The sequence below is a fragment of the Salmo trutta genome, chromosome 21, assembly GCF_901001165.1.
Source record: "Salmo trutta chromosome 21, fSalTru1.1, whole genome shotgun sequence".
Classification (NCBI taxonomy): domain Eukaryota; kingdom Metazoa; phylum Chordata; class Actinopteri; order Salmoniformes; family Salmonidae; genus Salmo; species Salmo trutta.
Genome location: NC_042977.1, coordinates 32,020,447 through 32,092,535, shown reverse-complemented (window position 1 = coordinate 32,092,535; position 72,089 = coordinate 32,020,447). Strand labels below are relative to the sequence as shown.

Here is a 72,089-nt window from a genome sequence, read left to right as displayed (position 1 = left end):
ATTTCTCTACCATAAGCCATAACCCTTTCTCTACCATCTACAGCCTCACAGCCGCAGACCATGTGTAACCACACCAGCCCAGGACCTCCACATCCGGCTTCGTCACCTGTGGGATCGTCAGAGAGCAGCCACCCGGACAGCTGATGAAATTGTGGGTTTGCACAACTAGGGCTGTGGCAGTCATGACATTTTGTCAGCCGTTATGGTCATGCAAACACATTTAGCATCTCCAGGCCTCCACACAGACAAGCTGCTGGTTCACACCTTTGGAACATCTACATGTAAAAAAGTAGAATAAATCTATTGGATATACACCGTCACAATAAATCCATTATTTATTTAGGCAGGTCTAAAGAAACATGAAGAAAATGTATTTCAGAAGAATATAATATGAGTTGGTGTACTGTATGTTATATGGCTAGGCACCATGCCATAGGCTGTAGGCTTGTTCCTTTAGCAGGCAAGATATGCTTAGAAGTACAATGGCATTATGCTTATAAGTACCATGTCATTATTTTATAGTAAGAAGATTATAATAAATTTAGCTGAATAAAATAGAAAGGATATTTTCCCCATTCCGGAGGAGAGTGTGCATATGAAATGGCTATGTTGAGTGTAAAAGTGATCAATTGAAACAGCTCCAATACGCTAGATTTAGCGTTATTTGGCAACTTTAATTGTAAATGATAGAATGCCTTCGAAATCAAAAGATATATGGGCTGCATGATGCGACTAAAGGCTATTGATTTGTGAAAGTTGCAAGAAATGCTTGCGCTCTGTTCCTTGCCTCAGGCTGCACACGCTGTTCTCTCCAGCTCTATTCAAGTGATCATTATGTCACCCATCAGACTATTCTCAATTTAATCTGGTCTTTACTAATATGTCAAATTAGTTTAGATTTAGAATGTCCCATTATCAAATGGGCACGAACAGTGGCAAGAGAAAATGCACTTGAATAGTGATTGGAGGCCATTTTCCCACTGATTAGTCCCATGTCAGATAGGCTACTCCGGTTATCTCGCTGTGCAACCGGTGAAATTCTGCCCTAACTCTGTATGCCATGGGCTCTCCAAACCTGTTCCTGCAGCTATCCAGCGCTTCATTTGGGAAATAAAGTTACATCTGTTCGGGAACATCGATAGTAGCAGGTTGTCACAACGAAACACATTTCATTAAACTGTTGACAGCCCCTCTCTCTGCGCACTGGAGAAAGGAATGAAGGAGAGAAGGGAGGAGATGGAAATGCACAATGGTGAGATTCTGTAGCCAAAAGGTAATGTGTCAGCCTATTAATTATGAAAATACTGTATAAAAAAAGCCCTATTACTGGGCTATTCAAAATCAAAAGGCACTATTATGGTGGCGAACTGAATCTGTTTAATTTAGGCTAGACCAATTACATACCAAAGATCTCTTATATCAGGGTTTTTTTTGTATGTTTTTCTGCCTTCTGTAATGTGGTAGGCTATGCATTGAATAAAGGCACAAACATTTTAATTCAGAATTGTTTTCATATAAGCCTATACATTAGCTCTAATATGCATATAAAAGTTTTGAATTCATCGTCACCTTAGAAAAACCTCTCCATTTCGTTGTGTTAGGCTTTGAAACATCCACAATGACAATTTTTTCCCCCACCTCAGCTTCAACCTGTTGAAGTTTTCAAATGTATCAATCACAGTGAGGTGAGTTTTAAAAGCACGAGACTGGTTAGAGGGACAATAGAGCCCTGAGTACAAGGCCATTAGCGACCTGATGATTGTTAGCAAGTTGGGTACTACTAACATGTCCAGAGTGCATAAAAATGAGATTACCATGATTCAACGGTCAAATAGAATTTTACTGTGGTCATGAATGCCAGTGTGGCAGTAACGCAGTCACCCCAACAGCCCTATGCACAACTGAAGAATATCTGCACAAACTGTCAAACCGTCTCAGGGAAGCTCATTTCCGTGCTCGTCGTCCTCACCAGGGTCTTGACTGCAGTTCAGTGTCGTAACTGGGGCAAATGCTCACCTTTGATGGCCACTGGCACGCTGGAGAAGTGTGCTCTTCACGGATTAATCCCGGTTTCAACTGTACCGGGCAGATGGTAGACAGCATGTATGGAGTCGTGTGGTTTGCTGATGTCAACATTGTGAACAGACTGCCCCATGGTGGCAGTGGGATTATGGTATGCGCACGCATAAACTACGGATAAACACAATTGCATTTTAAATGTACTGAGATACTGTGATGAGATCTGGAAGAGCATCCACTGCTACTACCTCATGTTTCAGCATGGTAATGGACAGCCTCATGTCGCAAGGATCTGTGAACAACTCCTGGAAGCTGAAAATGTCCATGGCCTGCATACTTCCATGGCCTGCATACTTCCATGGCCTGCATACTCACCAGACATGTCAACCATTGAGCATGTTTGGGATACTCGATCGATGTGTACGACGGCATGTTCCAGTTCCCAACAATATCCAGAAACTTCACACAGCCATTGAAGAGGAGTGGGCCAACATTCCCTAGGCCACAATCAACAGAATGATCATCTCTATGAGAAGGAGATGTGTCGTGCTGCATGAGGCAAATGGTGGTCACACCAGATACTGACTGCTTTTCTGATCCACACCCCAACCTTTTTTTTTTTTTTAATACATGCATTCCCAGTCATGTGATATTCATAGATTAGAACCTAATGCATTTCAGTTGACTGATTTCCTTATATGAACTGTAATTCAGTCAAATCTTTGAAATTGTTCCACGTTGCGTTTATATTTTTGTTCAGTGTATTATCATCTAATTCTATTTCAAGAGCATGAAGAAAACAAAATGTTGGGGATTATACCATATTATCAACACATTTAACCTAGAAAACTATACCAAAAGACCAAATATGCCACGTGATTTTGCCAGTATTGCAGAAAGTGGAAGTCCTCTTGGCTCTGTACTTTCTGGTGGAGAACAGATTTATCATTTCATGGCAATGTGACTGTCAATTTCCACTGAGACTTTCAAATGAGAGCAGACCTTTTCGGAAATCCGTGCGGCACACTCAACGGCACTGAGGTGTTAGTAATGCTGGCAGTGAAGGGAGCAATAAGACACTCGAAGAACATTACCCCTCAAAGAAACCCATTCACATCCTTCAACATAACTCATCAAAACAACTCCACCAGCTATTCATTGCCCTTTTGATGGCATGGCAGCACTCAAAACTGTCCACAAATGTCCTTGAGAAGTGACTGATGCACAAGAACTGTGACATGGCCTTGTGCTAGAATTGCTATTTAAGAAATTCTATTTAATATCCCAGTTCCACAGCCTGGACTCCAGCCCTTAAATAGACGTTCCCAATTAGCTTTCAGACTCCAAGGTAATAACCAGCACCAGGTCAGCCCATGCGGTCATGATACTACTCTACATTATGGCCCCGCATATGCCACCTTCCGTCTCGGTTTCCCTTATCCAGCATTTTCTAATCAAGGAGGAAAACGTGGTGGGCCTTGAGGGAAAGGGAAGGAATGTCACAGTCTGAAGGTTCTCTTCAGAGAGGCTGAGTAAAGTAGAGCCGTGTGGTTCGGCCTAACCCCACAGCACGTCCATCCCCAACCTGTCAAGATCTCCACACAGTGAGACATGGGACTGCTGGCAGGCTTGGAGCCTTTCACTCCCTCCGTCAGTGCTTTCTAATCAGAGCCCTGTGTGTTTTTGTTTAACTATCCTTATGGGTACCAGAAGTCCTCACAAGGATAGTAAAACAAGGACAATTCGGACAAGTGGGGTTAGTTTTAGGTATATTTTTAGGGTAAGGGGTTTGGCGTTAAGGTTAGATTTAGGGTTACGGGAAATAGGATGGGAATCAACTATTTTGTCCCCACAAGGATAGCAATACAAAAATGTGTGTGTATGTTATTGACTGTACGTTTGTTTATGTGTAACTCTGTGTTGTTTTTGTCGCACTGCTTTGCTTTATCTTGGCCAGGTCGCAGTTGTAAATAAGAACTTGTTCTCAACTGGTCTACCTGGTTAAATAAAAAATATAAAAATGACTGCTTTCCAACACCCCTTCCCTTCCTCTGTCAGTGGCCATCTGCTTGCAGGCCCAGCCTCACTAGGGCAGGAGAGACATGATGTGATCAGGACGGATAGAACACAGCCGGGTTGAGAAAACACATCAAATTATTTTGACCACTGCGAAAATTTGGTGACAAGGTAATTACAGGTATCAAGTGAAGATCCATTACGGTTCTATTTGTTTATATAGAGCACAGAGAGATAGTGCTGAAAGGACAAGCCTTCTACAGAATTTCTAGAGGTACATTTCTCATCATGATGTATCACTAACAGTAATTGTGAAGATCACACTCACTTTGAATGGAGTAACACTCACTTTGAATGGAGTAACACAGAGCTCCTCTCCACATTCATTACGCTTGTATTCCTGGTGTGATCATACATTACCATAGACATGGAGTAGATGGAAACATGTCTCAAAAAAGCTTTTCAAGTTTTTTTACAATTCTCCACAACCCTCTACAGTCAAAACCAGATAAAAAATAAAAAAATCAAATAAAAATAAAACTGTCCATCAATGGGAGAGAAAGCCTTTGTTCAACGAAACAATGGAGGACATTCTACTGTGGAGGGAGCATTGCGTCACATTATTCACTAAGACCTATGCAGTAATGGCCTTGTGCAGAGAGTACTGAGGGGACGACAGAGCCACAGAGATACTGACTGCATAGTGCACACAGGCAGCCCTACCGCGACCTCACAGACACATTCATGCCCTGTGATTGGCTTTGCCGCTTGGCACATCCCTGACAACTGTGGGGGTCAGAGGTCAGAAAGAATGTTGGAACTCATCTGAATAGGGATGAATGTAATGAGCATTTTGATGCCGTGAAATCGTATGGAGTAACGACGGGACAAAGGGGCATTTTGACACGGAGAGCGAGGCGTGTGCAATCGCCATATCAACTGCCACCCATGCATCTGTCAAGGCTTGGGGGAAAGGCTCTTACTGTACTCTCATATTAAAATTATTAAATGTTACAATAGGCTGGGCTCGATGGACAAAAAAACGATTAAGAGGATATTTGACAGTTCTCTAAGATTCAACATAGATGAATGATCTTAAATGTTCTTGTTTTCTCTCCAGAAAAATCAACATTGTGCTGCTAGGTTGGTCGATATTCAGTTGCTGGCGTAGATCTAGTATTTTTTTCTCTGAAGTGAAAGTTAAAAGCAACAGTAGAGAACACTTTGTAGAATGAGCCAATCCCCACAAGGGTGACAGGCATGATGGCTTCATACACCTTACAGGTGTTCACTCCAATCTTTGTTGGTTCACATGAATGAAAGACTGGGGATATGTGGCACTCTACATCTCTTTCAAGAAAAAGGAAGCTTTGCAGTCACATTCTTTAGAGCATACAGTTACCATCTTCCAGTCAACCCTATCGTAACTAGGTGCATTGTGGGTTTTGTTTTCCTCTTCATTAAAACAAGAAAGAAAATGTGTCCATTTACAAAATAACATTTCAAATTCAAAACCGTTGGTGTCAAAATAAATAGTCAAATGTCAGAGAAACAAAAGCGAAAATGTCTATTGTACTTCCAGTGATCTAAAGATGACGGACGGTGTTTTGTTCCAGTTTGTGCTCCTCTCAGAGGTTGAATACATGAGAAATCCAACAAGCTGCAGGTTTATTTCAGGTTGTCCTAGTGTGGCAGGCAGATGTATTTATACGCCAGGCTCTACTTTGGTACAGATTTAGAGCCAGCAAACAGTCTCCCAGCTACTCTATAAACACATTCCACATTAAAAACACTTCATAAGAGACGCAGGTGGTGGGTTTGACTGACTCTTTCACTCTACTCCCTTGTAAAATGACTGGTTCTGTGATGACAAACTGAAATATACTGGACTGGTTTTCTTTATACACTAGTAGCAGCAGTGCCTTGGCTTTGACAAGGATGCTCCGTACTGATCAATACCTGTGGACGTTATATCCCACCAGTATCCAGAAAAACTATTCACTACTCCCACACATCTTATACTGGCCTCCATAATATCGATCCACCACCTAGCAGAGCTCCTGTGCAGAAAACACTCCAACTTCAATTTCCGCTCAACGGTGTGGGCCTAAAACTGTTTTTTTTGTGGATGACTGAAGGTTATTTGCAAGTGCACAGTAAGTGAAAAGGAGAAACAGGTGCCTTAATTGGGGCACACAGACCACTTTGTCCATACTACCAGAGGAGAAACCAAATCCATAGGAGCATGCCTTACTGTTTAATTATCAGTCTGATGGGCAGTGTGTTAACACTGTGAGAGAATTGAGAATGCAAACAGCACTTGCCATAACCCCATAAAAATAATCGACATCACTGAATATGACAAAGTTAATCATTTCATTCTCATTTCAAGGGTAGAGGAAAAATCAGCAAACAGGAAAAACGCAACGTCTTCACTACGTTCTTATGGGCCTCTAGAGAAGTTACGTTCACTATGGTAATTGACTAAAGGAGAGATGCGTAGTGTTTAGGCAGGCTGCTTGTGCCAGAGGACAGCTTATGTTATGTGCCGCACTCTGGCAGCAGGCTGGGCTCCCCTGTGTCTTCCCCTCTCTCCCTCTGTCTCTCTCTCCCTCATCTCCTCTGTGTTGTCTCTTCTAGCATTTTCTGTACACAATGTGCCATTGTGCTGGACTCAATACTGAAGTGAGTGCAGGCTTGTTAGCCCATGCTCGAGATCCCCATATTGCATCACTACCTGGGGCAGCTGTGGGTTCAGGAGGTAAGGCCACCGGCCTGTCCTTGACATTGGTTAGTGTCTGGGTGAGTCCCTTGAAGCCAACGGGAGTTTGAAACAACACGCATAGAGGTACATGAATAGTAATAATCAAACAAACGATGAACAGATGTTAAGATTATATAAACAGCAGTTTATTACAACACTCAGACGTCAGTTGTGTTTATTACTGTACAACTACGACATCTTAAGACACCTCATATACTAAAACATTGAAAATCTGAGATTCTATAGACAAAAGCTGGGTTAGGTTAACTCAAGATTGACAGTCAAATATTTTCCATACTGAACTGTAAAAGTTGAACGTAAAAACATAAATGAGGGTAACAATTACAACAGCCTTCATCACCAAATGAAACAAGCCATATTCCCAAGGCAAGCAGTCTTGTTAATGGAACACTACCCCGGTCCTCATTGGAATGACTGGCTAAATATAACACAGAAATAAATCGGAGAGGAGCTGCTTCTGTATCACACTGATCTAGATTTCACTTTTACACTTTTCACAGCTAACCCAAAAGTGTTTTCTTCCTAAAGCAGGCATGCCCTCATTCAAATCCGGCCTACCGGTGATTCCATTGAGGCTATGCAGTGTGAATGACACTACTGTTTAAAAAATAACAAGCCTCTCTTCCCAGCCTTTGACCTATTAAAAAGCTCAGTCACATCTGACATTATGTATTTTATCTGAATGGTCAGTGTCCCCGTTATTTAAAACAAAGCAATTACACAGAGGGAATGTAATATCACCAACGTGCAATCATTGGACAATAAATTAGACGAGGTACGATCACGAATATCCTACCAAAAGTACATAAAAAAAACTGTAATATATCTTATGTTTCACGGAATCGTGGCTGAATGATGACATGGATATTCAGCTAGCGGGATACACGCTGCACCGGCATGTTAGAACAGCACACTCCGGTAAGACGGGGGGGGGGGGGGGGGGGGGGGGGGGCGGTCTGTGCATATTTGTAAACAACAGCTGGTGTACGAAATCTAAGGAAGTCTCTAGATTTTGCTCGCCTGAAGTAGAGTATCATGTGATAAAATGCAGACAACACTATTTGCCAAGAGAGTTTTCAGCTATACTTTTCGTGGCTGTTTATTTACCACCACAGACAGATGCTGGCACTAAGACCGCACTCAGTCAGCTGTATAAGGAAATAAGTCAACAGGAAACCGCTCACCCAGAGGCGGCGCTCCAAGTGGCCGGAGACTTTAATGCAGGGAAACTTAAATCAGTTCTACCTAATTTCTATCATGTTAAATGTGCAAACAAAGGGGGAAAAAAATTCTAGATCACCTGTACTCCACACACAGAGACGTGTACAAAGCTCTCCCTCGCCCTCCATTTGGTAAATCCCACCACAATTCCATCCTCCTGATTCCTGCTTACAAGCAAAAATTAAAGCAGGAAGAACCAGTGACTCGGTCTATAAAAAAAAGTGGTCAGATGAAGCAGATGTTAAACTACAGGACTGTTTTGCTAGCACAGACAAGAACATGTTCCGGGATTCTTCCGATGGCATTGGAGGAGTAAACCACATCAGTCACTGGCTTTACCAATAAGTGTATCAAGGATGTTGTCCCCACAGTGAGTGTACGTACATACCCCAACCAGAAGCCATGGATTACAAGCAGTATTCGCACTGAGCTAAAGGGTAGAGCTGCCGCTTTCAAGGTGCGGGACTCTAACCTGGAAGCTTAAATCATTTCTATGAGCTAAATCACTTCTATGCTCGCTTTCCAGGCAAGCAACACTGAGGCATGCATGAGAGCATCAGCTGTTCCGGATGACTGTGTGATCACGCTCTCCACAGCCGACGTGAGTAAGACCTTTAAACAGGTCAACATTCACAAGGCTGCGGGGCCAGACAGATTACCAGGACGTGTGCTCCGGGCATGTGCTGACCAACTAGCAGGTGTCTTCACTGACATAGTCAACATGTTCCTGATTGAGTCTGTATTACCAACATGTTTCAAGCAGACCACCATAGTCCCTGTGCCCAAGAACACGAAGGCAACCTGCCTAAATAACTACAGACCCGTAGCACTCACGTCCGTAGCCATTAAGTGCTTTGAAAGGCTGGTAACGGCTCACATCAACACCATTATCCCAGAAACCCTAGACCCACTCCAATTTGCATACCACCCAAACAGATCCACAGATGATGCAATCTCTATTGCACTCCACACTGCCCTTTCCCACCTGGACAAAAGGAACAGCTACGTGAGAATGTTATTCATTGAGTACAGCTCAGCGTTCAACACCATAGTACCCTCAAAGCTCCTCAATAAGCTAAGGATCCTGGGACGAAACACCTCCCTCTGCAACTGGATCCTAGACTTCCTGACGGGCCGCCCCCAGGTGGTGAAGGTAGGAAGCAACACATCTGCCACGCTGATCCTCAACACTGGAGCCACTCAGGGGTGCGTGCTCAGTCCCCTCCTGTACTCCCTGTTCACCCACGACTGCATGGCCAGGCACAACTCCAACACCATCATTGAGTTTGTAGACAACAGTGGTAGGCCTGATCACCGACAAAGAAGAGACAGCCTATAGGGAGGAGGTCAGAGACCTGGCCGGGTGATGCCAGGATAACAACCTCTCCCTCAGCGTAACCAAGACGAAGGAGATGATTGTGGACTACAGGAAAAAGAGGACCGAGCACGCACCCATTCTCATCGACAGGGCTGTAGTTGAGCAGGTTGAGAGCTTCAAGTTCCTTGGTGTCCACATCACCAACAAACTAGAATGGCCCAAACACACCAAGACAGTCGTGAAGAGGGCACGACAAACCCTATTCCCCCTCTGGAAACTAAAAAGATTTGGCATGGGTCCTCAGATCCCCAAAAGGCTCTACAGCTGCAACGTCAAGAGCATCCGGACAGGTTGCATCACTGCCTGGTATGGCCTCCGACCGCAAGGCACTACAGAGGGTTGTACGTACAGCCCAGTACATCACTGGGGCTAAGCTGCCTGCCATCCAGGACCTCTATACCAGGCGGTGTCAGAAGAAGGCCCTAAAAATTGTCAAAGACCCCAGCCACCCCAGTCATAGACTGTTCTCTCTACAACCGCATGGCAAGCAGTACCAGAGTGCCAAATCTAGGACAAAAAAGGCATCTCAACAGTTTTTACCCCCCAAGCTATAAGACTCCTGAATAGGTAATCAAATGGCTACCCGGACTATTTGCATTGTGTGTGTCTGTCTGTGTCCCCGACCCCTCTTTTTACTCTGCTGCTACTCTGTTTATCATATATGCATAGTCACTTTAACTATACATTCATGTACATACTACCTCAATTGGCCCGACCAACCAGTGCCCCCGCACATTGGCTAACCGGGTTTCCTGCATTGTGTCCCACCACCCACCACCCCCTGTTTTACGCTACTGCTACTCTGTTTATCATATATGCATAGTCACTTTAACCATATCTACATGTACATACTACCTCAATCAGCCCGACTAACTGGTGCCTGTATATAGCCTCGCTACTGTCATAGCCTCGCTACTGTTATTTATTTTTCACTGTTGCTTTTACTTCTTTACTTACCTATTGTTCACCTAATACCTTTTTTGCACTGTTGGTTAGAGCCTGTAAGTAAGCATTTCACTATTTCACGCTGTTGTATTCAGCGCACGTGACAAATAAACTTTGATATCATATCTTGCTTAATGATTATCAGCTTAATATTAGCATAATACGAATAATCAGTTAACTAAAGATACATTAAACAATGAATAAGTAATCTCCTCTTTTAATTGGATAAGAAACAAGGCCCACAAGTCAAATGGAGGACATTTGAATGATCGACTGATTCGATTCAGATTCTACTGCACATGATTATCTCTCTGGCCCTCCTGTAATACTGTGAGGGACAAGGAACCATTTGGTCATGTTTAGTTATTGACAACCAGAAACTGACCCAAATTCATCTTCTGCTTTGATCCTAACCCCTCCAAACGAGACACACCGGTTGGAGAGGTTGATGTTAAGTGCTCCACCTAAATCTATGTACTTCTCTTATATAAGTGGTCAGGGTGGACCCTAGCATGGAATCTTTCACAGATGCTTCCAATAAAAGGGACATTTTGTTCTTCCCTTTGACACGCTTGGTACATGAATACACCTGTTCTGAAAAAGTCACATTCATAGCTTGTCATGTTCCTCAACACCAGAAAATGTGGCAATATTCAATCAGTTATATCAGACAGTGATCTGCAAACAAACAAGTTAAAAATGTATATTAAATAAAGGGTCATTATAAACCATGTCTTCTGCACTACATTGTTTGTGTGATGGTGAAAAGCCTTGGTTATTCTATATTTGCTGAATCAATAAATCATTGATCACAAAAAAAGCAAGCTCCTGCTGCTCCTTTGTCTCGGTCCATGTGATTGCAGTAAATTTGCTCGCTGAGACCAACTGTTGCCTGGCATATCAAACATTACTGTGAAGGGAGTGGTGAGAAGAGAAACCTCACCTAGTATTATCACTACTCCCTATGATCTGTCTCAAAGAATCGTTGGTGTTTTCCAACGGGTAAAAGTCTTAACGATTCACACAGAAGAAGATCGACAGTTCGACAGAGGCTGCATTTTTCTGTTGGCATAGATTTTTTTTCTCTCTAGTATTTTCAACTGAAGGCATGAGAGCCATTGGTTTCTTAGCAACAGAGACTGCAATGATGCAAGATCGAAGGGGAACGTGCAGTCCTACAGTACAGGTGAAGTCTAGTCGACTACACTAATGTCTCCTGTTGCAGCTCCTCAGGTTTTCTGCAACGGGGACATTAATAAGAGAGCTGAAACACAGGGTATGTCAAATGTGGATGCATCTAAAAATGGGGAGCTTGCTGAGAAAAAAATACAAATAGATGTTCATTGTTTTGGGGCATTGGACTTCGTCATAAGGAACACTAAAACAAATACAAAACTTGTCTTGCCTGGGGAAGAAAAATAACTGTCTTTCATTTCAGACTAATAATTTTTTTGTATAATTGAACAATCTAAAATGATCGTATTTTAGAGGGGAAATGTTTTTTCCTAATTTGTGTCACACACTCCAATCTGGCAGTGAACCAGAAAACTGCTCGTCCTCATTAAAACAAATATTCAGCATTTTTTAAGGGGGCAACATAAAAGACTCTAGTGTTACCATATCCAGCCATTGCATAAAGCCTCGCATTCATTGAGAAAATGATGTAATCATTTGCATCAGAACAAGTCGGTCCTATTCCTCAAAGCCTTAAAGGAGACTTTTATCTTAACACATCCATGACAAGTACTACAGGATCAACCCCATTCGCTGAAACAACACTGCGGTGTCAACCACGGTGAATGTCATGATGGTACGAGGCACAGGGCACAGGCTTCATCATGTACCCACATCAAGGGAACATATCTCATTCAGCACTAATGGCTCACGCCTGAGTAGAGCTGCTACTAACAAGTTTCTCAGAATCTATTAAAACACGCCTTGAGAAAAAGTGAGGTCATTGTCTGCCATTTAAAGACGGCATAGAGATCAGTGAAATGTTTGTAACTTGGAGGTTAAATCTGATGGAAACATGGTTCCAGTTGGTGAGAACACAGAGTACCTAATATTTAAAGGATGTTAACTGAACCTCTACTCAATAGTTATCAAACCCATACAACTGCATATACACTGGGTGTACAAAGGAACACCTTCCTAATATTGAGTTACACACACACACACGGTGTCGAACGCGTTCCACAGGGATGCTGGCCCATGTTGAGACCAACGCTTCCCACAGTTGTGTCAACTTGGCTGGATGTCCTTTGGGTGGTGGAGCATTCTTGATACACACAGGAAACTGTTGAGCCCAACAGCGTTGCAGTGCTTGACATAAACCGGTGCGTTTATCACCTACCACCATACCCCATTGAAATACATTTTTTTGTCTTGCCCATTCACCCTCGGAATGGCACACATACACAATCCATGTCTCAATTGTCCTGAGGCTTAAAAATCCTTCTTTAACCTGTCTCTTGAAGTGGCTTTAACAAGTGACATCAATAAGGGATCACAGCTTTCACCTGGTCAGTCTACGTCATGGAAAGAGCAGCTGTTCTTAATGTTTTGTATACTCAATATACAGTAAGCATCATTCTAGCAAGTCAGCATAATGGTACAGATATTGATTTCTGTGTATGTTAGACAACCCAACCTATTCTACCTGTTCCCTTGCTGCTCTGTTGATAAGTTTATACCTGTGAATAATAGTGTTGCTCCAATGCATTTATTATGTTAGAGCTCCCGAGTGGCGCAGCGGTCTAAGGCACTGCATCTCAGTGTAAGAGGCATCACTACAGTCCCTGGTTCAAATCCAGGTTGTATCACATCCGGCCGTGATTGGGAGTCCCATAGAGCGGCGCACAATTGGCCCAGCGTCGTCTAGGTTTGGTGGTCATTGTAAATAAGAATTTGTTCTTAACTGACCTGCCTAGTTAAATTTTAAAAAAATGTAACGTTACACTGTCTGAGACATGAGAATTCACTGTTGGTGGAAGTGAACCACTGGCTTTCACAAAGTCACACAATAGACCTACATCTTAGGTTTGTTCACAGTTCCTCTTATGACAACGACCTGTGTGGGTCATTTCACTACATAACGGCTCATGTTACAGGTACTATTACACCCCCCCACCCCCAACCCCACCCCCTCTGGTTTGAACTCTGACTACTTTTCCTTTCAGTCTCCTATGCAAGTAACAAAATACATTGGTAAACACTTGATGTTAGCACAAGACTTTGCCACCACTAAGAGCAGCTCTTTATCTTAAATCCTTAAACATGAGTGTGAGAATTAATCTCTAAATCCAAATGAGGATTTAAGTCAATGAGCCTAATTAAACCTTTGGAAATGGATAGAGTGGTGGTGGAAACGTGCATTACATCTAGGTGTCTCGCCAGAGCTGAAAGTGTGATGTACAGAATCTAAACCACTATGTCACAGGTGATGCTGAGTACAGTTTGAGTGGCATCTTTTAAGAAATAGGTGTTCTTCCTGTTAGGTTATCTGGGATACTGCTTGGTATTTCAGAGAAATAATGTGTGCTGCAGTGAGGCGTCTTTATGCAAATCTGTAGGCTACTGAACTCAGATTGCAATGTACAGCAAATCCATGCACGTTGTTGTTGTTACTATTCAGCTGTGAAGTACATCTCCCTGTGTAGGCCTACTGTGTCATAAGCACTACTAGTAGGGCATATTCTATGATGTGCCTATATAGAATAAGAAATGCACAAAGAAATGGTGGTTCAACACAGGAGCACTGAGAAAAGGTTTTCTATTCACCTCACATGACATTGGAAAGTTCAGGCATATGAAATATTAATTCATCTGCCTGTATCATAGATTACAGTAGGCTAGCCCTTGCATGAATGAATGAGTGCATTTGCAATGTTATTTCCTAAACTCCTCCTAGGAGGTTCCTGCGCTGAGCCCCCCAGAAAGTGACATTGTTGTCACCAAACAATGAGCTGTAGACTACCTCTATGGAGACCATGTTGCCATTGCCCATCAGAGGAGATGACCGACTTGGGGGTTACATTGCAAGTAGCCTACTGTGACAATTGCTGAGAACCACACTAGCTTTTATCCCTCCTACTCACCTTCAATAGAGATCACATGTTCTCGGATCTGGTTCTGCAGGGCCATGTCATCGATGCGTTCGATCAGGTCGTAGATTGAGTAAATGTTCGGGTGGACCGATTCAAACCGATGGATCTCAGCCCGGATGGCTGCCGAGTTGGACAAAACAAACTGCTGGTTGCCTTGTTGGCCGGCCTGGGACGCCTGTCCTGATACTGTCCCCGAACCGAACTGACCCTGCCCGGAGCCTCCGGATGATCCTGATCCGAACTGGGACGGGATGGACTGGGGTACTGGTACAGGAACGGGCGCTGGGACCGTGCCTGGGGTGGGCATGGCTGGTTGAGACTGCTGCGCGATTCCGGACACCGACCCCGATTGGAAATTCATCTTGGTTTGAACAAGTAAGTCTTTACAATAGGAAAACAAATGAATAGACCCCTATTCTAGGACTTAAAAACGATGTGATCAAAAGAAGTCCGCGGGAACTAGCTAGTTGTCTGAAAACGAGATTGCACAGACGCATCAATAGTTGGTCACCAATTGCAACAAAACGCGGTTCTTATTCATACTATCAAAACTTGAATGTGGTTCATTTTCCGTTATAAGCTATAGTGGGAGGATGGGCTACTACTGGGCGCTTTCGCTTTGGCCGTGTCCTGCCCTTTTCCGGAGATCACAAACCGCAATGCCTACCACTAGACACTCCTTTTCTGGGCTATTCGGTCCCTTTTAATGGTTTAATTAATCGAACGGTTTTCCTTGGCTGCTCTGTCAAACGCATACAATGGGCTCGGCTTCGGCAAGGCGCCTGGGTCCACTGCCTACTAAATGCGTTGTTTCTGCGTTGAAATGAACTCGCGTTGATTCCTCTTTGGTCCAAGTGGTCCCTGCCCAGCGCCCTCCTCCGCATTTTGTAACGTCACATATCACGTAATTGTACTTGAGATGGGGGAGGGAGTAATTCGATTGGATGATTATGTGGAGGAAGAATAAAGCAACATGCTCATCATTTTAATAACCTAGCCTATCTGACAGTTATGCAACCAAATCATTTGGATGATAAGAGAAAATAATTACTCAGATACGTTTTATGTAGGCTACTATATTGATGTATTCCCTTTTACCCCCTCCCCAATAGGAGACACACACCGCGGCCAGTTGCTCTGGTGTGTCTCCTCTCTTATGGTTTACCTAAAAAGCAACATTGAAGGGGGAGCTATTATCTGTGTCTCTTCAACATCCTTCATCATGTCACAATACCACCAGGGAAATCTTTTCAGCTTTATACCAAACAATCAACACTATTTTGACCTATACAATATACAACCGAATGTGACATTTTGCCAATTTCTGCTTTCATACATTGAGTTCAGACTATTCTCTGAGGGGGCCCCTTCCTCTGATTCTTATCCTCTGATTCTTTTCCTTCTATAAGGAAATGATGTGTGCAGTGTTTCAGTTAAAAAGCCTACAGAGCACCATTCAGCCAATTAGGTTGAAAAGTAGCCTTTCAAAATACATCATGGCCGATCTTCAAATAGACATGAACGTTATGAAGGAGACATAACTTCTGAATGCATCAATCAAATGTAAATATCACTTTTCTCAAACAAGTAACATAAATGTTATGCATTTCTCAACATAACCAAAGATATGCCATCACCATGGTAGGATAGTGAGGCATTAGTTATCCTTAGTTAGAAGTTACTCCAAGTGAAGAGAAAAAGCCATCTACTGGTCTGGCTGTACAACCGCCATTCTGCAGTGGTATTTACAATGACAGCCTACCCCAGCCAAAACCGGACGACGCTGGGTCAAATGTGCACAGCCTTATTTGACTCTCAATCACAGCCGGGTGTGATGCAGCCTGGATTCAGCCTGAACCAGGGACTGCAGTGACACCTCTTGTACTGAGATGCAGTGCCTTAGACCGCTGCACCACTTGGGAGACCCATAATGATAATACCCCATAATGACAAAGCAAAAACAGGTTTTCTGAAAATTTTGCAAAAAAACAACAACTGAAATATTACATTTACATAAGTATTCAGACCTTTTACTCAGTACTTTGTTGAAAAACTTTTGGGTATGATGCTACAAGCTTAGCACACCTGTATTTGGGGAGTTTCTCCCATTCTTCTCTGCAGATCCTCTCAAGCTCTGTCAGGTTGGATGGGGAGCATTGCTTCACAGCTATTTTAAGGTCTCGCCAGAGATGTTCAAACAGGTTCAAGTCCGGGCTCTGGCTGGGTCACTCAAGGGGATTCAGAGACTTGTCCCGAAGCCACTCCTGCGTTGTCTTGGCTGTGTGCTTAGGGTCATTGTCCTGTTGGAAGGTAAACCTTTGACCCAGTCTGAGGTCCTGAGCGCTCTGGAGCAGGTTTTCATCAAGGATCTCTCTGTTCTTTGCTCCATTAATCTTTCACTCGAAGCAGACTAGTCTCACAGTCTCTGCCGCTGAAAAACATCCTCACAGCATGATGCTGCCACCACCATGCTTCACCGTAGGGATGGTGCCAGGTTTCCTCCAGATGTGAAGCTTAGCATTCAGGTCAAAGTGTTCAATCTTGGTTTCATCACACCAGAGAACCTTGTTTCTCATTGTCTGAGTCCTTTAGGTGCCTTTTGGCAAACTCCAAGCGGGCTTTCATGTGCCTTTTACTGAGGAGTGGCTTCTGTCTGGCCACTCTACCATAAAGGCCTGATTGGTGGAGTGCTGCAGAGATGGTTGTCCTTCTGGAAAGTTCTCCCATCTCCACAGAGGAACTCTGGAGCTCTGTCAGAGTGACCATCAGGTTCTTGGTCACCTCCTTGACCAAGGCCCTTCTCCCCCGATTGCTCAGCGGCCAGCTCTAGGAAGAGTTTGGTGGTTCCATTTAAGAATGATGGAGGCCACTGTGTTCTTGGGGACCTTGTATGCTGCAGACATTTTTTGGTACCCTTCCCCAGATCTGTGCCTCGACACAATCCTGTCTTGGAGCTCTACGGACAATTCCTTCAACCTCATGGCTTGGTTTTTGCTCTGACAACAGTGGGACCTTATGTAGACAGGTGTGTGCCTTTCCAAATCATGTTCAGTCAATTGAATTTACCACAGGTGGACCCCAATCAAGTTGTAGAAACATCAAGGATGATCAATGGAAACAGGATGCACCTGAACTCAATTTCGAATCTTATAGCAAAGGGTCTGAATAGTTAGGTAAATAAGGTATTTCAGATTTTTATTTGAAAACATTTCTAAAAACCTGTTTTTGCTTTGTCATTATGCAGTATTAGTTTTTTATTTATTTAATCCATTTCAGAATAAGGCTGTAACGTAAAAAAATGTGGAAAAAGGGAAGGGGTCTGAATACTTTCCGAATGTACTGTACATTAATAGTGAATAATGTGTACTGAAACATTGGTATTCATCTTGGCTTGCCACTCTTAAGAATACAAATTTGAGCCGGGTGGTTTATAAATGTTGCATTGCCTCAAGAGTGAATTTCAATGGCACAATGTAAAACTGAGCATTCAGATGATCAAGGCAACTTTTTCACATCGATCCCCAAGAGAAGTACATTCTTGCCTTTAGAAACAGAATAGAAAGAGCTATTAAAAAGGGCTGGTTTGTAGTAAATGGTACCTATATCAATAGAATGTGCATATGCCCCTCTAATATATATTGGTAGGTTATCCTACACAGAAAAAAATGATTCTAAAAGGGTTATTTGCAGAGGGGTATGAAAAACCCTTAATAATAAAAAACCCTTCTTGCCTTCCAAAGAATCATAAAATATATTTTAGATTCTTCAAAGTAGCCACCCTTTGCCTTGATGACAGCTTAGCACACTCTTGGCAATCTCTCAACCAGCTTCATGAGGAATGCTTCTCCAACAGTCTTGAAGGAGTTCCCACATATGCTGAGCAATTGTTGGCTGCTTTTCCTTCACTCTGCAGTCTAACTCATCCCAAACCATCTCAATTGGGTTGAGGTCGGATGATTGTGGATGCCCGGTCATCTGATGTAGCACTCATCACGCTCCTTCTTGGTCAAATTGGGTCATTGTCCTGTTAAAAACAATTGATAGTCCCACTAACTGCAAACCAGATGGGATGGCGTATCGCTGCAGAATGCTGTGGTAGCCATGCTGGTTAAGTGTGCCTTGAATTCTAACAGACAGTGTTACCAGCAGACAGTGTCATTTACAAAGCACCCCCACACCATCACACCTCCTCCTCCAAGCATCACGGTGGGAACCACACATGCGGAGATCATCCGTTCACCTACTCTGCGTCTCACAAAGACACGGCGGTTGGAACCAAAAATGTCCAACTTGGACTCATCAGACCAAAGGACAGATTTCCACCGGTCTAATGTCCATTGCCCGTGTTTCTTGGCCCAAGCAAGTATCTTCTTATTATTGGTGTCCTTTAGTAGTGGTTTCTTTGCAGAAATTCGACCATGAAGGCCTGAGTCACACAGTCTCCTCTGAACAGTTGATGTTGAGGTGTGTCTATTACTTGAACTCTGTGAAGCATTTTTATGGGCTGCAAATTCTGAGGCTGGTAACTCTAATGAACTTATCCTCTGCAGCAGAGGTAACTCTGGGTCTTCCTTTCCTGTGGCGGTCCTCATAAGAGCCAGTTTCATCATAGCGCTTGATGGTTTTTGAGACTGCACTTGAAGAAACTTTCAAAGTACTTGAAATGTTCCATATTGACTGACCTTCATGTCTTAAAGTAATGATGGACTGTTGTTTCTCTTTGCTTATTTGAGCTGTTCTTGCCATAATATGGACTTGGTCTTTTACCAAATAGGGCTATCTTCTGGATAGCAACCCTACCTTGTCACAACACAACTGATTGGCTCAAACGCATTAAGAAGGAAAGAAATTCCACAAATTAACTTAACAAGGCACACCTGTTAATTGAAATGTATTCCAGGTAACTACCTCATGAAGCTGGTCGAAAGAATGCCAAAAGTATGCAGATGTCATCAAGGCAAAGGGTGGCTACTTTGAAGAATCTCAAATATATTTTGATTTGTTTAACACTTTTTTGGTTACTATATGATTCCATATGTGTTATTTCATAGTTTGTCTTCACTGTTACTCTGCAATGTAGAAAATAGTAAAAGTAAATAAAAACCATTGAATGAGTAGGTGTGTCCAAACTTTTGACTGGTGCACTAGCTATCACAAAAGCACAACATTTTATTGCTATAGTGCAGTGTATTGTACAATATATACAGTACAGTGATTTGACTACTCATCCTGGTACAACACATTTAGTTTACATCCAATAAATAGAAGAAAAACAATCAGTCTAGATGTAATTTGAGATCCTCATTTTTGCAGAGCTCAAATCCCTGAGCTCAATATTCATCCATTGCCGAATAATGCTGATGATGCGGCCACTGATTATACAGAAGGACTTTCAGATTATGCAAATTAACAATTCTCTCATTTTATTTAAGAACATTGCGCTCTTGCTTCTCAGCATTTTCCACCACCAGTTGTACTAAACATAAAAAGAGCTGTGGTTTGGAGAAATGTCTCCAAACAATTCCATTGTTTATCAAGACATTCAGATAGAGGCCCTCTGACTGGACCATAGGCTATTCAATCAAACCCAGATACCAGGTTTCCTGGAAAATTAAAATGATGATTATGCTTACACTGAAAGCATAGTTAAAGGCCCAGTGCAGTCAAAACAAATCTGTTTATATATATATATATATATATATATATATATATATATATATATATATATATATATTTCCACTCTATGAGGTTTGAATAATAATGTTAAAATTGTGAAAATGTAGATAATCTTTTCAAACAGCTCTTACAAAAAAAAAGTACCTGCCTATTTTGGTTGGATGGAGTTTTTGCCTGCCTGGTGACATCCCCAGGTGGTAAATTAGTCAATAGACCAATAAGAAAGACCATTCCAAACTGCTCAATCTTTCAGTTTTCCCCTCCCCACTCAGACCACTTCCAGACAGTCCTTGTAACATTCTTGCTTGAGAAATGTGTGTTCGCCTTTAAGCTATTTTTGTTTATTTTTGATAATTTTATTTGAAAACAATCACAGTAAGGTACTTAATATTACCCAGAAATTATTTGATAAAAACGGCTGCATTGAACCCTTAAGATTTTAGGTTCAAGTGTGTATAAATTCACATTCATTATTGATTTTTGTTAGGAGACCTGGTTTCTAAGCATGATGGTGCTAACCATCATGCTAGTTACAGCTAAAGGTTTGGGTATGAGGATAAGAGACATGCACATTTTTACAATATATCAATGGAAAAGTATGTAAAACCCATTATAGCCGTAGGAGAGCCAAAAGAAGAGCCAGACGGTGTGGTATTCACTGCCTTCTGCCACCATCTGGTGACCAAATCTGGAACACTCTCAACCACATTCTTATCCAAACTCATCATTATGCTCACTAGCCATGATTTGGAAACCATAGTGTTGTCAGTATTTCTGATCTGACTGGTTCTGAGGTACATTTGTCATAAGGATGGAAGAGAAAGGGGTTCCTTAATTGTAGCGCATATGAGTGTATATATACAGATTTTTTAGATATAATGTTTAACCCCATATACAAGCAAAATACTGTCAAAAGTGAAATAACACGTTATGCAGTGCATCTGATCTATAAACTGTGACATGACTGATTAAGATTTATCCGTTAATCGGCACATCCCTAATCAGCATGTTTCTGTACATATCACACATAAACCATGCAGCCCTTTCCTCTTGTACCCATTTATAGCCTGAGGACAGATGGCTTTATTGGCACCACTATTATGGAGCGTGATCTATTCCAACAAATGAGGGATGAGTACACAGTCTGCAGGGTTTTCCTTTCTGGTGTTGGCCAACAACCATAACCAGCTTTCAGGATAACAACAGTCCAAACTTCCTTCCACCCACCCACTCTCTGACTGGGGCGTGATCTGGTAACATGGTGATATGGTGTCTATGAATGCTATGTATGCATATTACAATGCATCATATTCCATTATCTCCGATTTTATATTTAGGCCACGTATTAAGAGATTTTGCTGAAAATTACAATCAGAATCCTATGGTTAAGCCAGTGTTAAGCGTTTTGTGTTGGTATGTGCTTGGCATTTTTACGGCAGTCTACTTAAAAAACACAAACACACATGCACACACAGTACATTTTAATATTTATAGATGGAGTTTGTTCCCAATTTCACCTACCTTGGTCTTAATGGTCTTTATGGACTCAGTAGATGAAGTGTCTCTCTACTCAACTGACTGCTTCTTCCTCTTCCTCCCAGTGCTGCGGGGAGCCTATGGAAGCATGCTCCAGGACACTGAGTTGACGTGAATACAGGATCATCAGCAGGGAAAGTGTGGAAAAAGTACCCAATTGTCATACTTGAGTAAATGTAAAGATACCTTAATAGAAAGTTACTCAAGTAAAAGTGAGTCACCCAGTAAAATACTACTTGAGTAAAAGTCTAAAAGTATTTTGTTTTAAATATATTGAAGTATGAAAAGGAAGGGCTTCCTGAGTGGCGCAGCAGTCTACGGCACTGCATCGCAGTGCTTGAGGCATCACTACAGACCCGAGTTCGATCCCAGGCTGTGTCACAGCTGGCTGTGACCGGGAGACCCATGAGGCGGCCACAATTGGCCCAGCCCCTCCCGGGTTAGGGGAGGGTTTGGCCGGCCGGGATTTCCTTGTCCCATCGTACTCTAGTGACTCCATGTGGCGGGCCGGGTGCCTGCAAGCTGACTACGGGCGCCTGCAAGCTGACTACGGTCGTCAGCTGGATGGTGTTTCCTCCGACACATTGGTGCGGCTGGCTTTCAGGTTAAGTGAGCAGTGTGTCAAGAAGCTCTCAAACTTTGCTTCTCCAGAGTCTGTAGGGAAGTTGTAGCGATGGGACAAGACTGTAACTACCAATTGTAAAATCTTTTCAAATTGCTTATATTAAGCAAACCAAACGGCACAATTTTATTAAAAGTAAAAGTATAAATAATTTCAAATTGCTTATACTAAGCAAACGGCACGATTTTGTATTTATTTTTTACAGATAGCCAGGGGCACACTTCAACACGCAGACGTCATATACAAATGAAGCATTTTCCCATCCTGCTAAGCATTCTAAATGTAATGTGTACTTTTGGGTGTCAGGATAAATGTATAGAGTAAAAGGTACATTATTTTCTTTAGGAATGTAGTGAAGTAAAAGTAAAAGTTGTGAAAAATTAAATAGTAAAGTACAGATACCCCAAAAACTACTTAAGTAGTACTTTAAAGTATTTTTACTTAAGTACTTTACACAACTGAGCAGGGGTTCATGGGAGCAGAACAGAAAGCCTGGAGGAGCAATACATATGAAATCTCCCTGAATGATTGATCTTCATTGTTCCCCCTGTAGGAATGGAGACTAATTCTTCATCTTCAAAATTACTTTAGTCGCTGTTTAAAAGATCTTCCAAACTTGGGTGTTAAATGTTTAATGTTCTCCGGTCTCCCAGCCATTAATAGGGAGTTTGAATTGCAACCTTTTATTGATTCAGTGGGGAACTCTCATTTCTGGCAATACCCATAAAGCCTCAAGGAGCACCATACTGTACCCCAGTTTAATGGAATGGGTGGGGAGAAGTTCCCAACTGACTTCTATGAATTTGCATGAGGCGATGGTGCAACAAACATAGACCAGGGTCCAATATTTTGGTTCAAACATCTAGTAATTACATACATAGGTAAATTATAATTAACAATCTTTTTTTGGTGTAGATGTTTTGATATATCTGCTGGATATTCAGAAAATTACACCAAGCTCTGAGAAGCTATTGTAGAATAATAAATAAATAAATAAATCCATATATATATATATATATATATATATATATATATATATATATATATATATATATATATATATATATAAAAGTATGTGGACACCCCTTCAAATTAGTGGATGCGGCTATTTCGGCCACACCCGTTTCTGACAGGTGTATAGAATTGAGCACACAGCCATGTAATCTCAATAAACAAACACATTGGCAGTAGAATGGCCTTGCTGAAGAGCTCAGTGACTTTCAATGTGGCACCGTCATAGGATGCAACCTGTCCAACAAGTCAGTTCGTCCCGGTCAACTGTAAGTGCTGTTATTGTGAAGTGGAAATGTCATGAAGCAACAACGGTTCAGCCGTGAAGTGGTAGGCAACACAAGCTTACAGAACGGGCACGCCGAGTGCTGAAGCATGTAGCACCTAAAAATGGTCTGTCCTCGGTTGCAACACTCACTGCCGAGTTCCAAACTGCCTCTGGAAGCAACGTCACGACAATAACTGTTCGTCAGGAGCTTCCTGAAATGGGTTTCCATGGCTGAGCAGCCGCAAACAAGCCTAAGATCACCACGCGCAATGCCAAGCGCCAGCTAGAGTAATGTAAGCTTGGCACCATTGGAGCATTGGAAACGCTTTCTCTAGAGTGATGAATCACACTTCACTATCTGGCAGTCCGACTGATAAATCTGGGTTTGGTGGATGCCAGGAGAACGCTACCTGTCTGAATACATAGTGCCACTTGTAAAGTTTGGTTGAGGAGGAATAATGGTCTGGGGCTGTTTTTCATGGTGTGGGCTAGGCCCCTTAGTTCCAGTAAAGGGAAATCATAACACTGCAGCATACAATGACATTGTAGATGATTCTGTGCTTCCAACTCCATATTATTGCCCATGATTTTTTGAATGAGATGTTTGACGAGCAGGTGTCTACATACTTTTGGTAATGTAATGTAAATCAGACAGTGATACCAGCTTTCTGATATATAGTCTGAAAAAAAGCACTGCAACAGTGATACCAGCTTTCTGATATATAGTCTGAAATAAGGACTGCAAAGACTTGGAAAGATTCCTTACAAGCCAGAATGTTGAATAAAGACAAAACAGTGACAAAATATACACAGGAAAGTATTATTTATCCAACTTTTTAGTGGCTCAGTAAAATCATCTGGAAAATACGCAAAACCATGTAAACTCCTACAAAAATGTGGTTAGTATGCATGCATCGCGTGCATGTATACTGAACAAAAATATAAACGCAACATGTGTTGCTCCCATTTTTCAAGAGCTGAAATAAAAGATCCCAGAAATGTTCCATACGCGCAAAAAGCTTATTTCTCTCAAATGTTGTGTCCAAATTTGTTTTCATCCCTGTCAGTGAACGTTTCTCCTTTGCCAAAATAATCCATCCACCTGACAGGTGTGGCATATCAAGACGCTGATTAAACAGCATGATCATTACACAGGTGCACCTTGTTCTGGGGACTATAAAAAGCCACTCTAAAATGTGCAGTTTTGTCACACAAAGCAATGCCACAAATATTTCAAGTTTTGAGGGAGTGTGCATTTGGCATGATGTCTGCAGGAATGTCCAACAGAGCTGTTGCCAAAGAATTTAATCTTAATTTCTCTACCACAAGCCTCCTCCAATTTCGTTTTAAAAAATTTGGCAGTACATCCAACCGGCCTCACACCAGCAGACCATGCCATGTGTAACCATGCCAGCCCAGGACCTCCAGATCTGGCTTCTTCACCTGCGGGATCGTCTAAGGAGGGGGAGGGGTGCTGAGGAGTATTTCTGTTTGTAATAAAGTCCTTTTGTGGGGAAAAGCCCATTCTAATTGGCTGGGCCTGGCTCCCCAGTCAGTGGACCTGGCTCCCAAGTGGGTGGGCCTATGCCCTCCCAAGCCCACCCATGGCTACGCCCCTTCCCAGTCATGTGAAATCAACAGATAAGGGCCTAATGAATTTATTTCAATTGACTGATTTCCTTCTATGAACTGTAACTCAGTAAAATCTTTTAAATTGCATATATATTTTTGTTCAGTCTTGTGCACGTGCCTTAGGTGATGAGCAAACAAATCGTGATAGCCACACACAGAGACCCACGTTTTGAAGTCGGTTTAATAAAACTCCCATGTGAACATTTTTCTAAAATTTCCACCAGGATAAGGAGGAAATCAGTGGACAACAGGTAAAGTTCAAATTAAGTTTATTCAACATTCTGGCCTATAAAAGGACAGTATTGAATTTTTTTAATCTAAAAGGTAGAGAGACGAGAGTGGACCAGTCCACACACGGATTCGTCGAGGCTATTGTAGAATAAATATTGCTTAGCCTACAATAGACTACTATTGTGTAACTGATTCAATATTGTGACATATGTATTATTACTAACCCCAGGGTCTATGCCCATTTGTAGGGAAACAGTGAAGCAGATATAAAAGAACAAACAACGTTTATTAAAGGATTGGGGTTTAAGTTTGCTTGTAGTGAATAGGTAACTGTATAAACCGTGGACAAGCAGGAGTGGAGTAGGCTACTCAAGATGTTCTCAGTTCTACTTCTGCTGGAGGGTTTAATCACAGCATAGTCACGAAGTGTGGAGATGCCTTCAATCGTGTAGGCAACACCTAGCACATTTACATAGAAAAAACCTAAACGTCCCTTGTCTGTCACGAATGTTGAATAAAATTATATTTTAACTTACTCTGCTGATTGTCCCTGGTGTTGGTCCTACAGCTGGTCGAAATTTGAGACAAAATATCCACAGGAAAGTATTATTAAACCAACTTCAAAACATGGGTCTATGTGTGTGGCAATCAAGATGTGTGTAACGTCTGCTTCCAACTCATACTCTCAAACACGTATATCCCCTGAATGCAGAGCACTTTCCAGCTCACACTCTCAAACACATTGATTCCCTGAACGCAGCTCACTCTCCAGATCCCAATCACCTGAATTCTGATCACCTGTATGCCATTTACACACACTATTTAGTTCAGTTCTTTGCACCCCCATCATTGTGAGGTATTGTTTGTTTTGATACACATTTCTATTTGGAGCGTTGGGTTCCCTCCCCTCATCAGCCTCTTGCCTGATCTCCTGGACTATGTCATTAGCCTTCTACGTGCCTGTACTGTTGCCTTTTTGGACCCCTGTGTATGACCTTCTGCCTGCCCCTGGACCCAGCTACCTGCCTCCTCCTGTGGTCCTTTATAAATAAACACCTGCTGCGCCCTGCGCTTGAAACCAGCTCTCTGTCTACCATCTTATTCATTACAATGTGTTCATGACCGAAGGCACGTGCACAAGACGGAAGTACATGCACACGATGCATGCATACTAACAGGCGTTTACATGTTTTTGCGCATGTCCCAGGTGATAGAAATGTTAACTTCAGTACAGGCACTGTAAAAAGTCAGGTAAACAATACTTTCCTGTGGCCATTTTTGTCGCATTTTGAGCAGCTGAAGGACCAACCGCACAGACAACCAGTAGAGTAAGTTCAAATGGAATTTTATTCAACATTCTAGCTTGTAATTGCTTAATCCAAGATGGCGTAGCAGTCAGACGTCTTTGTCCTTCGTCTTGTAGTGTCCCATGTATATACACTGCTCAAAAAAATAAAGGGAACACTTAAACAACACAATGTAACTCCAAGTCAATCACACTTCTGTGAAATCAAACTGTCCACTTAGGAAGCAACACTGATTGACAATAAATTTCACATGCTGTTGTGCAAATGGAATAGACAACAGGTGGAAATTATAGGCAATAAGCAAGACACCCCCAATAAAGGAGTGGTTCTGCAGGTGGTGACCACAGACCACTTCTCAGTTCCTATGCTTCCTGGCTGATGTGTTGGTCACTTTTGAATGCTGGCGATGCTTTCACTCTAGTGGTAGCATGATACAACCCACACAAGTGGCTCAGGTCGTGCAGCTCACCCAGGATGGCACATCAATGCGAGCAGTGGCAAGAAGGTTTGCTGTGTCTGTCAGCGTAGTGTCCAGAGCATGGAGGCGCTACCAGGAGACAGGCCAGTACATCAGGAGACGTGGAGGAGGCCGTAAAAGGGCAACAACCCAGCAGCAGGACCGCTACCTCCGCCTTTGTGCAAGGAGGAGCAGGAGGAGCACTGCCAGAGCCCTGCAAAATGACCTCCAGCAGGCCACAAATGTGCATGTGTCTGCTCAAACGGTCAGAAACAGACTCCATGAAGGTGGTATGAGGGCCTGACGTCCACAGGTGGGGGTTGTGCTTACTGCCCAACACCGTGCAGGACTTTTGGCATTTGCCAGAGAACACCAAGATTGGCAAATTCGCCACTGGTGCCCTGTGCTCTTCACAGATGAAAGCAGGTTCACACTGAGCACATGACAGACGTGACTGAGTCTGGTGACACCGTGGAGAATGTTCTGCTGCCTGCAACATCCTCCAGCATGACCGGTTTGGCGGTGGGTCAGTCATGGTGTGGGGTGGCATTTCTTTGGGGGGCCGCACAGCCCTCCATGTGCTCGCTAGAGGTAGCCTGACTGCCATTAGGTACCGAGATGAGATCCTCAGACCCCTTGTGAGACCATATGCTGGTGCAGTTGACCCATGGTTCCTCCTAATGCAAGACAATGCTAGACCTCATGTGGCTGGAGTGTGTCAGCAGTTCCTGCGAGAGGAAGGCATTGATGCTATGGACTGGCCCGCCCGTTCCCCAGACCTGAATCCAATTGAGCACATCTGGGACATCATGTCTCGCTCCATCCACCAACGCCACGTTGCACCACAGACTGTCCAGGAGTTGGCGGATGCTTTAGTCCAGGTCTGGGAGGATATCCCTCAGGAGACCATCCGCCACCTCATCAGGAGCATGCCCAGGCGTTGTAGGGAGGTCATACAGGCACGTGGAGGCCACACACACTACTGAGCCTCATTTTGACTTGTTTTAAGGACATTACATCAAAGTTGGATCAGCCTGTAGTGTGGTTTTCCACTTTCATTTTGAGTGTGACTCCAAATCCAGACCTCCATGGGTTGATAAATTGGATTTCCATTGATTATTTGTGTGTGATTTTGTTGTCAGCACATTCAACTATGTAAAGAAAAAAGTATTTAATAAGATTATTTCTTTCATTCAGATCTAGGATGTGTTGTTAAAGTGTTCCCTTTATTTTTTTGAGCAGTATATAAACGGAATAAATGCATCTGATTTCCAATAAATGACTGTTGGAGTAGTCTTGATAAGAGAGCACTGACCTTTCTCAACTGCATCTGGTTGGGTGTTACAAAGCACAGCTTGTATACTAGATTTACATTTACATTTAAGTCATTTAGCAGACGCTCTTATCCAGAGCGACTTACAAATTGGTGCATTCACCTTATGATATCCAGTGGAACAACCACTTTACAATAGTGCATCTAAATCTTTTTTTGGGGGGGGGGGGTTAGAAGGATTACTTTATCCTATCCCAGGTATTCCTTAAAGAGGTGGGGTTTCAGGTGTCTCCGGAAGGTGGTGATTGACTCCGCTGTCTTGGCGTTGTGAGGGAGCTTGTTCCACCATTGGGGTGCCAGAGCAGCGAACAGTTTTGACTGGGCTGAGCGGGAACTGTGCTTCCTCAGAGGTAGGGAGGCGAGCAGGCCAGAGGTGGATGAACACAGTGCCCTTGTTTGGGTGTAGGGCCTGATCAGAGCCTGAAGGTACGGAGGTGCCGTTCCCCTCACAGCTCAGATAACAATGAAATAAAGATCCGCGGTAATGAGAGGAGAGGAAGGGCAACCCCACAATCGACAGCAAGGACCCGTTTTACTGCCGATGCGGAGCCCCATCGGGCCTTCACGACTGGACTACCGACGTTATATGCCCGAGGGAGTAATCCAACTGGCCCCTCCGTCGCGACGTAACCTGAACGCCCATCTGCGGTCCGCTAATCGTTAGCTATCTTATCGGCTGCTATCTGAATAGGTCTATCGGACAATTTTCTTGGGCCACTATAACTATAACTATTTTGCCAATTGGACTGGTCCCCCCTACCACACGGAACCTTCACTAATCTACAGGCGGAAACGCACGAGGTGGCTAAAAACAGACCTCCCTCCATCTTCTGCCAGCTTGCTACCTATGGCCCGTCTAGCTGTCTGAATCTCATGGGACCCTTATGATCACTCGGCTAAGCATGCCTCTCCTTAATGTCAATATGCCTTGTCCATTGCTGTTCTGGTTAGTGTTTATTGGCTTATTTCACTGTAGAGCCTCTAGCCCTGCTCATTATACCTTATCCAACCTTTCAGTTCCACCACCCACACATGCTATGACATCTTCTGGTTTCAATGATGTTTCTAGAGACAATATCTCTCTTATCATCACTCAATGCCTAGGTTTACCTCCACTGTATTCACATCCTACCATACCTTTGTCTGTACATTATACCTTGAAGCTATTATATCGCCCCAGAAACCTGCTCCTTTTACTCTCTATTCTGACGTCATAGTCGACCAATTCTCATAGCTTTTAGCCGTACCCTTATCCTACTCCTCCTCTGTTCCTCTGGTGATGTAGAGGTGAATCCAGGCCCTGCAGTAGCCTAGCTCCACTCCTATTCCCCAGGCGCTCTCTTTTGATGACTTCTGTAACCGTAATAGCCTTGGTTTCATGCATGTTAACATTAGAAGGCTTCTCCCTAAGTTTGTTTTATTCACTGCTTTAGTACACTCTGCCAACCCGGATGTCCTAGCCGTGTCTGAAAACTGGCTTAGGAAGTCCACCAAAAACTCTGAAATCTTCATCCCTAACTACAACATTTTCAGACAAGATAGAATGGCCAAAGGGGGCAATCTACTGCAGAGAGAGCCTGCAGAATTCTGTCCTACTATCCAGGTCTGTACCCAAACAATTTGAACTTCTACTTTTAAAAATCCATCTCTCTAAAAACAAGTCTCTCACCGTTGCCGCCTGCTATAGACCACACTCTGCCCCAGCTGTGCTCTGGACACCATATGTGAACTGATTGCCCCCCATCTATCTTCAGAGCTCGTGCTGCTAGGTGACCTAAACTGGGACATGCTTAACACCCCAGCCATCCTACAATCTAAGCTTGATGCCCTCAATCTCACACAAATTATCAATGAACCTACCAGGTACCACCCCAAAGCCGTAAACACGGGCACCCTCATAGATATCATCCAAACCAACTTGCCCTCTAAATACACCTCTGCTGTTTTCAACCAAGATCTCAGCGATCACTGCCTCATTGCCTGCATCTGTAATGGGTCAGCGGTCAAACGACCTCCACTCATCACTGTCAAACGCTCCCTGAAACATTTCAGTGAGCAAGCCTTTCTAATCGACCTGGCCCGGTTATCCTGGAAGGTTATTGACCTCTTCCCGTCAGTAGAGGATGCCTGGTTATTTTTTTTAAATGCCTTCCTCACCATCTTAAATAAGCATGCCCCATTCAAGAAATTTAGAACCAGGAACAGATATAGCCCTTGGTTCTCTCCAGACCTGACTGCCCTTAACCAACACAAAAACATCCTGTGGCGTTCTGCATTAGCATCGAACTGCACCCGTGATATGCAACTTTTAAGGGAAGTTAGAAACCAATATACACAGGCAGTTAGAAAAGCCAAGGCTAGCTTTTTCAAGCAGAAATTTGCTTCCTGCAACACAAACTCAAAAAAGTTCTGGGACACTGTAAAGTCCATGGAGAATAAGAACACCTCCTCCCAGCTGCCCACTGCACTGAGGATAGGAAACTCTGTCACCTCCGATAAATCCACTATAATTGAGAATTTCAATAAGCATTTTTCTACGGCTGGCCATGCTTTCCACCTGGCTACCCCTACCGCGGTCAACAGCACTGCACCCCCCACAGCTACTCACCCAAGCCTTCCCCATTTCTCCTTCTCCCAAATCCAGTCAGCTGATGTTCTGAAAGAGCTGCAAAATCTGGACCCCTACAAATCAGCCAGGCTAGACAATCTCGACCCTTTCTTTCTAAAATTATCTGCCGAAATTGTTGCAACCCCTATTACTAGCCTGTTCAACCTCTCTTTCGTGTCGTCTGAGATTCCAAAAGATTGGAAAGCAGCTGCTGTCATCCCCCTCTTCAAAGGAGGGGACACTCTTGACCCAAACTGCTACAGACCTATATCTATCCTACCCTGCCTTTCTAAGGTCTTCGAAAGCCAAGTCAACAAACAGATTACCAACCATTTTGAATCCCACCGGACCTTCTCCGCTATGCAATCTGGTTTCAGAGCTGGTCATGGGTGCACCTCAGCCACGCTCAAAGTCCTAAACTATATTGTAACTGCCATCGATAAGAAACAATACTGTGCTGCGGTATTCATTGACCTGGCCAAGGCTTTCGACTCTGTCAATCACCACATCCTCATCGGCAGACTCAATAGCCTTGGTTTCTCAAATGATTACCTTGCCTGGTTCACCAACTACTTCTCTGATAGAGTTCAATGTGTCTAATCGGATGGCCTGTTGTCCGGGCCTCTGGTAGTTTCTATGGGGGTGCCACAGGGTTCAATTCTTGGGCCAACTCTTTTCTCTGTATACATCAATGATGTCGCTCTTGCTGCTGGTGAGTCTCTGATCCACCTCTACGCAGACGACACCATTCTGTATACTTCTGGCCCTTCTTTGGACACTGTGTTAACAACCCTCCAGACGAGCTTCAATGCCATACAACTCTCCTTCCGTGGCCTCCAACTGCTCTTAAATACAAGTAAAACTAAATGCATGCTCTTCAACCGATCGCTGCCCGCACCTGCCCGCCCGTCCAGCATCACTACTCTGGATGGTTCTTACTTAGAATATGTGGACAACTACAAATACCTAGGTGTCTGGTTAGACTGTAAGCTCTCCTTCCAGAATCACATCAAACATCTCCAATCCAAAGTTAAATCTAGAATTGGCTTCCTATTTCGCAACAAAGCATCCTTCACTCATGCTGCCAAACATAGCCTTGTAAAACTGACCATCCTACCGATGCTCGACTTCGGCGATGTCATTTACAAAATAGCCCCCAATACCCTACTCAATAAACTGGATGCAGTCTATCACAGTGCCATCCGTTTTGTCACCAAAGCCCCATATACTACCCACCACTGCGACCTGTACGCTCTCGTTGGCTGGCCCTCGCTTCATACTCGTCACCAAACCCACTGGCTCCAGGTCATCTACAAGACCCTGCTAGGTAAATTCCCCCCTTATCTCAGCTCACTGGTCACCATAGCAGCACCCACCTGTAGCACGTGCTCCAGCAGGTATATCTCTCTGGTCACCCCCAAAGCCAATTCCTCCTTTGGCCGTCTCTCCTTCCAGTTCTCTGCTGCCAATGACTGGAACGAACTACAAAAATCTCTGAAACTGGAAACACTTATCTCCCTCACTAGCTTTAAGCACCAGCTGTCAGAGCAGCTCACAGATCACTGCACCTGTACATAGCCCATCTATAATTTAGACCAAACAACTACCTCTTCCCCTACTGTATTTATTTATTTATTTTGCTCCTTTGCAACCCATTATTTATATTTCTGCTTTGCACTTTCTGCCACTGCAAATATACCATTCCAGTGTTTTACTTGCTATATTGTATTTACTTTGCCACCATTGCCTTCTTTGTCTTTACCTCCCTTATCTCACCTCCCTTGCTCACATTATATATAGACTTATTTTTCTACTGTATTATTGACTGTATTATGTTTGTTTTACTCCATGTGTAACTCTGTGTTGTTGTATGTGTCGAACTGCTTTGCTTTATCTTGGCCAGGTAGCAATTGTAAATGAGAACTTGTTCTCAACTTGCCTACCTGGTTAAATAAAGGTGAAATAAAAATAAAATAAAAAAAGTAAGGGAAATGTCCACGATTTTGCAGTGCTTTGTTTCAGACTGTATACCAAGAAAAGTCTGACTTGTTAGACAACTCACAAGCTATAAAATTAACAGGATATGTGATGCTCCATACCCGTTGCAGATTGGCTAATGGAAAGCCTCGCAAGGAATTTCACACCTAAACTGTTCTTGGTATTACTTTGTTCTCAATTCGGTAAAAAGTATATCCACTAAATGTCTGTGTCCAGTTGCAGGTCGATCTCCAAAGACCAGAAGATATTAAATGCATGTTTTGTGTCGACTGACCCAGTACACAAATAAACCAAACAAAATCTCAGATATTGAATTGGAATTAATTGAAATAGGTTTACAAAATTAAAAACAATCCCCTTAGGTTACTGGAGGACAGTGTCACGGTTTTTGTAATAATCAGACCAAGGCGCAGCATACATAGAGTTCCACAATTTTAATTAATAAAGTGAAACTTAAGCAAATACAAAACAAAGAATAACCGAACCGTGACGACAATGCAGTGCTAACAGACAACTAAACACACACACACACACACACACACACACACACACACACACACACACACACACACACACACACACACACACACACACACACACACACACACACACACACACACACACACACACACACACACACACACACACACACACACACACACTTACTCAAAATACAATATCCCATAACCCACAGGTGGGAAAACATGCTACTTAAGTATGATCCCCAATTAGAGACAACGATTACCAGCTGCCTCTAATTGGGAATCATACACAATCAACAACATAGAAAAACAAACCTAGAACCCCACATAGAAATAATAAACTAGACTAACCCCCCAGTCACGCCCTGACCTACTCTACCATCTAAAATAAAAGCTTTCTATGGTCAGGACATGACAGAAAGGTTCCTTAGACCTTGAATAAACTGCAACAAAAAATACATTATTGCAGTGGCATAACTTTCAAATGAACATCTTGAATTATTGTATAACTTAAATTCAGAAACACTAAACAAATTTGACCACACCCCAAACATTTATTCCAAAAAACTGCATGGCCCTAAAAATTGTCAAAAAGACGCCACCCAGTCTGGACACACCTTCAGGTACAAAAGCTCTCATCAGAACTGCTGTAATGCTGCGTTCATAACCAAGTGGGAAGGTGGTATATACCACATAATACCTGGAAAAATTCACTTGGAAACTCGGCTATCATCCCTGAGCGCTGACTTCTCCCACATGCTGACCTCAGACGTCAGCTACTACAGAAACGACCTCGATAAGAGCATTTCGGCAGTTAAATGTAACAAAACATAATTTATAAAAATGTATTCATATTTTTTTGCACATAATTTGTTTACAAGTGTGATAGCTGTACTTTTAGTTCATGGTTGACGGCGCTTGTTGCCATTAGCCAATCTGTGTTTCTCAACGAGTTCAAAGCACAAGAGTGCATCCAATTGGTATTTACCACCTTTCTTCTTGGTTATGAACACAGCATAAGCATTGAGGTGTAAAAGAGGCTGTAAGGGGCATGCTTTTATACTTAGCTGTTCCACGCTAATTAGTCTCGTCAGAAACAGTGAAAAAAACAAAAGTTCCCATCCTTTCATATTTAAGCAATTGAATATGTGTCATTATATTGAATTACTACAGTACAACTCCAAATACTATATAAAGAGATTCAAACCAGATGCAAGTTAATCCACAAAATCATTCAATCAATCATCAGCAGTTGTCACAGTGTTTATACAGAAACCCAGCCTAAAACCCCACAGAGCAAGCAATGTAGATGTAGAAGCACGGTGGCTATGAAAAACTCCCTAGAAAGGCAGGAACCTAAGAAGAAACCCAGATCGTTCTTCAAGATGTTCAAATCTTCATAGATGCAGGGTCAAATAATAATCATGGTAGTTATAGAGGGTGCAACAGGTCAGCACCTCAGGATTAAATGTCACTTGGATTTTCATAGCCGAGCATTCAGAGGTCGAGACAGCAGGTCGAGAGAGAGGGTTGAAACAGCAGGTCTGGGACAAGGTAGCACGACCGGTGAACAGTTTGGGGTTCCATAGCCACAGGCAGAACAGCTCAAACTGGATCAGCAGTACGACCAGGTAGACTGGGGATGGGACAACTAGGAGTTGTCAGGCCAGGTAGTCCTGAGGTAAGACTGGAGAATTACACCAGATAGGCCAGACTGACCCTAGCCCCATGACACATAGACTATTGCAGAATAGATACTGGAGACTGAGATGGGGGTTGGGGACACTGGCCCTGTCCAAAGTTATCCCCCAGACAGGGCCAACCAGGCAGGATATAACCACACCCACTTTGCCAAAGCAAAGCCCCCACACCACCAAAGGGATATCAACAGACCACTAACTTACTTCTCTGAGACAAGGCAGAGTATAGCCCACGAAGATCTCCCCCACCACTCAAGCCAAAGGGGGCACACTCAACCTACTCAAGCCGAGTATAGCGAAAAAAGTAAAAAAGTAATAGGGTAAGACAGAGAATCCCAGTGGAGAGAGGGGAGCCTGGCAGGCAGAGACAGCAAGGGTGGTTCGTCACTCCAGTGCCTTACCGTTCATCATCACACCCCTGGGCCAGACTACACTAAATCATAGGACTTACTGAAGACTTAAAAGTTGAGACTGAGTGCATCTCTTACATGGATCGGCAGACCATTCCATAAAAATTGGATTCTGTAGGAGAAAGCCCTGCCTCCAGCTGTTTGCTTAGAAATTCTAGGAACAATAAGGATAGCTGCATCTTGTGACCATAGAGTACGTGTAGGTATGTTCAGTATGTACGGACCAAATCGGCGTGATAGATAGGAACAAGTCCATGTAATGCATTTTAGGTTAGCAGTAAAACCTTGAAATCAACCTTAGCCTTAACAGGAAGCCAGAGGCTTGCACTGGAGTAATATGCTAAAATGTTGGGGTTCTAGTCAACAATCTAGCCGTTGAATTTAGCACTAGCTGAAGATTATTTAGTGCTTTATCCAGGTAGCTGAAGAGTAGCGCATTGCAGTAGTCTAATCTTGAAGTGACAAAAGCATGGATTAGTTTTTCAGCATAATTTTGGGATAAAACATTTCAGATTTTTTGCAATGTTACGAAGATAGAAAAAAAGCTGCTATTGAAATATTTTTTATATGTTTGTTAAAAGAGAGATCAGGGTCTAAAGTAACGCAGAGGTCCCGACTGTACAACCATCAAGATTCATTGTCAGGTCGGACAGCAGATCTCTTTGTTCTTGGGACCTAGAACTAGCATCTCTGTTTTGTCCGAGTTTAAAAGTAAAACATTTGCCGCCATCCACTTCCAGGGTTCCAGCTTAGGCAATTTTGGGGCTTCACCATGCTTCATCGAAATGTGTTGTCTGCATATCAGTGAAAGTTGACATAGTGTTTCAGAATGACATCACCAAGAATGGAAGCTTGAGAAACACTGAAACTTACCATTGATTAGTCAGAGGACAAACCATCCACAGAGACGAACTGATGTCTTTCCGACAGATGAGATCTAAAGCAGGCAAGAATTTGTCCATGTACACCAATTAAGGTTTCCAATCGCTCCAAAAGAATGTGGTGCTCGATGGTGTCAGAAGCGTCACTAAGGTCTTGGAGCATAAGGACAAATGCAGAGCCTTGGTCTGACGCCATTAAAAGGTAATTTACCACCTTCACGAATGAGCTCTCAGTACTATGATTGGGTCTAAAACTAGACTGGAGCATTTCGTATACATTACTTGTCTTCAGGAAGGCAGTGAGTTGCTGAGCAACAGCTTTTTCTAAAATGTTTGAGAGGAATGGGAGATCAAATCAAATCAAACTTTGTCACATGCGCCGAATACAAGTGTAGACCTTACCGTGAAATGCTTACTTACAAGCCCTTAACCAACAATGCAGTTCAAGAAATCGAGTTAAGGAAAGTATTTACTAAATTAACGAAGGTTAAAAATGTAATAAAAAGTAACACAATAAAATAACATTAACGAGGCTATATACACCTACGTGAGTGCTATGGGGAGGTAGTCATTTAATGTAGGCAGGTTACCTTCGCTTTCTTGGGCACAGGGACTATGGTGGTCTGCTTGAAACATGTAGGTATTACAGACTCGGTCAGGGAGAGCTCACATCGGCTACGGAGAGCGTGATCACACAGTCGTCCGGAACAGCTGGTGTTCTCATGCATGCTTCAGTGTTGCTTGCCTCGAAGTGAGCATAAAATGCAATTAGCTCGTCTGGTAGGCTCTCGTCACTGGGCAGCTCGCGGCTGGGTTTCCCTTTGTAGTCCGTAATAGTTTGCGAGACCTGTCACATTCGACATGCATCAGAGCCAGTGTAATAGGATTCAATCTTAGTCCTGTATTGACGCTTTGCCTGTTTTATGGTTTGTCTGAGGGCATAGTGGGATTTATTATAAGCGTCCGGATTAGTGTCCCGCTCCTTGAAAATATATACTGCTACTAGTCTGATCTTTACTTTACTCTTTTTATTATCTATCCTGATGCCTAGTCACTTTACCCTGCCTTTATGTACACTACCGTTCAAAAGTTTGGGGTCACTTAGAAATGTCCTTGTTTTTAAATGAAAAGCACATTTTTTGTCTGTTAAAATAATATCAAATTGATCAGAAATACAGTGTAGATATTGTTAATGTTGTATATTTAACAAATCCTCCACTTCCACACAACAAAAATGTCACAAAGGGGATTCTTTGATGCCCTGTAGCTGTAACATATTTTTAGTAGCCAGAAATGTGTACAATATCTTCAACTAAAACATTAGGATTGTGGAGTCTAATATTGCTTTATAAATCAAACCAAAAACTTGATTCCAAGGGATGGGAGTATTAAACTGCTCTTCCTAGTAAAAGTGGATTTTGAGTGGGATGGCAACCAATTGGTTGTTTTCCAAATGAAAATGGAACATATTTATTTTATCTCTAGTTAACCATCTGTGAGATTTAATGTGAGGTCTACAAACAAACAGTTTCTCCTTTCTTTCCCTTAACTTTTTCTTCTATTCTGTTGGAATTTCTGCCAGTAACTGATTGTAATTATGATTTGTACATATGTTCCCATACCTTGTGCACAGTGTTTCAAACCAAATCAAATTCCCATTGCTATCAATGATATCAATCTAATTTGATTTAAAGCCACTTTATAATAACCTCAAATGGCTGGAAGGCAAATATAATACATTCAAATATTCTCTCCCAGTTTGCCAACAGTAGCAACACCTGTGCTTTTTGTCTCTTGGGTCATCAGAGCAACAGAGTCTCTGACATCACCATCAATCCACAGCTGTCTGCACCACAGAACTGACTACATTAGTTTTCCCCAATTGTTTACACACTACAACTGGCCCATGAGGCACAATGACCCAGACCTGTAACTCATTTAGCAGAACCATACACCGAATCTGCAATACGACTGGCATGTTTTGCTTTACACTCAGATTGAAATTGTATAACAAACATTTGGCATAACCTTCACAACTAAAATCTCTTGTGTGCAAATGAAAAGCAACACTGTTCAACAAGCTAAGCTCAATTACCAACTGATCAAGACCAAGAACAAGGGCGATGGTGGTGGACCATGTGGTCAACCATGGTTTGACCTTGAGAGAGGCTGGGCAGAGAGTGCAGCCCAATCTGAGCTTCTTCACCGTAGCATCCATCATCCGGACGTTCCAAATTGAGAATAGGTCTGATGTCTGCAGTACATACTGTACCGATCTACTACTTTTACTACTTGACAGTAGGGTTTGGGTAAATTGGCTAACTGTTTTGTGTTTTGTGTTTAGAGTTTTGAGTACCTGAGATGTAGTTTCAGCAAATGTGTGTTAACTGGGAAAAACTGTAATTAGTATAGCCTTGTTGTCTTGTTGATTGAAATGTATGATTGTACATTGATCTACAACTCAGTCTATGACTGCGAACTACAAATAAATGCTAATATGACTACTACTTTCCCGATATAAGCCTTGTAGAAGCCCCTATAGTTATTTGTTGTCATTTTGAATTGTATATAAACCGTCCTGAATTGAATATTCAGATGACCAAAAGTAGGACTAGGAGTATGGTAGGGGAATATAGTGTATATACTGTGTGTATATAGTGTATATACTGTATGTGGATTATGTGTACAGTGAGGGAAAAAAGTATTTGATCCCCTGCTGATTTTGTACGTTTGCCCACTGACAAAGAAATGATCAGTCTATAATTTTAATGGTAGGTTTATTTGAACAGTGAGAGACAGAATAACAACAAAAATATCCAGAAAAACGCATGTCAAAACATTTTTGAAATTGATTTGCATTTTAATGAGGGAAATAAGTATTTGAACCCCTCTCAATGAGAAAGATTTCTGTCTCCCAGGTGTCTTTTATACAGGTAACGAGCTGAGATTAGGAGCACACTCTTAAAGGGAGTTCTCCTAATCTCAGCTTGTTACCTGTATAAAAGACACCTGTCCACAGAAGCAATCAATCAATCAGATTCCAAACTCTCCACCATGGCCAAGACCAAAGAGCTCTCCAAGGATGTCAGGGACAAGATTGTAGACCTACACAAGGCTGGAATGGGCTACAAGACCATCGCCAAGCAGCTTGGTGAGAAGGTGACAACAGTTGGTGCGATTATTTGCAAATAGAAGAAACACAAAAGAACTGTCAATCTCCCTCGGCCTGGGGCTTCATGCAAGATCTCACCTCGTGGAGTTGCAATGATCATGAGAACGGTGAGGAATCAGCCCAGAACTACACGGGAGGATCTTGTCAATGATCTCAAGGCAGCTGGGACCATAGTCACCAAATGGTAACACACTATGCTGTGAAGGACTGAAATCCTGCTGCGCCCGCAAGGTCCCCTTGCTCAAGAAAGCACATATACATGCCCGTCTAAAGTTTGCCAATGAACATCTGAACGATTCAGAGGACAACTGGGTGAAAGTGTTGTGGTCAGATGAGACCAAAATGGAGCTCTTTGGCATCAACTCAACTCGACGTGTTTGGAGGAGGAGGAATGCTGCCTATGACCCCAAGAACACCATCCTCACCGTCAAACATGGATGTGGAAACATTATGCTTTGGGGGAGTTTTTCTGCTAAGGGGACAGGACAACTTCACCGCATCAAAGGGACGATGGACGGGGCCATGTACCGTCAAATCTTGGGTGAGAACCTCAGCCAGGGCATTGAAAATGGGTCGTGGATGGGTATTCCAGCATGACAATGACCCAAAACACACGGCCAAGGCAACAAAGGAGTGGCTCAAGAAGAAGCACATTAAGGTCCTGGAGTGGCCTAGCCAGTCTCCAGACCTTAATCCCATAGAAAATCTGTGGAGGTAGCTGAAGGTTCGAGTTGCCAAATGTCAGCCTCGAAACCTTAATGACTTGGAGAAGATCTGCAAAGAGGAGTGGGACAAAATCCCTCCTGAGATGTGTGCAAACCTGGTGGCCAACTACAAGAAACGTCTGACCTCTGTGATTGCCAACAAGGGTTTTGCCACCAAGTACTAAGTCATGTTTTGCAGAGGGGTCAAATACTTATTTCCCTCAATAAAATGCAAATCAATTTCTAACATTTTTGACATGCGTTTTTCTGGATTTTTTTGTTGTTATTCTGTCTCTCACTGTTCAAATAAACCTACCATTAAAATTATAGACTGATCATCTCTTTGTCAGTGGGCAAACGTACAAAATCAACAGGGGATCAAATACTTTTTTCCCTCACTGTAACTGATTTTCTTATATATTCGGTCTGTATATTCTGCTTGTTGTGGTCAGCACCATTTCACGAGGTCGTATTGCTGGTACATGTGTAGGCAACTTCATGGTGAATTAAGTTGATTCTGATAGCAAATACTTTATTACTTGAAGGGTTGATTGCATTTATACTCAAATCAAAATCATCAAATCAAATTTGATTTGTCACATGCTTCGTAAACAAGTGTCGACTAACAGTGAAATGCTTACTTGCGGGCCCTTCCCAACAATGCAGAGAAAAAACAGATTAAAAAAATATATATATTTACAGTTGAAGTCGGAAGTTTACATACACTTTGGTTGGAGTCATTAAAACTTGTTTTTCAACCACTCCACAAATTTCTTGTTAACAAACTATTGTTTTGGCAAGTCGGTTAGGACATCTTCTTTGTGCAATTGTACAGACAGATTATTTCACTTATAATTCACTGTATCACAATTCCAGTGGGTCAGAAGTTTGCAGACACTAAGTAGACTGTGCCTTTAAACAACATGGAAAATTCCAGAAAATGATGTGATGGCTTTAGAAGCTTCTGATAGGGTAATTGACATCATTTGAGTCAATTGGAGGTGTACCTGTGGATGTATTTCAAGGCCTACCTTCAAACGCACTGCCTCTTTGCTTGACAACATGGGAAAATCAAAAGAAATCAGCCAAGACCTCAGAAAAAATTGTAGACCTCCAAAAGTCTGGTTCATCCTTGGGAGAAATTTCCAAACGATTGAAGGTACCACGTTCATCTGTACAAACAATCGTACGCAAGTCTAAACACCATAGGACCACGCAGCCATCATACCGCTCAGAAAGGATATGCGTTCTGTCTCCTAGAGATGAATGTACTTTGGTGCGAAAAGTGCAAATCAATCCCAGAACAACAACAAAGGACCTTGTGAAGATGCTGGAGGAAACAGGTACAAAAGTATCTATATCCACAGTAAAACGAGTCCTATATCGACATAACCTGAAAGGCCGCTCAGCAAGGAAGAAGCCACTGCTCCAAAACCGCCATAAAAAAGCCAGACTACAGTTTGCAACTGCACACGGGGACAAAGATCGTACTTTTTGGAGAAATGTCCTCTGGTCTGATGAAACAAAAATAGAACTGTTTGGCCTTAATGACCATCGTTATGTTTGGAGGAAAAAGGGGGAGGCTTGCAAGCCGAAGAACACCATCTCAACCGTGAAGCACGGGGGTGGCAGCATCATGTTGTCGGGGTGCCTTGCTGCAGGAGGGACTGGTGCACTTCACAAAATAGATGGAATCATAAGGACGGAACATTATGTGGATATATTGAAGCAACATCTCAAGACATCAATCAGGAAGTTAAAGCTTGGTCGCAAATGGGTCTTCCAAATGGACAATGACCCCAAGCATACTTCCAAAGTTGTGGCAAAATGGCTTAAGGACAACAAAGTCAAGGCATTGGAGTGGCCATCACAAAGCCCTGACCTCAATCCTATAGAACATTTCTGGACATAACTGAAAAAGCGTGTGCGAGCAAGGAGGCCTACAAACCTGACTCGGTTACACCAGCTCTGTCAGGAGGAATGGGCCAAAATTCACCCAACTTATTGTGGGAAGCTTTTGGAAGGCTACCTGAAACGTTTGACCCAAGTTAAACAATTTAAAGGCAATGCTACCAAATACTAATTGAGTGTATGTAAACTTCTGACCCACTGGGAATGTGATGAAAGAAATAAAATCTGAAATAAATCATTCTCTCTACTAGTATTCTGACATTTCACATTCTTAAAATAACGTGGTGATCCTAACTGACCTAAAACAGGGAATTTTTACTAGGATTAAATGTCAGGAATTTTGAAAAACTGAGTTTAAATGTATTTGGCTAAGGTGTATGTAAACTTCCAACTTAAACTGTATATAACACAAGGAATAAATACATAATGAGTAACGATAACTTAGCTATATACACGGTGTACCAGTCCCGAGTCGATGTGCAGGGGTGCAAGGTAATAGAGTTAGATACGTACAGTACATATAGGTTGGGGTAAAGTGACTAGGCAGCAGGACATATAATAAACAGCAGCAGTGTATGTGATGATTTAAAAGATTTAGTGCAAAAAGGATCAATGCAACTAGTCCGGGTAGCTATTTGGTTAACTATTTAGCAGTCTTATGGCTTGGATGTAGATGCTGTTCAGGGTCCTGCTGGTTCCAGACTTCATACCTCGGTAACGCTTGCTATGCGGTAGCAGAAAGAACAGTCTATGACTTGGGTGACTGGAGTCTTTGACAATTTTTAGAGCCTCTGACACATCCTGGTGTAGAGGTCCTGGGTGGCAGGGAGCTTGCTTGGCCCCAGTGATGTACTAGGCTATACACACTTGCGGTCAGTTGCCATATCAAGTGGTGATGCAGCCAGTCAAGATGCTTTCAATGGTGAAGCTGTAGTACTTTTTCAGGATCTGAGGGCCCATACCAAATATTTTCTGCCTCCTGAGGGGGAAGAGACGTTGTCGTGCCTTCTTCACAACTGTGTTGGTGTGTGTGGACCATGTTAATTCCTTAATGATGTGGACACCAAAGACCTTGAAGCTCTCAACCCACTCCACTACAGCCCCATCGATGTGGATGGGGTGTGCTCACCCCTCCGTTTCCTGTAGTCCACGATCTGCTCCTTTGTCTTGCTGACGTTGAGGGAGAGGTTGTTGTCCTAGCACCACATTGCCATGTCACTGACCTCCTCCCTATAAGCTGTCTCATCGTTGTCGGTGATCAACCCTACCACCATCGTGTTGTCAGCAAACTTAATGGTGTTGGAGTTGTGCGCGGACACACAGTCTTGGGTAAACAGGGAGTACAGGAGGGGACTAAGCACGCACCCGAGGGGCCCCCGTGTTGAGGGTCAGCATGGCAGATGTTTTGTTGCCTACCCTCATCACCTGGAGGCGGCCGGTCAGGAAGTCTGTCAGAGTGCTATGGGGCGATAGTCATTTAGACAGGTTCTCCAGGAAAGACTGTGAACCCGAATCCAGTGACATGCCTGCCATATTTCAAGATGATTATATTGAAATTCTCTATTTTTTTTATGCATGCTAATGCTGCATGGATGTCTGCTTTCAAGTATAATGTGTAGGCAGGCAGGTAGCCTAGCGGTAAAGAGTGTTGGGCCAGTAACCAAAAGGTCGCTGTTTTGAATCCCTGAGGCGAATAGGGGGAAAAAAATATGTTGATGTGCCCTTGAGCAAGGCACGTAACCTAAATTGCTCCTGTAAGTCCCTCTGGATAAGAGCGTTTTCTAAAATTACATAAAATGTAAAATATGTATTGGAGGTGGAGAGTTATCAATCTCTACATACAATGCCATATGTGTTTGTCATTGGATTGTCAAGTTGGTGGGGTAGATAATTAATTAAAGGTCCCCAGTTTATGTGTAGTGGAGCCCCTCTCTACCACACCCCTTCACATGTTGCAGCAAAACACAGCCATTACTTTTTCTTCTCCCAGAATGCACCTTGCTGTGCAGTGACGACGAAGACAACAACAAAACACAGCTGCAGAGTAGGGTTTTAGCTTGCTAGCTAACGTTACTTGAAATAAACCTGTCTTGTCACATAACCCTGGTCCAAAAAAAAAGACCCATAACAAACCATGCAAATGTGTAGTTACATAGCAATATGAATCGATCGTAAAAACTAAGATTGGGACAGACTAGCTAATCATTCCACACAGCTAGCTAGATATTCGGCTAGCTAGTAGCTAACTCGATGCCGTTAAAGCTAAACCAAACTAGCCAGCTAAGTTAGCGTGCTACCGGTAGCTCGCCAAGACTTAGGAGGAGATGGGAGAAAACAAAAAAGGTAAGAGTTTCTCTTATTGTTAGACACATGTCAGTCATGTAACATTTATGTAAATAGGAGAGGGGACTTTTAGGACCCATTCACTGTCATGGTTGTAAACTTGCAGAAATATAACGCTAGTTAGTTAGCTAAACTAGCTATCAGTAGGTAGTGGTTAGGCAACGTCTGCTAACGCTAAGTTGCTGAGAAACGTCAGAGGAAAGGGATTTAAGACATGTATTAGTTAGTTCATTGACCAAATAGCTATGTCGATATAAATTTGTCTTTAGTTCGTACTTTTGTTTGCCTTTTATTTTGTCCAACCTTGACTTCAAGCTAGCTGGCTAACGTTAGCTACAAACGTTAATGGTCTATTACGCAAGTATAGCGAGCTAACGTTAAAGCTTGCTAGCCACGGACGACGGTGTCAAGGCTTCGTATTTGATCGGCGGAGAGCCATACGGTCATGTTTCACATGTAGACAAATAATTTAGTTATCCCCGCTGGTGCGTGCCACGCTAGTTTGCTAACTTACACAGCGTATTCGCTAGCCCGGGGCGTATATCCAATGTTTTTACGTGTCTGTTGTTTGGCTGATCAAACCTGTAATTTAGTTGGCAGCTAGCCATATTGCTTGTTGTTTCTAGACAAGTTTCAATGTGAGGCAGGCGTCCTCAGTCTTGTTTACAATGTAGTTCGCCGACGTTAGCTTTTGCTTGCTAGCTAATAGCCACCATGACTCAGCCTGTAGCTAAACCCCCTGACTGCCTATTTAGTGAGTGTGCCCAAATGTAAATTTTGCTGGAGAATGAACGTTTGCCCAACAAGGAAAGTAGCAGCGTCTATTCATTTTGGAACTAGCCAGATGCTGTCAAATTGAAAGAAACATTATTTAGTTGAGTTCAACTAACTACTGAATTAGTTTAGGTTAGAAGCTCCACACGTGTGGCTGCTTTTTAGTTCTCTTCTCAATAAGGCCCGAGGGTGTGTGGTATATGGACAATATACCAGACTAAGGGCTGTTCTTAAGCACGAAGCAACGCGGAGTGCCTGGATACAGCCCTTAGCGATGGTATATTGGCCATATACCACAAACCCCTGAGGTGCCTTATTGTTATTATAAACTGGTTACCAACGTAATTAGACCAGTAAATGTTTTGTCATATACCACGACTGTCAGCCAATCATTCAGGTCTCGAACCACCCAGTTTGTAATGATCTTTTTGGGATTTGTTTTCTTACCGGTACAGGACCTCTGTCTTTCAAAGAAAATTAGCTAGAGATTGTGATTTATGTGTCAATAAATGTCTTTGGGAGACTTGAACGAATTGTCTAAAATTTAAGGTAGCTTCCAGTAGCATGAATAGTAAACAGTATAGAAAATCACAACCAAAAGTAAATACCTAGCTATTGTAAATACCTTTTTTATCTTCACAGGGTGGTGTTGAATGACTAAATGATCAAGATAAAAGAGTGTGAAGATCGCTGCAGGATTCAACATGAAGTTGTATGTATTCCAGGTCAACAATGGAAGCACTCTGACATTTGACACAGAGCTGGCTGTCCAAACGTAAGACCCATTTATTTAATCTTTCAGGTTATCCTTATCCATTTTCTACTAGTCTCTATGGAAAATGTAATTTGTGCGGAAATCAAAACATTCTCTGAACCTGTCATCTTGCAGAGTGTTGGACCTCAAACATGCCATCCAGGTCAAGTACAAGATTGCAACCCAACATCAAGTCCTGGTTGTCAATGGAGGGGAGTGTATGGTTGCAGAGAGGCGAGTCTGCAGCTACAGTGCTGGCACGGTAAATTTGCATCATTTGGAATGATTGTGTGTTTTTGGTTTGTGTTGCAGAAAGGAGCTGGTTTTGACTTGATTGATGGCAGTTTTCTGTGCAAGATGCTGAGAGAGAAAAAAAGGACGTCATAATTCCAGATGTGTTCTGTTCAAGAGTCTTGACACATTGTGTTTTTGTTTCCCAGGACACCAACCCCATATTCCTGTTCAACAAAGAGATGATTTTGTGTGACCGGGCTCCGACTATCACCAAAACCACCTTCTCTATTGAGAATGAGATGGAGCTCAAGGTGGAGGAGTCACTAATGATGCCAGCAGTCTTTCACACCGTTGCCTCGCGAACACAACTTGCTGTGGTAAATGTTTTGTTGCTTTCTGGTCTAGTTACTACTTTCTCAAAATAAGCCATCAATGTTGCTCTACCTTGTTTTACCATACTCAATATTAAAATAAGGGTACTTTATTTTTTATTCAACCTTTATTTTACTAGGCAGTCAGTTAAGAATAAATTCTTATTTACAATGACGACCTGGCAAAAGGCTTCCTGTGGGGACGGGGGCTGGGATAACAAAAAAAAAAAATATATATATATGTATATATATATGACAAAACACACATCACGACAAGAGAGACCTAAAATAACATAGCAAGGCAGCAACACATGACAACACAGCATGGTAGCAACACAACATGGTAGCAGCACAAAACATTATTGGGCACAGACAACAGCACAAAGGGCAAGAAGGTAGATACAACAATACATCACGTGAAGCAGCCACAACTGTCAGTAAGAGAGTCCATGATTTGAGTCTTTGAGTGAAGAGATTGAGATAAAACAGTCCAGTTTGAGTGTGTGTTCGCAGCTCATTCCAGTCGCTAGCTGCAGCGAACTGAAAAGAGGAGCGACCCAGGGATGTGTGTGCTTTGGGGACTTTTAACAGAATGTGACTGGGAGAATGGGTGTTGTATGTGGAGGATGAGGGCTGCAGTAGGTATCTCAGATAGGGGGGAGTGAGGCCTAAGAGGGTTTTATAAATAAGCATCAACCAGTGGGTCTTGCGACGGGTATACAGAGATGACCAGTTTGCAGAGGAGTATAGAGTGCAGTGATGTGTCCTTTAAGGAGCATTGGTGGCAAATCTGATGGCTGAATGGTAAAGAACATCTAGCCGCTCGAGAGCACCCATAACTGCGATCTATAAATTATGTCTCCGTAATCTAGCATGGGTAGTAGGATGGTCATCTGAATCAGGGTTAGTTTGGCAGCTGGGGTGAAAGAGGAGCGATTACGATAGAGGAAACCAAGTCTAGATTTAGCTTTAGCCTGCAGATTTGAAATGTGCTGAGAGAAGGGCTAATCAAGTGTAGGATTGTTTTGGCATTTTTAGTGTGATCAAACTTCTGAATACCTTTTTTATTATGCTTCTCTAGGAAATGTTTGAAGTTGCCAAGAAACTTTGCTCTTTCTGCGAACGCCTGGTTCACGATGAACACCTCCAACACCAAGGCTGGGCTGCCATCATGGCCAACCTGGATGACTGCACGCTGTCCTATCAGAAGCTACTGTGGAAATTTGACACGGCATACATGAATTATCAACAAGACTTTGAGGATATCAAATTGAAACTGACAAAGTAAGTGACTCCCTGCATACATTTTAAGTTCAATGCAATTGGAAGGGGGGGGGGGGGGGTGAATAATGCACCCCCCTGCTGTGATAGTTCAGTCAAATGAATTATTCAGGTTAAATGAATGTATCTGACGGATAAAGGGCTGTATCAGGTTATAGATCTCTGTGTGTGGCACTCCACATCAGCTAATTATGTTCATTACATTTGAGTCATTTAGCAGACACTCTTATCCAGACTGACTTACAGTACTAAGTGCATACATTTTCTTATTATTTTTTTTCCAAACCCACAACTCTGGTGTTGCAAGGGCCTTGCTCTACCAACTGAGACACACTCTCTCTCTGTCTGTCTCTGTCTCTCTTTGTCTCTCTCTCTCGGTCTGTCTCTCTCTCTCTCGGTCTGTCTCTCAATTCTCAATTCAATTGACTTTATTGACATGGCAAGTTCATTATTACTTACATTGTCAAAGCATACATATAGAAAAAAAAAAATATATATATATTTATTTATATATAAATAAATGGTGGGACCAACAGCAATAATAATAATAATAATAGTAGTAGTGGACATGGGATTACCATTAACAACAATGTTAATCAGAACAACAATACATTAAAGCAATGGTAGGAGACCAGTGTCAACATGACTGAGAAGACACGTGACATGGTATGAAAGACAAAACAAAACGGGAAATATTATCGACATTACATTGCACTTTTCACTTGCTGTCCCTCATGTTGTGACAGGAGGACACATATTTGGCTGACAAAACTGCACATTTTGGCTTTTCACCCAATAAATATTTGATTTTTTCTTCATCTTTAATAGTTTCAAATTCTTTGTATTGAATTATAGTTTGGGGAAATAAATATTTTCTTAGGTCTGAGTATTTGTCACAGTGTAATAGGAAATGCAGCTCTGTCTCTACCTGTCCCCTGGAGCAGAGTGAGCACAGCCTGTCCTCTCTGGGCAGCCAGGTTTGTCTGTGATGAACGGTCTCTATAGCCAGACTGTGCTCACTGAGTCTGTACCTAGTCAGTGTTTTCCTCAGTTTTCTATCAGTTACAGTGGTCAGATAGTCTTCCACCAAGTACTGTCTGTTTAGAGCCAAATAGCATTGAAGTTTACTTAGATTTTTTGTGGTGTCTTTCCAATAGGTGATATATTTTTCTTCTTGTTTTGTGATGATTTGATTGGGCCAGATTTTCTGAGTCCTGTCCTGAGGCTCTATGGGGTTGGTTTGGGTTTGTAAACTGAGCCTCAGAACCAGCTGGCTGAGGGGACTCTTCTCTGGTTTCATCTCTTGACATTGTAGAGCTGTGTGATGGAATGTTTTGGGGTCACTTGTTTTTAGATGGTTGTAAAATTTGATGGCTCTTTTTTCTATTCGAATGAGGAGGGTGTATTGGCCCAATTCTGATCTACATGCGTTATTTGGAGTTTCTTTGCACTTGCAATACAGTCTTGCAAAACTCTGCATGCATTATTTCAATTGGATGTTTGTCCCATTTGGTGAATTCATTATTAGAGTGGACCCCATACTTCACTGCCATATAGAGCAATTGGTTCTATAACCGACTGGAACATTTTGAGCCAGATTCTTATTGGAATTTCGATTTTAATGTTCCTTTTAATGGCATAGAATGCTCTTCTTGCTTTGTCTCTCAGCTCATTCACAGCCCTGTGAAAGCTACCTGTGTTGTTGATATTTAGTCCTAGATACGTGTAGTTTTTTGGTGTGTTCTAATAGAACTGTGTCCAAATAGAATTTATATTTGTCATCCTGATTTCAGGACCTTTTTTGGAATATCATTATATTATTATTTTTTTTATGTTAATGGTCAGAGCCCAGGTCTGACAGAACCTGTGAAGACGATCTAGGTGCTGCTGTAACCCCTCTTTAGTGGGAGACAGCAGCACCAGGTCATCTGCGTACAGCAGACACTTGATTTCAGTGTTGTGTAGGGTGATACTAGGTGCTTCCGATTCTTCTAATGTTTTTGCCAATCATTAATGTAGATGTTAAATAGTGTTGGACTTATTGGGCAGCCCTGTTTCACTCCCCGTCCCTGAGAGAAGAAGTCTGTTTGCTACATTGATTTAATAACATCATATGTTTTCCCACCAATACCACTTTCTATTAGTTTATAAAAAAATACCTTAGTGCCAAATTGAATCAAATGCTTTCTTGAAATCTACAAAACACGAGTAGGTTTTGCCTTTGTTTTTGTTTAATTGTTTGTCAATTAGATTGTGGAGGGTGTAAATGTGGTCTGTTGTACGATCATTTTTTAGAAATCCAATCTGGCTTCTGCTCAGGACGTTGTGTTAGTCAAGGAAATGATGTAGTCTGCTATTTATAATACTGCAAAGAATTTTCCACAAGTTGCTGTTAACGCAAATTCCTTTAATTATTTGGGTCAAATTTGTCTCCAATTTTATAGATTGGTGTGATCAATCCCTGGTTCCAAATATCGGGGGAAATACCTGCAGTGAGGATAATGTTGAAGAGTTTGAGTATAGCCAATTTGAATTTGTGGTCTGTATATTTGATCATTTAATTTAAAATACCATCAGCACCACAGGCCTTTTTGGGTTGGAGAGTGCATAGTTTTTCCAATAATTCTTCTTCTCTTATTGGGGTATCCACAGGATTCTGATAGTCTTTGACTGCTGATTCAAGGATTTGTAATTTTTCTTGAATAACTTTTTGTTCTGGGCTCTTTGTTATATTGCTGTAGAGGTTTGCAAAGTGATTTCTCCACATATGCCCATTTTGGATAGCCAATTCCTCCTGATGAGGTTTGTTTAATTTATTCCAATTCTCCCAGAAGTGGTTTGATTCTATGGATTCCTCAATTACATCCAGCTGTTTTCTAAAGTGCTGTTCCTATTTTGTTCTAAGGTTGTGTTTGTATTGCTTCAGTGTTTCTCCATATTGAAGGCGTATATTTTTGTTGTCTGGTTCTCTGTGTTTTTGATGAGATATATTGCTCAATAACTTTCTTAGATTTTTGCAGTCATTATTTTTCATTTTCAGTCATTATTTTTTCAAACCATTTTTCATTTTCTGTTATTTCTGGTTTGCTCTTATGCTTCTTTAGATTAGCCAAGGAGGCTAATTTGTCAAATATAAAGTTTATGTTCCAAACGGCCAAATGTACACCTTCATTGCTGTAGGAGAATGTTAAGGCTAAAAAGTTGTCCAGGAAGATTGTATTTTTTGGCTACAAATTGCTTTTTGGTAGATGTCTGTACTGTTCGCACTCCATCTATAGGCCTGTTTAGTACCATGTCATTTATTGGGCCGTGAGGCTTCATGGTTGGGTTCCACTCTTCTCAGATACACTGTGATTTTACTGTGGTCTGAGAGAGGTGTTAGTGGGCTGACTGTGAAGGCTCTGAGAGACTGGGTTGAGGTCTGTGAAGTAGTCTACAGTGCTGCTGCCAAGGGATGAGCTGTAGGTGTACCTACCAAAAGAGTCCCCTCTCAGCCTACCATTGACTATATACAGACCCAGTGTTCGACAGAGCTTCACGAGCTGTACTCCATTTTTGTTTTTCCACTTTGTCATAGTTGTTTCTGTGGGAGTATGTGGGGAGGGAAAGGTTGTTGCTTCCTGGTAGGGGTTTATCCCCATGACTGTTAATAGTGTCTTGTTCTTTTGCTGTTCTAGCATTCAGGTCTCCACAGACCAGTATGTTGCCTTGAGCCTGAAAGTGACTAATCTCCCCCTCGAGAATGGAGAAACTCTCTTTATTGAAGTAGGGTGACTCTGAGGGGGGAATGTATGTGGCACAGAGGAAGACGTTTTTATCTGTCAAGACAGCCTCCTTGTTGATTTTTAACCAGATAAAGAAATCTCCAGTTTTGATCAATTCGATCGAATGAATTAGTTCAGCCTGTCCTCTGTTCTCTTTCTCTCCTGCAGCCTGTCCTCTGTTCTCTCCTGCAGCCTGTCCTCTTTTCTCTCCTGCAGCCTGTCCTCTGTTATTTCTCTCCTGCAGCCTGTTCTCTGTTATTTCTCTCCTGCAGCCTGTTCTCTGTTATTTCTCTCCTGCAGCCTGTTCTCTGTTATTTCTCTCCTGCAGCCTGTCCTCTGTTATTTCTCTCCTGCAGCCTGTCCTCTGTTATTTCTCTCCTGCAGCCTGTCCTCTGTTCTCTCCTGCAGCCTGTCCTCTGTTATTTCTCTCCTGCAGCCTGTCCTCTGTTCTCTCCTGCAGCCTGTCCTCTGTTATTTCTCTCCTGCAGCCTGTTCTCTGTTATTTCTCTCCTGCAGCCTGTTCTCTGTTATTTCTCTCCTGCAGCCTGTCCTCTGTTATTTCTCTCCTGCAGCCTGTCCTCTGTTATTTCTCTCCTGCAGCCTGTCCTCTGTTCTCTCCTGCAGCCTGTCCTCTGTTATTTCTCTCCTGCAGCCTGTTCTCTGTTATTTCTCTCCTGCAGCCTGTTCTCTGTTATTTCTCTCCTGCAGCCTGTTCTCTGTTATTTCTCTCCTGCAGCCTGTCCTCTGTTATTTCTCTCCTGCAGCCTGTCCTCTGTTATTTCTCTCCTGCAGCCTGTCCTCTGTTATTTCTCTCCTGCAGCCTGTCCTCTGTTATTTCTCTCCTGCAGCCTGTCCTCTTTTCTCTCCTGCAGCCTGTTCTCTGTTATTTCTCTCCTGCAGCCTGTCCTCTGTTATTTCTCTCCTGCAGCCTGTCCTCTGTTATTTCTCTCCTGCAGCCTGTCCTCTGTTATTTCTCTCCTGCAGCCTGTCCTGTTATTTCTCTCCTGCAGCCTGTCCTCTGTTATTTCTCTCCTGCAGCCTGTCCTCTGTTATTTCTCTCCTGCAGCCTGTTCTCTGTTATTTCTCTCCTGCAGCCTGTTCTCTGTTATTTCTCTCCTGCAGCCTGTCCTCTGTTATTACTCTCCTGCAGCCTGTCCTCTGTTATTACTCTCCTGCAGCCTGTCCTCTGTTAGTTCTCTCCTGCAGCCTGTCCTCTGTTAGTTCTCTCCTGCAGCCTGTCCTCTGTTATTTCTCTCCTGCAGCCTGTCCTCTGTTATTTCTCTCCTGCAGCCTGTCCTCTGTTATTTCTCTCCTGCAGCCTGTCCTCTGTTATTTCTCTCCTGCAGCCTGTCCTCTTTTCTCTCCTGCAGCCTGTCCTCTGTTATTTCTCTCCTGCAGCCTGTCCTCTGTTATTTCTCTCCTGCAGCCTGTTCTCTGTTGTTTCTCTCCTGCAGCCTGTCCTCTGTTCTCTCCTGCAGCCTGTCCTCTGTTCTCTCCTGCAGCCTGTTCTCTTTTATTTCTCTCCTGCAGCCTGTCCTCTGTTATTTCTCTCCTGCAGCCTGTCCTCTGTTATTTCTCTCCTGCAGCCTGTTCTCTGTTATTTCTCTCCTGCAGCCTGTTCTCTGTTATTTCTCTCCTGCAGCCTGTCCTCTGTTATTACTCTCCTGCAGCCTGTCCTCTGTTATTACTCTCCTGCAGCCTGTTCTCTGTTATTTCTCTCCTGCAGCCTGTCCTCTGTTATTACTCTCCTGCAGCCTGTCCTCTGTTATTACTCTCCTGCAGCCTGTCCTCTGTTATTACTCTCCTGCAGCCTGTCCTCTGTTAGTTCTCTCCTGCAGCCTGTCCTCTGTTATTTCTCTCCTGCAGCCTGTCCTCTGTTATTTCTCTCCTGCAGCCTGTCCTCTGTTATTTCTCTCCTGCAGCCTGTCCTCTGTTATTTCTCTCCTGCAGCCTGTCCTCTGTTATTTCTCTCCTGCAGCCTGTCCTCTTTTCTCTCCTGCAGCCTGTCCTCTGTTATTTCTCTCCTGCAGCCTGTCCTCTGTTATTTCTCTCCTGCAGCCTGTTCTCTGTTGTTTCTCTCCTGCAGCCTGTCCTCTGTTCTCTCCTGCAGCCTGTCCTCTGTTCTCTCCTGCAGCCTGTTCTCTTTTATTTCTCTCCTGCAGCCTGTCCTCTGTTATTTCTCTCCTGCAGCCTGTCCTCTGTTATTTCTCTCCTGCAGCCTGTCCTCTGTTATTTCTCTCCTGCAGCCTGTCCTCTGTTATTTCTCTCCTGCAGCCTGTCCTCTGTTATTTCTCTCCTGCAGCCTGTCCTCTGTTATTTCTCTCCTGCAGCCTGTCCTCTGTTATTTCTCTCCTGCAGCCTGTCCTCTGTTTTTTCTCTCCTGCAGCCTGTCCTCTGTTTTTTCTCTCCTGCAGCCTGTCCTCTGTTATTTCTCTCCTGCAGCCTGTTCTCTGTTATTTCTCTCCTGCAGCCTGTTCTCTGTTATTTCTCTCCTGCAGCCTGTCCTCTGTTATTTCTCTCCTGCAGCCTGTCCTCTGTTATTTCTCTCCTGCAGCCTGTCCTCTGTTTTTTCTCTCCTGCAGCCTGTCCTCTGTTATTTCTCTCCTGCAGCCTGTTCTCTGTTATTTCTCTCCTACAGCCTGTTCTCTGTTATTTCTCTCCTGCAGCCTGTTCTCTGTTATTTCTCTCCTACAGCCTGTTCTCTGTTATTTCTCTCCTGCAGCCTGTTCTCTGTTATTTCTCTCCTGCAGCCTGTCCTTACTTAGTGAGGTCAGATCGTTATTACTGCTCTGCCTGTCTTTTTGGAGCTCTCTCACCTCCTTTGTTAGATCAGCCAGCTCTCTCTTGAGTCCGTCTCTCTCGCTCTCTCTCGCTCTCTGTCTCGCTCTCTGTCTCGCTCTCTGTCTCGCTCTCTGTCTCGCTCTCTGTCTCGCTCTCTGTCTCGCTCTCTGTCTCGCTCTCTGTCTCGCTCGCTCGCTCTCTGTCGGTCTCGCTCGCTCTCTGTCGGTCTGTCTGTCTCTCTCTTGGTCTCTCTCTCTCTCTCGGTCTGTCTCTCTCTTGGTCTCTCTGTCTGTCTCTCTCTCGGTCCGTCTCTCTCCGTCTCTCGGTCTGTCTGTCTCTCTCTCGGTCCGTCTCTCTCCGTCTCTCGGTCTGTCCGTCTCTCTCGATCTCTCTCGGTCTGTCCGTCTCTCTCGATCTCTCTCGGTCTGTCCATCTCTCTCGATCTCTCTCGGTCTGTCCGTCTCTCTCGGTCTGTCCGTCTCTCTCGGTCTCTCTCGGTCTGTCCGCCTCTCTCGGTCTCTCTCGGTCTGTCCGTTTCTCTCGGTCTCTCTCGGTCTGTCCGTCTCTCTCGGTCTCTCTCGGTCTGTCTGTCTCTCTCGGTCTCTCTCGGTCTCTCTCGGTCTGTCTGTCTCTCTCGGTCTGTCTGTCTCTCTCGGTCTCTCTCGGTCTGTCTGTCTCTCTCGGTCTCTCTCGGTCTGTCTGTCTCTCTCGGTCTCTCTCTCGGTCTGTCTGTCTCTCTCGGTCTCTCTCTCGGTCTGTCTGTCTCTCTCGGTCTGTCTGTCTCTCTCGGTCTCTCTCTCGGTCTGTCTGTCTCTCTCGGTCTCTCTCTCGGTCTGTCTGTCTCTCTCGGTCTCTCTCTCGGTCTGTCTGTCTCTCTCGGTCTCTCTCTCGGTCTCTCTCTCGGTCTCTCTCTCGGTCTCTCTCTCGGTCTCTCTCTCGGTCTCTCTCTCGGTCTCTCTCTCGGTCTCTCTCTCGGTCTCTCTCTCGGTCTGTCTCTCGGTCTGTCTGTCTCTCTCGGTCTCTCTCTCGGTCTCTCTCTCGGTCTATCTCTCGGTCTGTCTGTCTCTCTCGGTCTCTCTCTCTTGGTCTCTCTCGGTCTGTCTGTCTGTCTCTCTCGGTCTGTCTGTCTCTCTCGGTCTCTCTCTCTCTCTCGGTCTGGCTGTCTCTCTCTCTCTCCGTCTCTCTCTTTGTCTGTCTGTGTGTGTGTCCTTCCCCCTGCCACACTTGCATTAATTAATCTGTATCCAAAGATGTAAATCTAAATTCTATGGTTGTGAACTCGCTCTCTGTCTCGCTCTCTGTCTCGCTCTCTGTCTCGCTCTCTGTCTCGCTCTCTGTCTCGCTCTCTGTCTCGCTCTCTGTCTCGCTCTCTGTCTCGCTCTCTGTCTCGCTCGCTCGCTCTCTGTCTGTCTCGCTCGCTCTCTGTCGGTCTCGCTCGCTCTCTGTCGGTCTGTCTGTCTCTCTCTTGGTCTCTCTCTCTCTCGGTCTGTCTCTCTCTTGGTCTCTCTGTCTGTCTCTCTCTCGGTCCGTCTCTCTCCGTCTCTCGGTCTGTCTGTCTCTCTCTCGGTCCGTCTCTCTCCGTCTCTCGGTCTGTCCGTCTCTCTCGATCTCTCTCGGTCTGTCCGTCTCTCTCGATCTCTCTCGGTCTGTCCGTCTCTCTCGATCTCTCTCGGTCTGTCCGTCTCTCTCGGTCTGTCCGTCTCTCTCGGTCTCTCTCGGTCTGTCCGCCTCTCTCGGTCTCTCTCGGTCTGTCCGTTTCTCTCGGTCTCTCTCGGTCTGTCCGTCTCTCTCGGTCTCTCTCGGTCTGTCCGTCTCTCTCGGTCTCTCTCGGTCTGTCCGTCTCTCTCGGTCTCTCTCGGTCTGTCTGTCTCTCTCGGTCTCTCTCGGTCTCTCTCGGTCTGTCTGTCTCTCTCGGTCTGTCTGTCTCTCTCGGTCTCTCTCGGTCTGTCTGTCTCTCTCGGTCTCTCTCGGTCTGTCTGTCTCTCTCGGTCTCTCTCGGTCTGTCTGTCTCTCTCGGTCTCTCTCTCGGTCTGTCTGTCTCTCTCGGTCTGTCTGTCTCTCTCGGTCTGTCTGTCTCTCTCGGTCTCTCTCTCGGTCTGTCTGTCTCTCTCGGTCTCTCTCTCGGTCTGTCTGTCTCTCTCGGTCTCTCTCTCGGTCTGTCTGTCTCTCTCGGTCTCTCTCTCGGTCTCTCTCTCGGTCTCTCTCTCGGTCTCTCTCTCGGTCTCTCTCTCGGTCTGTCTCTCGGTCTGTCTGTCTCTCTCGGTCTCTCTCTCGGTCTCTCTCTCGGTCTGTCTGTCTCTCTCGGTCTCTCTCTCTTGGTCTCTCTCTTGGTCTGTCTGTCTGTCTCTCTCGGTCTGTCTGTCTCTCTCGGTCTCTCTCTCTCGGTCTGGCTGTCTCTCTCTCTCTCCGTCTCTCTCTTTGTCTGTCTGTGTGTGTGTCCTTCCCCCTGCCACACTTGCATTAATTAATCTGTATCCAAAGATGTAAATCTAAATTCTATGGTTGTGAACTGAGATTTGACATGTCCTTTTCTAGACTGGGGACAGCAGTCTCAGTCATGGCCAAGATCCCCCTACTGGAGTGTCTGACCCGCCACAGCTACAGAGAATGTCTAGAGAAGTCTTGCTCCACTCCAGCCAAGAACTCCCATGAGACCGAGGAGGAGAAGTCCACTGACTCTGTGCTCTGCCCCACCCCCACCGAAACACAAAGGAGCTCCACCAAGCTACCTTTGTCAGTCTGTGCTCCAGGGGCGGGGGGCTCACCTGACCCCGCCCAAGCCCAGGAAAGCAGTGAGATGACTGACAGTAGTGAGCTGAGGGCAGCCCTTCAGGAGGCAGACTCTCCAGAGAGGGCCAACCCCCCGTCCTTCAACGTCACACTGCTGGACTGGATCAACGTTCAAGACCGGCCCAATGACGTGGAATCAGTCGTGAGGAAATGTTTTGACTCCATCAATAGGGTGAGTCACTGTTGTTGTTTGTGTCTGTATGTTGCCTTTACTGTGCCTGTCTGTATTTGTGTATGTGTGACTGAATAGGCCTCTGTGGCCTTGCCATGACTCCGCAGTGTAATTCTGTTTCAACATGAGTCCACAGTCAGTTATGAGAGTTTATTCAGAAACAGTTGGGATGGAGCGATATCATCCTTTCTATTTCAGCTGGACCCACGCATCATTCAGCCATTCTTGTCGGAATGTCGAGACACGATAGCCAAACTGGATAATCAGAACATGAAAGCCATCAAAGGGCTTGAGGACAGGTTATACGCTCTAGACCAAATGATAGCAAGCTGTAACAAGTTGGTCAATGAACAGAAGGAACTTGCTCAGGTAAGCAAAATAGGTCTTATCTAAATTGTTATTTTACCAAATGCCAATAGTCAATAAAACACTGTATAGAAATTAGCCTATTCATTCAAATGACTACTTGATAAAACTATGTACTGTATACTGCAATCAAGCTTTTAGTTTAAAATCTGTGCATGAAATCTAACTAAACTCCCCTATTAATCAATCTATTGGTTGTTAGGGATTTCTGGCCAATCAGAAGCGTGCTGAGAACCTGAAGGATACGTCTGTGCTGCCTGACCTGTGTCTTAGTCACGCCAACCAGCTGATGATCATGCTGACCAACCACCGGAAGCTTCTGGACATCAAACAGAAGTGCACCACTGCCAAACAGGAACTGGCGAACAACCTACAAGTTCGACTCAAGTAAGACATCTGTTCATCTTTGTCATTTTTTATTAAGATGTTCTCCGTGCATCTTCATCCCAGAAGCCAGAAAACATACTGCTGAAAATCCCTTGAGCAATGAAATGAACCAAATTTCTCTACTGAATCCAGATGTGTAACTGGTCAAATACAGCCATTGAAAGCACGAAACAAACTAAGCTAACACTGTAGAAATAATGCTAACTTAGCCAAGCTAAAGCATCCTGACCACTGTGAATGTAGATGGTGCTGCTATGTGATGCTGCACGCGGATCAGGACGGAGAGAAGCTGCAGGCCTTGCTGAGGCTGCTGACAGAGCTGATGGAGAGGGTCCGGGTGGTGGACGCCCTCAGCACCGTGCCTCAGATGTACTGCCTGGCCGTGGTGGAGGTGGTGCGCAGAAAGATCTTCATAGGTCACTACAGAGAGGTCAGAGCACAGGACCATCATGTGACCACTTCTCAAAACCCAATCCCAACCCACATCTCCCCTCAGTTCCAACTTGCAGACCTAAAACAAGCCTCAACTTCCAGCCGGGCCTACAGATATGGGGTGAAACTCAAATTGGAGGGAAAATAGTGTAAATTCTGTTCTTCTCTTTCTCTCCTCAGTGGGCCTGTGCTCTGGTGAAGGATGGAAAACGTCTCTATGAGACTGAGAAGTATAAAAGGGAAACGTTTGGAAAGTTGTTCAGTAAGTTCCTTTATTTAAAAAAAAAATCCCATTTGGTGATATTTAACGAGTGTCCCCTCTGAAATTAACATACATTCATTCCTACCAACAGCTGAGCTGACATAAAGCTCTGTGATCCTCTTTGCAGGGAAATCTTTTCTCAGAAATCGCTTGTTTAGAGGACTTGACTCATGGCCCCCCACTTCATTTTGCGTAAGTAGTCAGTCAAATCTCTGTGTTTTTTTAACATCTATTTAATTCCCCAAATATTGTAATCCAATCCATTTCTCTTGTTTTTGTTGTTTATCCCTCTTTTATCGTGTAGACGCGAAAGCCCAGAAAGTTTGACTTTGAGCTTCCAGATATTTCCCTTGGTGACCTGCAGTACTTAAAGACCTGTTGTCCTACAGAGGTGCAGCCTTTCCTCAGGTAGGCCGTGGTTTCCCCCTCGTGCATAGTGAAGCAATAACCATGCATGCCTGCCTTACGTTTTAGTTAACTTGTGAACACTTGGCTGTATTATCTGTTGTAATATGCAGTGCAATAAACCTGCTACTTTTCCCCAGGCTTCCAACACTGTGTGACTTTGAGCCTTTGCACCAGCACGTGGAGATGCTTCAACAGTTGGTGCTAGCTACTCAAGCTGCCAGTGTGGACGAGATGTCTCGAACTATCACTGACTTACTGAGCGAACAAAGGGTGATCACAATCTACAATGGAATTTGCACTGGAAATAATCCAAAAGCACAGAGATCACTGTCCCTTAATTGCATATTCTTCACTCACTCCCCTTCTCATTTCTGTTCCTCCAGGTGTCGTGCAGCCAGAGTGATCAGAGATCCACGGCAGCGGTGACCCCGTTAACCACGTGGTCCAACAGCACACCGGGGACCACCTTTACCTCCTCCGTGACCCCATCCTCTCTCAGTCTCCCGGGCCCACTCTGCCAGCCCCTCCCTGGCCACGGCCCCACCACGCTGGAGGACCTGTCCCCAGACAGCATCGACGCCCAAACCTTTGACTTTGAGACCATTGGCCACCCCAACATGGACCCTGTCCTGCAGCAGGCCGGTTCCCTGGACCTGGACTCCCTGGCTGAGAGCCCCGAGTCAGACTTCATGTCGGCGGTCAACGAGTTTGTGATCGAAAACCCGCCCACCCCCATCAGCGACCCCACCAGCCCAGGGATGATGGTGGAGTCGCTGTACTCTTCGGTCATCAACGCCATCGACAGCAAGCGCATGCATGACACCACCGCTTTAGAGAGGGAGAACTCCAAGATGGCCGCGCTAAAGCTGAGCATGGAGAAGTACCGCACTGCCGCCGAGGAGTCCCAGACCAACCTGCGGAGCGTCAAGGATGACCTGTACCGCCACAGAGACCTGCTGCTGAAGGAGCAGCGAGACTTTGGCTTCGCCCTGAAGACCATGACCAGTGAGGTGTGCAACATGGTGGACACCATCCGTAATAGAGAGAAGGAGCAGCACCAGGCCGAGCTCCTCTCCCTGCAGCAGGACCACGAGAATCAGCTTCAGGCCCTGATGGAAGAGAACCAGGTCAACAAGAACATTGTGAAAGACGTGCAGCGGGGCATGCTGGAACTGGAGGGGCTGCTGGAGCACAAGAAGGAGGAGCTTACCCAGCTGGAGGTCGAGAGAGAGCACTGGGCCGAGGCAGAGAATGGACACACTCAAATGGCCAGGGACCTGGAGCAGAAGATCAGCGATCAGGCCCAAGAGGTGCAGACCCTAGTTTCCTCCAGAGACTCCCTGGCCAGCCAGCTGGAGACGCTGCACATTGAGATCAAGCGCGGCCAGCAGAAGATCCGCCAGGAGCTGGAGGAGAGGATGAGGCAGCAACACCAGGCCCAGCTAGATACCCTGGTCCGGAAGAACCAGGAGGCCCTGGAGCATCTGGCCACAGAGAACAGAGCCAAGCTGAGCGAGGTCACTGACCTGCATGCCGCCACCCTGACAGAGAGGGACTGCCAGCTGATGGACCTGGAGGCCCGGGTCATCGAGCTGGCTGACCTGCGCTGCAAGCTGGAGGTGGAGCTGGCCCTGAAGGAGTCTGAGACAGAGGAGGTGAGGCTGCTGTACGAGGAGGCCAAGCAGGGGCAGCAGGAGGCCAATGTGGGGAAGGCCACCGTGGAGGCTGAGACCCAGTCCCTCAGCGAACAGCTAGCCCAGGTTAACAGGCAGCTGCAGGCCAAGAACGAGGAGTACGAGACGGGCTTGGCTGAGCTGAGGAGGCTGATGCGGATGGAGAAGGACCAGTGTATCTCTGAGTTGGCGGACAGGCACGAGGAGGAGAGGAACCAGCTCCACAGAGAGCTGACCGCCCTGCAGCAACAGACCCTGGACACCGAGAGGAGCCGCGTTGAGCAGCTGCAGAACCTCCAGCGAGACCTCGACCTGCAGACAGCGGCGCTGTGCGAAGATAAGGAAAAGCAGCGGGGGATTTCTGAGGAGCAGGAACAACACTTAAGGACCGTTATCTGCGATTTGCAGGTGGAGAACGACCTGCTCGCCAAAAGAATAGAGCAGGACACACAAACAGCCCAGGAACGTTTGGAGAAAGAGAAGGCCTTGAAGGCTGCTGTACCAGATGACTTTAAAGACTTAAAGCAACAGAAGGTGGAGAGGGAGAAAAGACTGTTAGACAAAATTAGGCAACTTGAATGTGACCTTCAGGAAAGACAATCCTCTGGAAGGTAAGAGCTAATGAATGCCCCACTGCTCTCTACTTGCATTAAACAGACAGCTGTGATTTGCTATAAACATGTAATTCGCCTTGTAATGAACAAGGTAACTATTTATACAGATCATTATTAGCTGTGACATTAGCTTCTCCATGTGATATACTGTATCTAATATAGCAAACATTTGAGTGAATCCCACCCAGACTTCAGCCTGTGTTGACTTCAGTGAGCTGTGGTGTACCCTGAAAATAGCACTTTTGTAATGTGGCATAGCTGCATTTAGGGTTGGGGTGTCCTGAAAAAAGGGCCTGTGTTAAATGCTAGGGGAAACCAGCACTTGTACTGTATACTGTGTCAAGCATGCATGTGGTTGGAGGTTTTTGACATACCTGTTGCCAAAGGGATTAAAGTTTAAGTTGTGAGGAGTTAGTATTTATTTTGACCTGGTCTGTCTGTCTGTCTGTCTGTCTGTCTGTCTGTCTGTCTGTCTGTCTGTCTGTCTGTCTGTCTGTCTGTGTCGCTTGTCTCTGCCTGCCTGCCTGTGTCTCTGTCTGCTTGCCTGCGTCTCTGTCTGTCTTCCTGCCTGCGTCTCTGTCTGCCTGCCTGCCTGCGTCTCTGTCTGCCTGCCTGCCTGCGTCTCTGTCTGCCTGCCTGCCTGCGTCTCTGTCTGCCTGCCTGCCTGCGTCTCTGTCTGCCTGCCTGCCTGCGTCTCTGTCTGCCTGCCTGCCTGCGTCTCTGTCTGCCTGCCTGCCTGCGTCTCTGCCTGCCTGCCTGCCTGCGTCTCTGCCTGCCTGCCTGCGTCTCTGCCTGCCTGCCCGCGTCTCTGCCTGCCTGCCCGCGTCTCTGTCTGCCTGCGTCTCTGCCCGCGTCTCTGTCTGTCTGCCTGCCTGCCCGCGTCTCTGCCCGCGTCTCTGCCTGCGTCTCTGCCCGCGTCTCTGCCTGTCTGCCCGCGTCTCTGCCTGTCCGTGTCTCTCTGCCTGTCCGTGTCTCTCTGCCTGTCCGTGTCTCTCTGCCTGTCCGTGTCTCTCTGTCTGCCCGTGTCTCTCTGTCTGCCCGTGTCTCTCTGTCTGCCCGTGTCTCTCTGTCTGCCCGTGTCTCTCTGTCTGCCCGTGTCTCTCTGTCTGCCTGCCTGCCACTTGTGTCTGTGTCTGTCTGCCTGCTACTTGTGTCTGTCTGCCTGTTACTTGTGTCTGTGTGTGTCCCTCAGAGAGGCAGGGTTGTCGGAGGTACAGACAGAGGGTCGGGGGTCTGATGCAGGGGCTCCTCTCTCCCTGGACTCTGCATTGCAGGAGCATCTGCAGCAGGAGACAGCCTCGCTGCACACCCAGCTGGAGCTCCTGGAGAGGAGGAAGAACGAGGAGATGCAGAACCTCAAGACCTCCCTCATTGCAGAACAACAGGTCAGTGTTAGGCTAGTCCTCCCCAGATCTTCAGAAGGTTCCTCTGTCAGTATTGACCAGCACCTATCTAGATACACTACCATTTAAATCCTATAGTCTGTCGTTTGTCTGCCTAAAATGTTGAGTTTTTATCTAATTGTTAGCCAAATGTTATATATATTTTTTAGCATTTGTCTCCAATTAGCTTTCCTCTAAGTAGGTCTAATTGTGATCCACTGGCAACTGCAAACAAACTGACCACCAGTGACCAATATCTAAAATTCTTCAAATACTCCATTACATCTCCTAAGTCTTAGTCACCCCTTAATGAAGCAGGTCTGTGGGGCCTAGGGGCCTTAGAGCACAGTGTTCTCATGTTGTCTTGCTTGCTGGGGAGCAGTCCAAATGGGAATCTGATACTAGTCTCTGTGTGTGACCCTCTTGGTGGAACGTGGTTAGGCCTAAACCATGTTGTTGGGAGTAAAAAGCTGTTAGAACAAGTTAGAAATATTGGTGAGAACACATTATGCCTCACAAATATATATATTTTTTTACTATTTCTATAAATTATTATTATACTCATAGGTTTTGCTACCAAGCCCAAGATCCTCCTAGCTAGCCCAAGATCCTCCTAGCTAGCCCAAGATCCTCCTAGCTAGCCCAAGATCCTCCTAGCTAGCCCAAGATCCTCCTAGCTAGCCCAAGATCCTCCTAGCTAGCCCAAGATCCTCCTAGCTAGCCCAAGATCTTATGTTAAAGTGAGCAAGCTTCATTGTGGTCTATTGTTCTGAGCCATGACTCAACCCTCAGTTGACTCACTGAGCCTGTCACCTGTCTGGTAGTTCTTTGTCCTCTGTGACTGCCTCACTGTGTGTTAACTTACCTCCCAGACAATGCAGTAGCAGTATCTGGAAGTCTTCATTTCCCCCTCCTCCCTCCCCAGACTAACTTCAACACTGTGCTGACGAGAGAGAAGCTGAAAAAGGAACAGATCATCAATGATCTGACAGAGAAGCTGCGGAAGGTTACCCAGCAACAGGAGAAGGACAAAGGTACAGGACAAACAGACACGTACAGCTATGACACTATGAGAGAACAGAATGATTTATGCCTTCTGAAAACTTAATGTGCTGGATATACTGAAACTAGATTGCATTTTCTATGCTGTTATTGGTTTGTGGTTCGTTCAATCCTTGAATATGTTGGTTGATTGTGTTGAAAGTCAGTCTTGCTGCAGTCCATTTATCCTGATATGTTCACTGTGTGTCTCCAGGTCTAATAGAGACACTGTCTGAAGACCGGGCCATCATCATGCAGGAGAAGAAGCAGTTGGAGGAGGACCTGAACCGGCTGCGCAGCACCGCCCTGGTGTCCTCGGCCTACTACAGCCCAAACCCCTTAGCTCTGGAGCCCACTGGAGCCGGGCCTGGACCTGGGCTTTGTCCTGGTCCTGGGACTGAAATTGAGGTTGGGGCTAGAGCCTGCTACTCAGAGCCCTTCCTTGACCCAGACAGACTGGCCTCTGTGGCCGCCATCAGAGAGGACGACAAGGTGGACTCAGCTGTGGAGGCCAGTATGGTGACCGTACAGTAAGCATCTCCCAAACATAAATAGTCCAATAAACAGTCACTCATAATAACCCCCTAACATCGCAATGAATCTGTCATTTTATAGAAATAAGTTAAGCTTTGACAGATCTACTTGTCAAAATATTTGTCTAATGGTACCTGTTTAAACTTGGAGACTTATTTGGTTGAACTGAGGACAGTGATAGCCTTTGAAAGGCATTAGACCAATTTATGAATAGAAGTTGTAAGCTGTCAAAGAAAAATGTTGAAGATAGTAGTAGCATGTCAGTTTTAATGTGTAAAAGATGAAGAAGGATGTTGAAAGTACTTGTTTGAGATAGCCAGACAAGGATGGATAACGTGAGGACAAATAAGACAGAACAAGGGAGGCTAGGAATGGAAAATGTAAGTTATTTCTTTCTTTTTACTTTTAACTACAGTCAAGCAGGCTAGCAATCATAATTACCCCATAGAAGGTCACTCTAAATTTATATTTATGCTTGTTGAATCTTCATCTTTCAAAGTAAGAATTTGTTTGAATGATTCTCAAATGTGTTAAAAGCTGTCACCACAGTGATCTGATTATTCGTCCGTTGTTTCCTTATCAGCGATAACATCCTGATGATATCCGAGGAGAAACAGCGGATACTGTTACTTGAGAGGGTGAGTAGACGCCTCTATGACATAATCTTCTAAATGGAACCAGAGGAAGTTAGGCTCATTGAATGAGGAATTACAATACTAATAGGATCTAAACTCAGCAACAAAAAGAAATGTCCTCTCACTGTCAACTGCGTTTATTTTCAGCAAACTTAGCGTGTGTAAATATTTGTATGAACATAAGATTCAACAAGTGAGAGACAAACTGAACAAGTTCCACAGACGTGACTAACAGAAATGGAATAATGTGTCCCTGAACAAAGGGGGGGGTTCAAAATCAAAAGTAATAGTCAGTTTCTGGTGTGGCCACCAGCTGCATTAAGCACTGCAGTGCATCTCCTCCTCATGGACTGCACCAGATTTGCCAGTTCTTGCTGTGAGATGTTACCCCGCTCTTCCACCAAGGCACCTGCACGTTCCCGGACATTTCTGGGGGGAATGGCCCTAGCCCTCACCCTCCGATCCAACAGGTCCCAGACGTGCTCAATGGGATTGAGATCCAGGCTCTTGGCTGGCCATGGCAGAACACTGACATTCCTGTCTTGCAGGAAATCACACACAGAATAAGCAGTATGGCTGGTGGCATTGTCATGCTGGAGGGTTATGTCAGGATGAGCCTGCAGGAAGGGTACCACATGAGGGAGGAGGATGTCTTCCCTGTAACGCACAGCATTGAGATTGCCTGCAATGACAACAAGCTCAGTCCAATGATGCTGTGACACACCGCTCCAGACCATGACGGACCCTCCACCACCAAATCGATCTTGCTCCAGAGTACAGGCCTTGGTGTAACGCTCATTCCTTCGACGATAAACGCAAATCCAATCATCACCCTGGTGAGACAAAACCGCGACTCGTCAGTGAAGAGCACTTTTTGCCAGTCCTGTCTGGTCCAGCGACGGTGGGTTTGTGCCCATAGGCGACGTTGTTGCTGGGGATGTCTGGTGAGGACCTGCCTTACAACAGGCCTACAAGCCCTCAGTCCAGCCTCTCTCAGCCTATTGCGGACAGTCTGAGCACTGATGGAGGGATTGTGCGTTCCTGGTGTAACGCGGGCAGTTGCTGTTGCCATCCTGTACCTGTCCCGCAGGTGTGATGTTCGGATGTACCAATCCTGTGCAGGTGTTGTTACACGTGGTCTGCCGCTGCGAGGACGATCAGCTGTCCGTCCTGTTTCCCTGTAGCGCTGTCTTAGGCGTCTCACAGCATGGACATTGCAATTTATTGCCCTGGCCACATCTGCAGTCCTCATGCCTCCTTGCAGCATGCCTAAAGCACGTTCACGCAGGTGAACAGGGACCCTGGGTATCTTTCTTTGGGTGTTTTTCAGAGTCAGTAGAAAGGCCTCTTTAGTGTCTGAAGTTTTCATAACTGTGATCTTAATTGCCTACCGTCTGTAAGCTGTTAATGTCTTAACGACCGTTCCACAGGTGCGTGTTCATTAATTGTTTATGGGTTTATTGAACAAGCATTGGAAACAGTGTTTAAACCCTTTACAATGAAGATCTGTGAATTTATTTGGATTTTTACGAATTATCTTTGTAAGACCGGGTCCTGAAAAAGGGCCGTTTCTTTTTTTGCTGAGTTTATATGGGTTGTTCTAGAATTTGGCTTGAGTTGTTTGTCCTAACGTGTGCTGTCATATTTCAGACTTTACATATGAAGGAAGAGGAAAACAAGCGCCTCAGTCAAAGACTGGTAGGTTTGATTCAATTTGATGACTGATTAGACAATGTGGAAATGTTGCTGTTAATATAATGTGATTGTTTAACTGTTCTAGGGCAAAAAAACTACCAGAAATTGCCATTTCTTGATACATTAATTTTTCACATGGTTTCCATGTGTATGGTTGTCCCCCACGATGAAATCGGGGAGGGGACTGTGCATCTGTCTCTGTACGTTTGTACGTTAGTCACACGCGATATGTCAGACAACACTGGCCCGATTTTGACGAAACTTGGGTGAATGATGCGTTTTGCCGTATACATACGGCATTTACAAAATTACACTGATAGACCCAATGGGGGTGCTATAGGAATCAACTGAAATTCTAAAGTTTCAGCATCTGTATCTCCTATACCGTTTGAGCTTGAATTGTTGTCACTAATTGGCGCTGCATCATTTGTGGGGGACAGCATGTTTACTATTGCCTTGTTACTTATGGATATACACTCATTGGCCAGTTTGTTGGGTACACCCATATTGTACTGGGTCGGACCCCCCTTTGCCTCCAGAACAGCCCGAATTCTTCGGGGCATGGAAACATTGCTCAATTGGTATCAAGGGACCTAACGTGTCATTACACTACTGCCACCAGCCTGTATCATTGACACCAGGCTGGATGGGGACATGGACTCATGCTGCTTAGGCCAGATCCTGACTCTGCCATCAGCATGACGCAACAGGAACTGGGATTCTGTTTTTCTATTCTTCAATTGTCCAGTGTTGGTGTTTGTGTGCCACTGGAGCTGCTTCTTGTTGTTTTTAGCTGATAGGAGTGGAACCCGGTGTGGTCGTCTGCTGGAATAGCCCGTCTGTGAAAAGGACTGACGAGTTGTGCGTTCCAAGATGCTGTTCTGCACACCGCTGTTGTACTGCGCCGTTATTTGCCCATTTGTCACCCGCCTGTTAGCTTACACGATTCTTGCCATTCTCCTTCGACCTCTCGTCAACAAGCTGTTTTCGCCCACAGGACTGCTGCTGAGTGGATGTTTTTTGTTTGTCGCACCATTCTCCGTAAACTCTAGACACTGTTGTGCGTGAAAAGCTCAGGAGGCCGGCAATTTCTGAGATACTGGAACCAGAGCACCTGCCACTGACCATCATACCATGCTCAAAAGTCGCTTAGGTTACTCGTTTTGCCCATTCTAACGTTCACTCGAGCAGTAACTGAATGCCTATCTGCCTGTGTTATATAGCAAGCCACGGCCACATGACTCACTGTCTGTAGGAGCAGAATGGGGTGGAGTACCTAATAATCTGTATTAGTGTGTATCCCATTAGAATTCATTTAGCTTTGACACAGGTATTGTCAGTGTACCCCAGTCTATTTTACCCCAGCTCCACTAGATGGCAGTAGCATCAAACCTTATATCCCTGTCCAGCAGACCTAGGAGGTTTCTGAGCCCTAACAGTAACTTCCTTCCTCCAAAAGGAAAATCAATACAGTCCTTCAGGCAGTTAAACATATTGCACCACTATTGCACACATACCTAAAAAGTTGCATAAAAATAAGTGCCAAAACGTATATGTTCCAGCAAATACATTTCACGCCATACGGTGGTGGTATTGACAGCTGCCATGCAAAGATCAGTCAGACTAGGAAAGCATCCATGACCAGCAGTGTCAAGAAGATCATACTCACTCTTAACAACCATTACCTTTCTCTCTTTGTAGATGTCTCAAAGCATGTCCTCGGTGTCGTCACGGCATTCAGAGAAAATCGCCATCAGAGAGTAAGCTTATAAGATTGCCACATAAGTGCTGATGTGTAGAGTGTGTAGATACAGTGCTTGTACGTTTTCTCCTTTGTAAAAAATGAAATTAGTTTTCTCCAGCAAATCTCTGTTTTTCAGCAGTATGAACATCAAAGCTTTTTTATTTGTGTTTTTTATTTAATTTTTTGTCTCTTAATATCTGGTTCATCCTTTTGTTGTATCTAGTATCTAGCACCATTTTGTGTCAAGGTTGACCTCTGTGTCCTTTTCAGTTTCCAGGTTGGTGACTTGGTTCTGATCATCCTAGATGAAAGGCATGACAACTATGTACTGTTCACCGTGGGTCCCACCCTGTACTTCCTCCACTCCGAGTCCCTCACTGCACTGGACCTCAAACCAGGTCAGACTATCACCATAGCCTATACTTAAAAAACAATATGTAGCTAAGTTATTATAGAATATTTACTTACTAAGTTATAATATACAAAGTTATATACAATTTTAACTTTTGTTGCGTAGATACAAAGTTGCATACAATATATAATATACAATTATACAAAGTTATTGTATAAAAGAAGACATGTTTTGTTGAACAAGTTGTGCAAAAACAAGCACTTATCTCCTCTTTACAAACTCTAAATATTGATGAATTTATTAACTTGGACAACTGAATTGGAGTAACCTATGTCAAAATGTTTGTATTGATTGTATTGGTTTTATTCTGTCAATCACTGACAGATCCTATGTTTACTTCAGCATCAGGAGCCTCAAGACGGCCGTGGGTTCTTGGAAAAGTGATGGAGAAGGAATATTGCCAGGCGAAAAAGGTAATTAGTATATAGGTAATGAATTGTAATAGTCATTTAATAGTCCAGTAGTATAGGACAGTAGCTTTTCTTAATATAGATTGTCATTAAAGAAGGTAAAATGCTAATTATAATAGTAAATTAATAATCAACTAAAATAATCAACAATCACAGGGTGATGTTTTAAGAACATGTATGTGGTGACTGTTTCCCTTAGGCTCAAAACCGCTTCAAAGTTCCTTTGGGCACCAAGTTCTACAGGGTGAAAGCTGTTTCATGGAACAAGAAAGTATAATATAGCCAAGTTATGAGCTAAAATGTATGTTTATATTGCATAGAGTTTTAAATAGACTCTCACATCATACATAATTCATAAATACATCTCTTATCAACTTGAAAATGAAAAGAAAGATAATAATCATGCTATTATTTGGGCTTTCAGTTCAACATCCCATCAACCCTCTCTCTTTTTAATCCAGAAGATTTGTTATTGTGGACCAAACACTATTTCTTTATTAGGGCATGGCCCTAAACACTGGCAGAAAGCTATTAATACCTGTGTGTAAATTGAACAAAAAGTATTTGGATGTTTATATATTTAGTTATCATTCATTATCAGCATTTGTCCTCTTTGTGGAAAATACTGTATCATTACCAACAACAAATGAAAATATACATTTATTATAAATGTTTATGAAGGAATGTTCATGGCATGCATATTGATATATTTTCTTTGATTTCACTTATCCAGTTAAATGTCGTAGTTGGAAGTGTAGTAAATGCTGTTTGTTACTCACAGAGCAGTATGGCCCTGTGTTAATACTGACATGTACATTTTGGCCGACTGGTGAAAGCGGTCGTCATTGCAATCCTTGAAAATGCACTTTCAAAAAACAACGCTTTTTGTTGATTCAAAAGGGAAGGAATTGTGCTGTCAAAAAAAAACAAACGCAAAAATTAACTACAACAGGTCAAAACTTCCCTCTATCATAGAATATTGATATGTAGAAAGGAATACTTTGCTTGTGACCGTGTTTCATTACTGGATGACATTGTACATTACCCATCATTCAAATCACACAAGTAACAATAAATGACTGTATTGTAAAAGAATTTAGAGTTTTGAAACAATAAAAGATTGACCCCAAAAAACTTTACTGCACTGTTATTTCTATACAAAACTGAAATACTCACCCATAAAAGCATTGGTGGTTTATAAAATATTTACACACAAAATATAAGACATGACATATAGACAATGTTTTAAAAAGATCCAATTCAAAAAAGTATGACATAAAATTTCCATGATGAGCAACATCTCAAAGTGCAGCATTAGAGAGAATATCATATATCGAATATACCTCTAATGACCTGCACATGAGGATTGCAGTGGAAACTCATTTATGGAAATCCTGTCACTGAGCTGATCCTGCCTTTGGAATGCTCATAAGGACATAGGAAGGAAAATGCTACTTCTGTAGTTAAAGGACAAGCAATGCATTCATTACACTCAGTGACAACCTGCCTGTTTTAAAACCTGGTTTGCTGGCTCTTCAGGAAATATAGTAGGCCAATATTAATGCTCACTATCTAAGGACATTTAATTAGAATATTTTCATTGTACAACAACAAAATCATTGATAAGAGACCAAAGAAAAAGGCTCTTTATTGTTATGGATTTATTTTAATGGCATGGTGTTTTCCCCCACCAGTATGACCAATTGAAAAATTACAAATAGACAAAGAAAATGTGTAACGTTTTGATAATAGCAGTTGTTTCAGAAATCATTGGTTTGGAAATCCGTGTAAGTTCCCACAAGCTATAAAGAAAATACATTCTTATTTGATTTAGAATTTCTGCTTTTGTGGAAGGCATTCGCTAACGTGGCAGTAGTGTTGGCATGCTATGGCAGGAAACAGACTTCAAAAAGGCTTCAAATCAGGACCCAAGAACGGTGCGGCCCTCATGGAGGAGGAAGCGCACCAACATCACTTTCCCAGATCACAGCAGGGAGCATCGCAGCTCTCTGCAGAGCAAGCGCTCACTAACCGTGTGGGTCTAGGGGTGTTTTAACAATGTTTAGCTCTATTTTCTCCATTTAGCATAAGCCTGTTGTCACATTTGGACCGCTTCTTCATATATGAATGGTGTGATTCCTACAATTTTTTTCGGGACGGGCCTGAATGAGAAAATATGCGACAACACAGCATTCGATGATACCGAGGTGGCCTGGCACCCACCAACCATGTGCACTGGACAGGCTCTTAGTGTAAATGTTTACGACCCCCCTCTGAGCTTGGAGCTGCTTGGAGTCACTTATCAGGCTAAATGGGATTTTAGCATTGCCATGTTAACAACAGTCAATGGCTTAGGATTGTACTCAAACTAGTTCCATTGATTCCACCAGTATTAGTTTAAGACTGCTAGCTCCCTCAAAC

At 43.9% G+C, this 72,089-nt stretch overlaps 2 protein-coding genes across 4 annotated transcripts in view; one reads left to right on the top strand and one right to left on the bottom strand.

Moving 5' to 3' along the window:
* LOC115157183 (arf-GAP with GTPase, ANK repeat and PH domain-containing protein 3) overlaps positions 1-15,329 on the bottom strand; it is a 218,919-nt gene extending 203,590 nt beyond the window's left edge. Inside the window, exon 1 of the mRNA XM_029705219.1 lies at positions 14,462-15,329. Within this exon, the coding sequence (XP_029561079.1) occupies positions 14,462-14,831 (370 nt within the window). The 5' untranslated portion in view covers positions 14,832-15,329. The remainder of the gene's footprint in view (positions 1-14,461) is intronic.
* Positions 15,330-44,383: 29,054 nt separating this feature from the next.
* LOC115157182 (RB1-inducible coiled-coil protein 1) lies at positions 44,384-70,802 on the top strand. 3 transcript variants are annotated; one of them, XM_029705211.1, is made up of 24 exons: positions 44,384-44,752; positions 46,169-46,301; positions 46,416-46,542; positions 46,721-46,891; positions 47,967-48,169; positions 57,247-57,673; positions 57,872-58,042; positions 58,242-58,426; positions 58,670-58,856; positions 59,039-59,120; positions 59,248-59,312; positions 59,425-59,528; positions 59,666-59,798; positions 59,912-61,812; positions 63,008-63,200; positions 64,123-64,231; positions 64,453-64,768; positions 65,356-65,410; positions 67,058-67,105; positions 68,804-68,862; positions 69,117-69,244; positions 69,583-69,671; positions 69,868-69,969; positions 70,093-70,802. In XM_029705211.1, exons 2-23 carry the CDS (start codon positions 46,231-46,233, stop codon positions 69,943-69,945), a joined length of 4,902 nt encoding a protein of 1,633 aa, XP_029561071.1. In that variant the 5' UTR covers positions 44,384-44,752; positions 46,169-46,230; the 3' UTR covers positions 69,946-69,969; positions 70,093-70,802. The 3 variants fall into 3 exon arrangements, with proteins under 3 accessions (XP_029561071.1, XP_029561073.1, XP_029561072.1); XM_029705213.1 differs by having other exon boundaries at positions 69,607-69,671; positions 69,868-70,802; XM_029705212.1 differs by having other exon boundaries at positions 69,601-69,671; positions 69,868-70,802.
* Positions 70,803-72,089: the final 1,287 nt, after the last annotated feature.

Excerpts from the sequence above, each read along its gene's own strand:
- LOC115157182 (XM_029705211.1), top strand. The coding sequence starts at position 46,231 with ATGAAGTTGTATGTATTCCAGGTCAACAATGGAAGCACTCTGACATTT. Across the intron at positions 59,313-59,424 it reads GGCCCCCCACTTCATTTTGC|ACGCGAAAGCCCAGAAAGTT; the intron begins GTAAGTAGTCAG and ends TTTATCGTGTAG. Across the intron at positions 59,799-59,911 it reads ACTTACTGAGCGAACAAAGG|GTGTCGTGCAGCCAGAGTGA; the intron begins GTGATCACAATC and ends CTGTTCCTCCAG.